The sequence below is a fragment of the Crinia signifera genome, chromosome 19 (assembly GCF_055691185.1).
Source record: "Crinia signifera chromosome 19, ASM5569118v1, whole genome shotgun sequence".
NCBI lineage: Eukaryota > Metazoa > Chordata > Amphibia > Anura > Myobatrachidae > Crinia > Crinia signifera.
In genome coordinates this window covers 15,384,372-15,435,669 of record NC_139226.1, presented here as the reverse complement: position 1 = coordinate 15,435,669, position 51,298 = coordinate 15,384,372, and the positions used below count along the sequence as shown (strand labels likewise).

The 51,298-nt window shown below is 48.4% G+C and overlaps 2 protein-coding genes across 3 annotated transcripts in view; both read left to right on the top strand.

Moving 5' to 3' along the window:
• Positions 1-1,597, top strand: part of LOC146042174 (phospholipase A2 inhibitor and Ly6/PLAUR domain-containing protein-like) — a 7,597-nt gene extending 6,000 nt beyond the window's left edge. Inside the window, exon 5 of the mRNA XM_083162100.1 lies at positions 542-1,597. Within this exon, the coding sequence (XP_083018226.1) occupies positions 542-735 (194 nt within the window). The 3' untranslated portion in view covers positions 736-1,597. The remainder of the gene's footprint in view (positions 1-541) is intronic.
• Positions 1,598-8,719: 7,122 nt separating this feature from the next.
• Positions 8,720-51,087, top strand: LOC146042173 (phospholipase A2 inhibitor gamma subunit B-like). 2 transcript variants are annotated; one of them, XM_083162098.1, is made up of 5 exons: positions 8,720-9,153; positions 33,031-33,150; positions 34,274-34,423; positions 43,443-43,583; positions 49,315-51,087. In XM_083162098.1, the coding sequence occupies exons 1-5, from the start codon at positions 9,099-9,101 to the stop codon at positions 49,509-49,511; spliced, it is 663 nt and encodes a 220-aa protein (XP_083018224.1). In that variant the 5' UTR covers positions 8,720-9,098; the 3' UTR covers positions 49,512-51,087. The 2 variants fall into 2 exon arrangements, with proteins under 2 accessions (XP_083018224.1, XP_083018225.1); XM_083162099.1 differs by having other exon boundaries at positions 8,732-9,153; positions 49,318-51,087.
• Positions 51,088-51,298: the final 211 nt, after the last annotated feature.

Genomic DNA, 51,298 nt, shown 5'->3' with positions numbered 1-51,298 from the left:
CGTCCCCCGTGCGTGGGACCAATGGTGAAGCCCTGCAGTAGGTGCATGTTCAGGGCTTCCGTGCAGGTGTCTTTGCATAGTCTCCGTGGCACTCGCATGGGGAGGGGGGATGGAGGCAAGCAGGGGTGTGCCCAGGAAAATTCTGAGCATCTCAATGCGAACGCAAGCGGGCACCTAAGTTCCGGGGGCGGGTGGCTGGTGTAACCGGATGGTAGCTGCCCACCCAGTTCTCGAAGCAGGAATCAGAAGTCAGCAGAGAATGACTTAGATTTGTGAGCACTGAAGAAATCAATCGATGGGGGGCGACCATCGAAAGATTTCAGGACCATACGCTAGCCTGCGAATGGTTGTATATGCAAATCACCCATTAGCAGTGCGGCGCATATATTCACTGGGCGGGCATTCGCACGCCGGGAGTGTGGCGTTACATGGCTCGCAAAATACCGATGCTTAGAGAGCCAACCAGAACCAGGCTTAATTGTCAATAATGGTACACCTTATATTCTGGTGTATTTGATTCCCGGTACATTTCTTTCTGCAGGATACGCAGTTCCGATGTCCATCGCTGTCCGTGGCTGCGCCACAAGAAACATGTGTAACGTTCCAACAGTGACTGCGGCCATAGGAAAATACACACTCACAATAAATGCCACCTGTACGGACGGAAGTGCTGGTCTCCGCTGTGACTTGTTCTTGCTGCTTATGTCAGTCTGTCTCCTTTTAAAGTTCATTTGATCAAGTCAAAGTAGTGGTAACATCTATAAAGAAGTGTTGGATAGAACATATCACATACAGCAGTGAGAGTGATTATAATTGGCAATATGAATATATCATATGTCACCAGTGAGTAATAATACTACACTGTACTACCTGCAGTTTTACCCTTGTAGCAAATAATTTTGTCTGATGCGTGGTCCCAGGTGGATTGGACCGGAGTTGGACGTGGGACCAGCCACTAGGACCCCCTCCTGGCAGCAGGGAATGGGGTCACATGCACAGGGCTGCCGCCAAGGGGGTGCTAAGGGGCACAGCTGTCCCAGGCCCGGCCACTCTGACCTAGAGTAAAGGGCCGGGGACACTCTTTCCACCCCACCCTCCCCCCCCCCACCCTCTCCGCTGACCTGCACTCGCTGAAGCCCAACCACTGCTCCCGGTGCGCAGGCTTCTCCTTCCCCAAGTTCACCTCCAGACTCTGGCAGCCATTTGAAAAGCGGCACCGTCTGGTGAATCAGAGCTTGCGTTCCGGCAGCCGATATGATTGGCTGCCGGGCCGCGAACACTGATTGCCTGAAAAGTCGGTGCCATATTTTAAATGGCTGCTAGCGTCCAGACTCCGGAGGTGGAGGAGAAGACTCCCCTGTGGGAGCGGTGGGATTCAGCTGGGGCCGTGCAGGGCGGTAAGTGAGCCCAGACTAGAAATCAGTCCCGAGACCCACAATTTCTAGTGACAGCCCTGTGCCATACACTGCTGTGATACATCGCAGTAGTGTACAGCCGCTGTATAAATGCACGGTAACACCTTATAAGCACAATGTATCAATGTATATAAGATAGCAACAAGAAATTTGGTAACATCACACATACTGTACACAGAGAACGTGGGGTTAAAATTGTTTTTAATTCATTTACAAAATAAATCCATAATATTTTAAGTGACCAGCATGTTGTATTTGCTAAGTATGTCTAATATAAATGCAGACGGAACCTGACAGGAAGCTTTACAGGAAGCGTTACAGGAAGCGTTACAGGAAGCGTTACAGGAAGTGTTACAGGAAACGTTACAGGAAACGTTACAGGAAGCGTTACAGGAAGCGTTACAGGAAGCGTTACAGGAAGTGTTACAGGAAGCGTTACAGGAAGCGTTACAGGAAGCGTTACAATGCTAGTAAAAAAGAAAGAAAAGACTCATGGTAAAAACGATTGTTAAAACTCGGAAAAGTAGAGAAAAAACTAAATAGCGCAGGTTTTATATAACTGTCTTAAAGTATAAACGGATGACAGTAAATAGGTGGACCCCAAAAGGTCAACACAAGCATCAGGTCGATACGGAAATGGTCAACTCAAGGGTCAACATGGGTTTTTCACTTTTTTGTTTGTTTCAATTTGTAGATCTGAGGGATCCGATACGATTTCCCGGCGGTCGGGATCCCGGCGGTCGGAATCCCGACACTGGAATCCCGACCGCCGAAATCCCGACAAGGGGGGGACATGGATCGCCCCCCCTTGCGGGCTCGCTGCGCTCGCCACGCAGCGGGCCCGGTGCCTCGCTACGCTCGGCACGCTATTTTATTCTCCCTCTATGGGTGTCGTGGACACCCACGGAGGGAGAAAGTTTCGGGATTTCGGCGGTCGGGATTCCAGTGTCGGGATTCCGACCGCCGGGATCCCGACCGCCGGCAAATTAACCGCATCCCGATCTGAGAACATGGACCACCAATAAGCAGGGATGGACTGGGCCGCCGAATTGGCCCTGTAATTTTGTGCATAGGCGCGACCTCTGTCGCATCCATGCACACACCAGGCATGCGCATGCACACGTACACCGTGCATGCGTGCGCTGCCTCTCCCGGCTCGCAGGAGAGAGGGGAATAGCAGCGTGCGATGTCGCCCTCTCTCCTGGACCTCAGCGGTGCACATCAGGAGACAGAGCCTCCACTTACAAGAAGAAATCAGCCCACCTGGCCATTGGCCCCTTTGGCATTTGCCAGAAGTGCCAGATGGCCAGTCCAGCCCTACCAATAAGTGTACCCCGTTCCACATGAATGGTACAGTATGAAAAAGTTAAAAAATGCATCTCAACCAATAGTGGCGGACATATTGACTGTCAGAATTTATTTTGTACAGAAAGCTTACTTTTAGTTTTTTTGACCTCTTACACCAGCCATGCCCAAACTGTGTCCCTCCAGCTGTTCCGTTCAAAACATCCCAGCATGCCTTGCCATAGTTTTAGCATTCCCTAATAGCAAAACTGTGGCAGGGCATGATGGTACTTGTAGTTTCACAACATCTGGAGGGCCATAGTTTGGAAATGCCTGTCTTACACACTCCTGTACTGTTATCCTATGCTAGTTTAGCATTTATTGGGGTACAGACTGATATCCCCATGTTCACCTACACTATTCGCTGGTTTTGAATGCAAGAACTATCGCGCAAATCCTACTTTTGTGAATTTGGAATAGGATAGGTCAAAAACAGTGCGTTTTTTTTTTTGGGGGGGGGGTGTTTTCGCAGCTAATTGGAATCCTTCAAAGGTCATGTAAGAATCCATTGTACAGAAAGGGAGGGTACATAAAAAAAAAAAAACCTGTCTTGAGGTTAACAATTTATTTTAAATGGGTGCCCCAATTTGTGAAATAAGAACCTCCTGTAACTTCAGCATTGCAAACATGCATCTATAAACACACCTCCTAACCAGTGGCAGATCCAGGGGTGGGCCGGTCCAAAATTCAAATAGAGGAGCCACCTCTGGAGCTGCCACTGCTCACATCTGTTTGGCAATACAGTACCTATGTTTGAGTTCTCCGTTGTTCAAGCCAGCAGCAAGCAGCAACTGAGGTAAAGAACAGCCATATTTACAGGCCTAAGCAGCAGCTGAGGTAAAGAACAGCCATATTTACAGGCGTAAGCAGCAGCTGATGTAAAGAACAGCCATATTTACAGGCGTAAGCAGCAGCTGAGGTAAAGAACAGCCATATTTACAGGCGTAAGCAGCAGCTGAGGTAAAGAACAGCCATATTTACAGGCGTAAGCAGCAGCTGAGGTAAAGAACAGCCATATTTACAGGCGTAAGCAGCAGCTGAGGTAAAGAACAGCCATATTTACAGGCGTAAGCAGCAGCTGAGGTAAAGAACAGCCATATTTACAGGCTTAAGCAGCAGCTGAGGTAAAGAGCAGCCATATTACAGGCGTAAGCAGCAGCTGAGGTAAAGAGCAGGGGGTGTGGCTTGCGGCCACATCATCCCATGAGACCTCACCCCCTTAGACTCCTTTTCCAGTCAAGGGTCCCTAGCTGCAAAATTAAAAGGTATATAGGTATAATGGTATAATTATATGAGCAGTTGGTAGGGATGGCCATCAGTGCAGTGGTGATACGGAAACCAGCCGTCAATGGTAATAAACTATGAGATGGATGACCATCGATAGTTTATGGTCATCCATTTTTTTTTGACTGATTGGCCCGTGGTCCAATCAGAACATGGGGGCGTGGATTCAGGGTTGCTAGGGGATGAACTATGCTCCTTGTAACAACACCTTGAGGAAAAAAAAAACATTAGTTATGCTGTGCCATAGATGAAGGGAAATCATCTGGTTCTCCCCATCGATGGCAAAAGTATTCGACATCGGCCATAAACCATCAATGATTTCAATTAATCGATGGTCGATGGCAGTCCCTAGCAGTTGGTCCTATTTAAAATTGCCTTCACTCTCCGCCATACTGTACATGGCCGGCAGCCAGCTGCAGAACACAGCCAGCTGAGTCTTGGAATACGAATTTAGAACATTGTGTACTGGCTGCTATATTCAGATCACACACTCGTGTAACCCTTGGAGACCTCTGCATACCAATGGATCTGGTTGCATTAGCGACTCTGCCAGCGCCGCTACACTGCACTAAAAAATACATGTCTATTGCACCCACAAATAATGAACGGTCCAAAACACAGAAGATATTTCCCAGCACTTGTTCCCTGGTCATATGCATGGATTATAGTGGATTGATTTAGTTGAAATATTACTAATAAATTGGTTTAACTGCATTTTTTGTATGGTAAGTTTTATTTGCCTTTATACAGTGGAATAACAACGCCACTGCGGTCCAATCGGTGGCATGGGGGGGGGGGGAACCTGCACAGTGGGGGCGCAGAGTATCTGCAGACTCTGTGCGGTCTGGCTGTCTGCATGGAATCTGCTGAAAATGGCCCTCCAAAAATGTCCGCCGCCTTGGAGGAGACAGATGCTAGAGGTTTTACTGGACTGTCTGTCAGGGAAGCGCAGTGTGTACAACATTACCCAGAAGTGCCAGATTCTGGAAGCTCTGGCTAGCTGTGAGAAATAAACCCCTGGCAATGAGCATGTAACCCACTGGCAACAAGAATGAAACCCCTGGCAACAAATAAGAAACCCTTGGCATTGAGGATGAAACCCCTGGCAATGAGCTTGTAACCCTTGGCCACGAGCATGTAACCCCTGGCATCAAGTAAGAAACCCCATGCAATATGCATCATACCTTCCAACTGTCCTGATTACAGCGGAACAGTGACGCTATTTGAAGACTGTCCCGCTGTCCCTCCCGCAGGTGGCATTGTCCCCTGGGTGGGGGGCAGTTGGGGGGAGCTGGTGATTCCCGATGCTTGCCAGTGCAGGGAAGGGAGGTAAAATGAACCAAGGGCTGCACAGTCGCATATGGGATTGCTGGGCATGCCCCCTAAAATGATGAAAACGGAGGTCGTCACAATTCGTCACACCCTGTACCATAGGCCACGCCCATCCACCCCTTTTTTGGGGCAGACACGCCTTCGGCGCAGCAGGAACCGATTTGGGAATTACAGAAGTTGGGAGGTATAGTGCATGTAGGCAAAAAATATGTAATTAATTTGTGGTGGGGACACCAGAACCTTTTTTGGCAGGGGAGGGGGTGCAAAATCTCTAGTTACACCACTGCCTTTATGTATTTTAACTCCGATTCTGGCAAACCATTTTCACACTACAAATATTCCATTGGTGCAGCAGTTGCAGTGCACTGGGGCCCCTGAGGACTAAGGGGCCCACTACTGCCCCTTTCACACTCTTAATTTTCCTCTCTGCCTCCCCTTGCCTCTCCGTGTCACCTACTGCTTCCCCCTGTCACCCTCTGCCTCCCTCTGTAACCCTCTGCCTCTTTCTGTCACCCGCTGCCTCTCTGTTATCATCTGCCTCCCCCTGCCTCTCCCTGTCTCCCTCTGCCTCTCTCTGTCCCCCTGTCACCTCTGCTTCTCTCTCTGTCAACCTCTGCCTCCCCCTGTCACACTCTGCCTCCCTTATCACACTCAGCCTCTCTCTGTCACCCTCTGCCTCTCTCTGTTACCCTCTACCTCTCCCTGTCTCCCTCTCCCTGTCACCCCCTGCTTCCTTCTGTCTCCACCTGCCTCCCCCTGTCACCCTCTGTCTCCCTCTATCACCCTTTGCCTTTCCCTGTCACCCTCTGCCTCCCTTTATCACTCTCTGCCTCTCTGTCACCCTCTGACACCCCCTGTCACCCTCTGCCTCCCTCTATCACACTCTGCCTCTCTCTGTCACACTCTGCCTCCCCATGTCTCCCTTTGCCTCTCCCTGTCACCCCCTGCTTCTCTCTGTCTCCACCTACCTCTCCCTGTCACCCCCTGCCTCCACCTGTCACCCTCGGCCTCCCTCTATCACCCTTTGCCTCTCCCTGTCACCCTCTGCCTCCCTCTATCACTCTCTGCCTCTCTGTCACCCTCTGCTGCCCCCCCTCCATCACTCTCTGCCTCTATGTCACCCTCTGTCGCCCCCTGACACCCTCTGCCTCCCTCTATCACACTCTGCCTCCCCCTATCTCCATCTGCCTCTCCCTGTCACCAACTGCTATATTGCATATATTGCATATTATGAACCAGGGTTACGGTGGAGGAGGGGTCCAAATTATATTTTTGCAACTGAGCTCACACCCACATGTTCCGCCACTGATTTCACATACTAGTAATCACAGTACATTATTGGTTTGGGGTTTGCCTATTTTGCACATAAGTTCATAGTGATATTATTTAAGAATGACACCACCAAACGGCAAACATCCGGCGTTAACTGCTAAATTGCGCAATGATTATCCTTTTATTAAGAATTATAAATAGAATGACAATGAAAGTGTCAGTGGGCCTGATACAGTTGTGTTGGAGGTGCAGCAGCTGGGGATAGCATTGTATGGTAATGCAACAGGAGACATCGATTCCAATGACAGAGATCCCTGGCTTCTGTCAATCACTGGTACCAAATCGCAGGACAAGGGAAGGAGGGCAGGTCCTGCACATGCGAAAATAGCCATTAATCAGTACTTTGCATCCCATAGCACAGTTTCTATCGGGATCTGAATAACCCCCAGTGTGAAGTGGCGTGTTTGCAGTTGGCTATGGTGGGATGTCTGATATTATGGCCATTGGAAAAATAAAAAACACAAACTTGCATCTCTAACTTCCGGAAAGGTGACATTATCGCATTTTGCAAAATTGCATTTTTTTTTGGAAGAATTCGACTATTTAATGAGATTTACGGCAACAAAAGTGCGGTTTGTACCGCAAATCGCATCCTATTAAATGTGCGATTTTTGTAAAACATGCGAATTCGGACGTTATTTGCGAAATAATCGTGAAAGTCGGAAAATTGCATCTCATTAAATCTCGCCTTATGTCTACAATGCTAAAAATTAAGTGCTATCAATTGGTCTGTACCTTTCATCAGTATGGCCAAGTATGGCCTGCAGATGGTGCTGCACTCAACTAAAACCACAGTTCTCCAGCTAAAGGCATGTAACAAATGACTGCCTGTGGTCTAATTCAGACTTGATCGCAGGACAAATTTGCTCTAAAAATGTGCAAAACCATGCTGCACTGCAGTTGGGGCAGATGTAAAATGCAGAGAGAGTTAGATTTGGGTGGTTTGTGTTTTTTAAACTGAAATCGAAATTGCCGTTTAAGAATAAAGCAGCCAGTATTTACCATGCACAGAAACAAAATAACTCACCCAAATCTCTCTCTCTCTGCACATATTACATCTGCCCCACCTGCACCCACCTGCTCTGCAGCATGGTTTTGCCCATTTTGAGAACAAATTTGTCCTGTGATCAAGCCTTAACCCTTTCTGCGAGACTCCCGAGGAATTTCCGGGTTTTGTTCCAGTGTGCAGACTGGCAAGCCCGGAAAATTCTAGGGAGTGCCACTGCCTGCACTCCCTCCCGCCGGGCAGCACCGCTGAGATCACTCAGCTTCAGCTGCTGCCCAGCTCCTGCTGCCCAGTCCTGCCTCCTTCCCCCCTGCTGTGTGCAGCGTGACCTTGTAACATGACGCCACACTCAGCCGGGTTACTGGGGGCAGGGCCGGGCAGCGGCTGATAGACTGTTCAGCGGCACTGCCCGGACCCGGAGTTACAGTGGTGGGGTTTTTTAGGGAACGCCCCCCCCCCCCCCAGCCCCCCCCCCAAAAAAATGGCCCAGTGGGCAGCGCTCCCTAAAAAAATTTGGAAATAAAAGTAACTTTGTTTTCTGGAACAAACCATGTTGACAAGCAAGGGGAGAAAATACATTTATATTTTTCTGTGCAGAGTAAATACTGACACCTTTATTTTCACATTGCATTTTAGGTTTCAGTTTAAATACAAATCGAATTCCGTTTTCACATGTGCATCTGACAATCCCCCTGCAATGCAGCATAGTTTCTTCCAGATAGAAAGATACTTGCTGTTTTTCTGCTTTACTTCCAAATCTGAATCATGTTCTGTCTTCCATCAGTGTCAACAAAGCTTGGAGAGGAGACTCTGTGCAGCTTTTCCAGGGGGTGGGGCTTGCCATCATTAAGCCCTGCCCCATTTCTGTAAATTGCATGATTTGTGGCTCTTCGGGGAGGAGGTGGATGCGATTTGTGTCATTTTAGCCACGCCCCCTCCCAAAAGAGACACAAATGGCAGTATTTGACCAGCAGAGGGAGGCGGGTGCTGTGACTGATGCGGGGCCTCACTAAATGTGTGAGGCTTGCCCACCCTTCTGGAGGGGGAGTGTTGAGGACCCCAATTTCATGCATTTCGACCTTTTGAAATTTCCCTCATTGTCTGTAAACTATCCACACCCACAGGTAAATATGCCATTGCAGTGCACTGTACTTATAAAGGCACCCCTTCATCCAGTAATGCATTCCAGTGCAGCTTCTTAGCACAGCGATGTACCATGTCCTCCAGTGAACCAGGCATCTGGAGGTTAAAAAAGAGAAGCGCTAGTCTGTAACCCCATCATCTCTGGTCAAATTGCATTTTATCAAGAAGCCAACGCCTAGTGAGGGAAGAGAAGCCTGCTGTTGTCAATCCATCTCCTCCACTCATCTCATCCACAAGTAATCATGGAAGCACAGCTTCTCCTGTCCGCCGTCATCCTGTCTGCGCTGGTCGCTACAGGTAAGTGCTATCCCGGTATCTATGATGTCATTTGTACTTTGAGTTGCAGCCGTACAGAACGTGTAATGTGCGGTTACTGAGCTGATTCTCATTCTGCTGCATGAAACCGTGATATAAAATGTATTTTGTAATATGAAACAAAAGCATTAATGAAAAGAACGATATTTATTTGATAACTGAATACTATAATGTTGTTATTTTCAAGATAGAACTCTTCTGGGAAAAAAAATTTCCCACTTTATTCTTGAAGAGAAATGTTTTACAATCTAATGTCAAGTCGTGTAAACTACTCACCTCTACTTTGTGGTCATTACTGTACTGCGCCGTCAACAGATATTAAAATACAATTTAAACAGCAAATGGGTAGTGAGCGATACAAAGTCTGCAGCAAATATAAAGCAGGTATATAGATATAATTTATAAATAGTGCGTAATGGGTAATAAAATCGATCGGGTACCTTATTATGCTTAAAACAGGACGGGTTCTAATACAGCAAATGTCATTTCACTTTGTTCTGAGATTTTTATTGTAGAGAGTTAACATTCTGTATTTACAAATACTCATCAGTATTCATATATATTCATCAGTTCCCAGGAACCGACAATCGAATGATTTCTCCTGCATTCGCAAATATAAGTCTGTCTCAGAAATATACAAATATAAGTCAGCCCTGGACGAAGACAGGGCGAGCGGCTGATGTCATGTGACATCAGCTGTTTACCACCGGGAGGCAAGGGCCCGCCTGCGTACCCATAGGAACGCTCAGAGTTTTCATGGGAACCAGTGGCGTAGCTACATATGTGGCAGACCCCCCGGGCGGCTTGGGGGAGTGGCGCCAGCGGGGTCTGTGGTGGGTGCCGCTGGCTGAACTGACAGGCGACCCAGGCAGCAGTGAGCGCTGAGCTGGTCCCGCGCCGTGCATATCTAATGAGCGGGGACCCAGTGCAGCGCATTCTGAATGAGCGAGTCCCCGCCCTATGCATATGTAATGAGCGGTTCCCGCTCATTACATATGCACGGGGTGGGGACTCGCTCATTAAATGTGCACTGTGCTTGGTCCCTGCTCATTAGATATGCGCAAATCGGGACCAGTGAGCTCCGCCCTCACCGCTGCCTGTCAAATTTATTTTGCGGGGGGGGGGATTTTCTAACTACTCCACTGATGGGAATGCTCATAAAATGTTGGGCTTTCCCATGGCTCAATGCCGCCACTGCACCCGTCTGCCCTGCCACTCCCTCCCCTCTGCGAACTGTGAGAAATTCGATACACGTCCGTTCGCAGTTGCGGGTTTGCACATGAGCAGAAATACGCATGGCCAATCCCAACCATCGGGGCAGGAGCCGAATTTGAATAACTACAAGTGATGCAGAATCAGCCCTGTATCTGTTAAAGGAAGGTCAGTTACATAACGAAACGAACGTCTGTTCGAATTATACGCTGCCCTACTTACTGTTGTTTTCTATATACCGGGCGGTTACTATAAAGGCTGGTGAGCTGCTTCCTGCTTCTCATCACTGAGAGAGTTAAATGTTGCAGTCCAGAAAGAGCTTTCTAGCATAGGCAGATATTCACAAACAAGCCTTTACTGGGACAAAGTGCAGCAGGATTATAATGAGTTCATCATGGAACAATAGCTCAAAAGAACTCTTGTTGTACCCACACAGATCTACTGTAGTTCTCTCCGGGGGAAGGGGATATTATAAGAAACTGCGGAGAGAGATAAAGAGAGGTCTATTAATGAAGAAGTAAAAAGAGTGGACAAGAAAGTCAGTTGAGAAGTTGCCCATGGCAACCAATTTGCAGCAACGGATCATTTTATAGAATACACTTGATAAATGTTACTACAACGCTGATTGGTTGCCATGGGCAACTTCACGAAATCTATTCTCCATGTGTTTTTACTGCTTCGTGAATAGACCACATGGAAAGGTAAAGGGGGATATTTTATAAACATCAAGATCTAAAGAAATCAGAAAATGTGATATTTATATTTTCTGGAAATGGAGAGAAGATCTTTTGTACAGTGGTGAATCCAGGGGTGGGGCTGCAGTGCTGTCCAAATTTCAAATAAGGTGAGTCGCACCAACTGATAGTAAGTTCCAGGCCCTTAGTCACCACAAGCATATTACTGCCATGCCAGCCTCCACTGCAAAAACAAACAGAGCGATATAGAGGTGAGGGCCCTGCTTGCAAGCTTACAATCTATTATATATCCAGCCAGCCCTTAATTTCCTATACAGATGGAGCCCCTCTCATTCAATGCCAGTGCTCGGCAGAAGGTCCCCGCTGGCGAGCGCCGGCGGAGAGCGACTCCATTAGACTGGGACGCGCGACCGTCTCACACACACCCGCGTCCCAGTCAGTTAGCAGCTGGGCGGCGGGACCCAGACGGTCTCCGCTTCAGGGAGACGGGCAGGGCTAGAGGGGGGAGCGGGAGGGCAGTGGTGACCAATGTGGAGCTCTGTCGGAACGGGGCGCGCGAGTGTCTCGTGCGTGCATGGCCCCTTTTCGACAGATGGTGGGGCCTGGCTGGTGCCGGGATTCTATCGCCAGCTCCCACAAGCATAAGAGGGGCTCCACCTGATTATGGTACATTCTAGTCTCTACACATCATGGGCCTCATTCAGATCACATCGGTCATGCGTGCATTCGCCGCAGGACCGATGTTGCGCATCTGCACATGCGCAGGCGGGTATCTGCGCATGTGTCACTTATATATGCGCGCACGCTAAACATCATTCGATGGTCGTTGACCATCGAAAGATGTGGGCGGTTACCCGAGCCATGCGAATGGATGTTTATGCAAAACATCCATTCGCAGTTGTTCAGGCGAAGCCGCACTTTGAGGGGGCGGCGGGGGGGGGGGGTAGTTCGCCAGGCGGGGTTTGGTGGACTCGCAAGGCTGCGAATTTGCAGCCTTGCGAATCAACCAGAATAACCCCCCAAGGCCCTTATTCAGATCTGATCGCAGTACAAATTTGTTCTCAAAATGGGCAAAACCATGTGCACTGCAGGTGGGGCAGATGTAACATGTGCAGATAGAGTTAGATTTGTGTGAGTTATTTTGTTTCTGTGCAGGGTAAATACTGGCTGCATTATTTTACACTGCGATTTAAATTTCAGTTTCAGCACACCCCACCCAAATCTAACTCTCTCTGCACAGGTTACATCTGCCCCACCTGCAGTGCACATGGTTTTGCCCATTATGAGAACAAAGTTGTACTGCGATCAGATCTGAATAAGGGCCCAAATGGGTATGGTGTCATCAGATGACCTACACTACACCACTGAACGTCGACATGGCTTTAGATCGACACCTGAAATAAGTTTACATGCCTAAGGTCAATGTGGATGGAAGGTCGACACAAGCATTAGGTCGACAATGGCTAGGTCGACATTCAAAAGGTCAACATGGGTTTTCCTTTTGTTTTGTCCTGGATGTCGACATATTCGTCAAGGACACCGTATCAGTTCACCGCTCCCCCTCGCATGGCTCGCTGCGCTCGGCACACTATTCTATTCTCCTCCACGCCCTAGTGGATGGTAGGACATAAAATACCTCCTGTCGGCACATGTCGGCTCAAAAAAAGTGAAACCGCATGTCGCCCTTTTGACTGTCAGCCTAGCCTTTGTCGACCTAATGCTTGTGTCGACCTTCCATTCACATTGACCTTAGGCATGTAAACTTATTTCAGGTTTCGATCTAAGCCATCGACCTTCAGTGGATGACCCAATGCATGTCAACCTTTTGCTGTGTCAACCTAACCACCGTATACAGTTTTACCCTCCCTCCCTGCAGCCGAACTACTGTATAACCCCCCTGCCATGCACCTTCTAAGCATAGGTGCCGATTCTGTGGGTGCTTGAGGGGCCGAGCACCCACGGAAATTGATGAGCACCTACCCGCTCAGCAGCGCCCACCCGCCCGTATCCCACTGCACTCCCCCTCCCTCGTCGCTGGCACAGGTACTGTGTCGGCATTTATGTACCTGCACTGTGGGGGCATTTATGTATTAGGCACTGTGGGGGCATTTATGTATTTGGCACTGTGGGGGCATTTATGTACCTGCACTATGGGGGCATTTATGTATTTGGCACTGTGGGGGCAGTTATGTATTTGGCACTGTGGGGGCATTTATGTATTTGGCACTGTGGGGGCATTTATGTATTTGGCACTGTGGGGGCATTTATGTATTTGGCACTGTGGGGGCATTTATGTATTTGGCACTGAGGGGGCATTTATGTATTTGGCACTGTGGGGGCATTTATGTATTTGGCACTGTGGGGGCATTTATGTACCTGCACTGTGGGGGCATTTATGTATTTGGCACTGTGGGGGCATTTATGTATTTGGCACTGTGGGGGCATTTATGTATTTGGCACTGTGGGGGCATTTATGTATTTGGCACTGAGGGGGCATTTATGTACCTGCACTGTGGGGGCATTTATGTATTTGGCACTGTGGGGGCATTTATGTATTTGGCACTGTTGCCATAATTTGAATATTGGAGACAACTGTGCTGCGTAATATAAATCCGTATTATTGTGTGGCCACGCCCCTTTCCCATGAAGCCACGCCCCTATATTTTTGGCTTGAGCACCCACCAGCAAAAACATAAATCGGCACCTATGCTTCTAAGGGCCAGATGTACTAAGCTTGAAAAAGTGACAAAATGGAGAGTGATAAACCACCAGCCAATCAGCTCCTACCTGACATGTCACAGGCTGTGTTTGAAAAATGGCAGGTAGGAGCTGATTGGTTGGTGGTTTATCACTCTCCCTTTTAGCACTTTTTAAGGCTTAGTACAGATGTAGCGGGATTCATCTTTGCAGGGGATGGCGATGGCGTCGCCATCGCCATCCCCTGCCCCGCCGCCATCTGTATGGTGGAAGGGGATGCGCGGGAGCTTAGGAGAGGGGTATATAGGCAGGTCCTCACAGGAAGTACTTCCTCTTGCAGAAGTTCCTTCAGCCCCACCCACCCTCCCTTGCCTTTGGCATTTCAATTTATAGTCAATTAATTGGTACATTTACCTTTATTACAACTTAGGTGGTAGGGCGTCACGGTCCAGCGGCCACTTGTGGCATGAGAGGGCGCTGGGAGGCACTGCCCCTTGGAAAGACGGCGGGGTGTCCTGCCTTTGCGGGGGGGCGCGGTGGGCACTCCGTCAGCGGTGTCCACACCAGCCAGAGAAGGGGTGGTGAGACTTCCCAGCGTTAGGTTGTGCCTTAGTCGGATGGGGCCGTCTCAGTCGTTCCCATCTTAATATCAGTCAGTTGGGACGTTTAAGTCGCCGCCATTTTGTGATGTGACTAGAGATGGACATCACATGGCGCCTTATTGCCAGCCCTTTACGAAGAAGGGTCATACCACATTAATAAATTTACATATGACCTTTAAAACTAATTGTTACGGTGTCCGTGTCTTTATTGTGTCAGCGTGAGTTATTTTTAGATAAGCTAGCTTAAAGTGTGGGTTATAATTCATGCCAAATAAATGTATAGACACATTAACCATTTTTACAGCATTTTGAAATGCACTAAAGCTCCTCCCGGCGGGGCTTCGCTGAGGGGGTCACCCCATAGAAGCCTATGGGCGCTGCTGTGTGAGGGATCCGACGTGGATCCCTCCCAGCACACCCCACGAGCGCCAGCTTCTCTGCGCATGCACAACTGGACTTCGCCGTTAGAAACAAAGCAGTCCAAGCAACCACGGGGATCGCAAAGGGCAGCTCTTATCAGGAGATCTGCCTTTTGCGTTGCTCACCACATATGCGGTGAGCATCGGTGCGATGGGCAGAGGAATGTACCCCCGCTTCTTGGTACATCCCGCCCTAAGAAGGAACTGTAAGTGCAGGGTTTTGGTCTGTTTGAAGTCTCCGTCTCTATTACATGTGCTAATGATACAAAGTAACAGCGGGAAAGTATCACATACTGTAAGATCACAGCACCCGATCCGCTAATATGTGCCCGGACATTTGATACAGAACTAAATATAAATCTGAACTTTCACCAGAGCAAAAATAAACTCCATTATAAACTTACTTATTACAGCTATAGACCCTCAGAATAAGTCACCTAGAGGGGGATTTAGGGTTAGGGCTATGCTGTGCTGTGGATTGGGGTTAGGCCACAGGGATTAAGGTTTATGGTTTGGGTGTGGCGTGGGGGTAAGGCTGTGGGGTGGGTATATTTTATCTGCAGGGTAGGAAGTTTAGGATTAGGCACTAACATGGAGGGCTAGTGTAGAGGGGGGGGGGGTTAAGATTTAGGGAGGCAGAGATTGGGATTAGCTGTATCCAGGGCTGGTGCAAGGCACTGGAGCGCACCAGGCAGGGTGGATGCCCCGGCGCTCACCCAATCCATGGATGGGGGGGGGGCTGCAGCGCGGGAGGGACCTGGGTTTGGCCGCGGTACTCCACGGGTGAGGGGCAGGCAGGTTTGCCCGTTGATGTACAGAGAGCTGCAAGAACCGTACCCAATCCACGGGGGGGGGGGGTGGGTTGGGATGTGCCGGGTGATGTGTGCAGTGGCACGGGAGGGACCTGTGGTCAGCCGCAGCGCTCCACGGTTAGGGGGGGGACCGTTCGGGTTTTGTCGGGTAACGTAAAGAGATGCTGGAAATTTACCCCTGCTGCCGGTGTACCTGCTGCTCCGATACTCTCTGCTGACGAAAGTGGGGGGTGCACGGGTGATGCTCCGGTGGGGGGAGCATCACCCAGCAGGGGTCAGATCAGTATACTTACCTTCCCTCTGCCTCCCTACATCTTAACCCTACCCCCCCCCCCTCCATCCAGGGGGGGGGGGCTCCAAACTGCTGTCCTCCATTGGCCGGCGTCCTAGGCAAATTCCTAAAGCTGCCTAGTGGTGGCGCCAGCACTGGCTGTATCGGGATACCAGCTGTGTCAGGTGTCTTGTGTGTTAAGATATTTAGGTCCTTCCTGTTATGTCATTTATCTTGTACAACGATGGCTTTCCCTTCTTCACCTGGCAGTGGTGTGTGTGCATGTGTCAGAATTAATATAACGAATACCAGTAATCCAGCTCCGCCCCAAATATGGTAAATTAGCTGATGGAGGCAGTGTCGGTGCGAGCCACCTCAGCACCCTAGGCAAATCTTCTGAATCGCAATCAAACCCCACCCCCACAGTCACAGGAAACACTTCTCCCCCCCTCAACATAGCCGGGGACTCCCACCCCCAGCTTTCTTCAGAGGCTGCTGGAGCCCTCTCTCCCTCCAGCGCTTCTCATCAGGTCTCACCAGATAAAGAGGAGGGAGGAGGGGGGGTGGTTGTTGCAGATGCTGACCACCCGGTGAGGGGGGCAGCGGGCGCCATCCATGGATTAGCGTGCTCCAGGGGGAACACGGATTAGCGCGCTCCAACTCTGACCGCAGCTTAACTCTGACCAGCAGGGGGAGGGGGGCGGCAATCAACCGCAGATTGCCGATGACCAGCACGGGGTGTGCAGGCGCCACCCGCCGATCACATCCACAGGCGGGCTCCAGAGGGGGGTGGGGGGGCATCAGGGGGTGGGCACAACTGTTCCCTGCTGGGAATAGCTGCTGGTAGTTGGCACTTGCTTTTTTTCCTGCTCTCCTCGTGCAGGAGCACTGCTGCTGCTGCTGGTCAGTACCGCCCTCCAGTGGCCGGCACCCAAGGCAAATGCCTGAACTGCCTAGTGGTGGCATCGGCCCTGGATGGAGGTAAGTCTTACAGGCTATGGGGAAAGCTAAACTAATATGGCAAATGTTTAATGACAATGTGTCTGGTTCAGAGCTGTTCATAAGGCTGCAAATTTTGCAGATGGACAAAACCATGCTGCACTGCAGATGGGGCAGATGTAACAAGTGCAGAGAAAGTTAGATTTGAGGGAATTATTCTGTTTGATATGGTGGGACCGTATACTATTTTTTTTCATCTGCGCATGTGTATCTTTCGCAATGCGCATGTGCGGCAACCTCACACCGCTCACGGGCGGGTCTCTCCGTGCGAAAAAAAGCTGTCCGCAAGAGCACGGTCATTGTGGGCGGCATGGGGGCGTTTTTATGGGAGTGGCCGGAATAATGAGGAAAACTGGGAGTAAACATGGGTGTACACGGGGGTGTGCACACAAAATGCACAGTGCCACAACCGCCTCGATCGGCGAACGCGCCGTGCATTTTGGCACAAAAACAGGCGGACGCCAAAGATAGCTCCAGACCACCCCTAGAGATACCGCATGACAGCGGACGCTGCTAACTAATGCTGATTACTAACGCTGATTACTACTCAAACTCAGACACCTGAATGTATTAAACAATGCTGCAGGCTATTAAGTGAAAACCATGATTTCACTACCTGCAAGCCACACACAGCCCTCAAACACATTGGAAGCTTATCTTTATACACTTCTCAACATGTAAAGGTTGGTTTCATTTTAGGTAATATTCATTTTAAGACCTGCTTATATATGGCAATGTAGTTATTTTATAACCATCTACACCCATTCAGTAAGTGTTTTTGTATACTTTAAAAAGCAGGACACTCAATTCACAGAAGTCACTGTAACACAAACAATATAGTGTTTAACCCCTTCCCGACATTTGACGTATATATACGTCATGGCCGGGATGTACTTCCCGACACATGACGTATATATACGTCATGACTTTAAACTGTCACCGCGTCTAGGGACGCGGTGACAGAGGGACGATGTCTGCTGTCCCTGACAGCAGACATGTCCCAGCATGCCCCCCGTCGGCGATCGCTGCGATTGGCTGTTCAATGTGAACAACCAATCGCAGCGTTTTCCTGTGTTACCGGCGAATCAGACGCGAATCAGACGCGAATCAGACGCTCGGTAACACAGGGATCAATCACCGCCGGGTGTGAGGGGGTCACCGGTGATGACCACACCTCACCCCTCCTGCCCCCAAGGCTGTGATTGGTCCGTCGGACCGACGGACTAATCACAGCCATGGCTAGGGTGACCAACTCATCCCTTTAATCCGGGACTCATATTAATTACACAGGTTCTGTGGCAGTTTAAAACCAGGTGAAATGGAGTCTTGAGGTGTGGCAGTTTAAAACCAGGTGAAAGCCAGCCACAGAACCTGTGTAATTAATATGTGTCCCGGATTAAAGGGATGAGTTGGTCACCCTAGCCATGGCGCGTGATTTAAACTAACGGTGACTGCGCTGCAGACGCCATTCCGGTCTGGAATTGCGTGCAGAGAGGTCACCGGCCACTCTGTCGTGCTATACATACCTGAACCTTGCCTGATACTTACCTGATCACCGCTGATCACCGCTGGTAGCGTGCTGCCAGCAGCTGGATGCTTCCTGGATCTTGTGACTTCCTGTGTCCTGCTGCTGCAGTGTCATAGAGTCACAGATCGTGAGAGATAGTGACAGATAGTGACAGAGAGTGACAGAGAGTGATAGAGAGTGATAGAGAGTGCTATATTTTGTGTCTGCTGCACCCCTTTTGTGCTGATCAGTATATCTGTGCTGATCAGCAACTTTTTGGTTTTTTTTTTTTATATATATATACCTGTCAGTTGCACCAAAGGTTGTGCTGCCTGTGCAACTGACTGCTGCCCCCCCTGCTGCCCCCCCTTTTGTGCTGATCAGTATAAATTAACTGATCAGCAACTTTTTGGGGGTGCAGGTTTTTTTTTATATATATACCCTGGGGTCTTGCTAATGCCACATAGCACCCACCATTCATTCCACCAGAATCTGAGCTGCAAAATCCAAAAAACACTCCTTCCCTTCTGAGTCCTGCCATGCACCCAACTGGTATTTTTTGGTCACATATGAGGCATTGCCATACTCGGGAGAAATTGGGGCACAGATTTTGGGGTGCTTTTTTTCCTTCATACCTTATGAAAATGAAAAATTTTGAGCCAGAACTGCATTTTTGTGTAAAAAATTTAATTTTTCATTTGCACAGCCCAGTTGTATCAAAATTGGTGAAACCCCTGGGGGTTTCAAATGTACACTATACCCCTAGATGAATTCCCTGAGGGGTGTAGTTTGCAAAATGGGGTCACTTGTGGGGGGGTTTCACTGTATTGGTGCTTCGGGGGTCTTGCTAATGTGACATAGCACCCACCAACATTCCACCAGAATCTGTGCTGCAAAATCCAAATATCACTCCTTCCCTTCTGAGTCCTGCCATTTTTTGGTCACAGATGAGGCATTGCCGTACTCGGGAGAAATTGGGGCACAGATTTTGGGGTGCTTTGTCTCCTTCATTCCTTGTGAAAATGACAAATTTTGAGCCAGAACTGCATTTTTGTGTAAAAAATTTAATTTTTCATTTGCACAGCCCAGTTGTATAAAAATTGGTGAAACCCCTGGGGGTTTCAAATGTACACTATACCCCTAGATGAATTCCCTGAGGGGTGTAGTTTGCAAAATGGGGTCACTTGTGGGGGGGTTCCACTGTATTGGTGCTTCGGGGGTCTTGCTAATGTGACATAGCACCCACCAACATTCCACCAGAATCTGTGCTGCAAAATCCAAATATCACTCCTTCCCTTCTGAGTCCTGCCATTTTTTGGTCACACATGAGGCATTGCCGTACTCGGGAGAAATTGGGGCACAGATTTTGGGGTGCTTTGTCTCCTTCATTCCTTGTGAAAATGACAAATTTGGAGCCAGAACTGCATTTTGTGTAAAAAATTTAATTTTTCATTTGCACAGCCCAGTTGTATCAAAATTGGTGAAACCCCTGGGGGTTTCAAATGTACACTATACCCCTAGATGAATTCCCTGAGGGGTGTAGTTTGCAAAATGGGGTCACTTGTGGGGGGGTTCCACTGTATTGGTGCTTCGGGGGTCTTGCTAATGCGACATAGCACCCACCAACATTCCACCAGAATCTGAGCTGCAAAATCCAAAAATCACTCCTTCCCTTCTGAGTCCTGCCATGCACCCAAATGGTATTTTTTGGTCACATGTGAGGCATTGCCGTACTCGGAAGAAATTGGGGCACAGATTTTGGGGTGCTTTGTCTCCTTCATTCCTTGTGAAAATGAAAAATTTGGAGCCAGAACTGCATTTTTGTGTAAAAAAATTAATTTTTCATTTTCACTGCCCAGTTGTACCACAATTGGTGAAACCCCTGGGGGTTTGAAATGTACACTATACCGCTAGATGAATTCCCTGAGGGGTGTAGTTTGCAAAATGGGGTCACTTGTGGGGGGGTTCCTAACTTTTAGCATCTTATGGTGCCTAGAAACCTACATGGTGCCTAAAAAATAATCTCATAAAAAGGAGGCTCCAAAATCAAGTAGGTGCTCCTTCTATTATGAAGCCTGTGGTTTGGTCAACGTGCACACTAGGGCCACATATAGGATATTTATGAAAACAAAAGAATTGGGGGAATCAATTTTTAGTCACATTTCTCTAGTAAAATCTACTGTGTTCCTTAGAAAAATGTATTCAAATTGCAAATCTGCAAAAAAAATGAAATTTTGAAATTTCACCTACACTTTGTTTTAATTCCTGTGAAACACCTAAAGGGTTAACAAACTTCCAAAATGCTGTTTTGAATACTGTGAGGGGTGCAGTTTTTGAAATGGCATCATTTATGGGGGTGTCTCACATACAAGTCCCTCAAAGTCACATCAGAACTGAACTGGTCCTTAAAAAAATCAGTGTTTGAAATTTTCTTGAAAATTTGAGAATTTGCTATTCATATTTTAAGCCTCCTAGTGTCCAAAAAAAATAAAAGGATGTTGAAATAATGATGGAAACATAAAGTAGACATATGGTCTATGTTAGTTATTAACTATTTTGAGTGGTATGATTATTTGTCTCACAAGCAGAAAATTTAACATTTTGAAAATTGCTAAATTTTCCATTTTTTTACGACATTTTGGTATTTTTCACAAAAAACCACAGACTGTATCGACCCAAATTGACCACTAACTTGAAGTACAATGTGTCACGAGAAAAAAATCTCAAAATCACTGGGATAAGTAAAAGCAAAAAAAAGTTATCCCCACTTAAGTGATACATGTCAGATTTGAAAAAAAGGGCTCTGTCAGGAAGGCAAAAACATGCTGCGTCAGGAAGGGGTTAAAATGTCAGATTAGAACAGACAAAATATATATATTAAAATAGGGATGAGATGTTGTTTCACTAGGGTGTTTATTAAGGTAGACAATTTAGTTACAATCATGAGCTTAATTAGGACAAATTAAGTAATTGTCACAATTAAGCTTGAAAGGGAATATTTGGAGGCTGACTGTAACATAATAATAACCCCGGCGGCAGTGTGTACCCGATACACCCCGCCCCCAGCATACGTCACGGGGAAGGCGGATCCATACCATGCAAGCTGCCCCCCGCCCCGTGCCGCTTCTCCCTCCCTCCTGCCTTCGTCTCTGTCTCGTCTCTGTACCCCCCTGTAGCAGTGTCTCCTTTTCATCGCTGATGAAAAGGAGACACTGAGCAATATGATTGCTGGTGATATATTGCTAGCAATATATCACCAGCAATCATATTGCACCGTGTGTACACAGCATAAGACACAATGTTCCACCTCACTGCAAGCTGCTGTTCTCTGTTATCAGACGTTTTAGGCTATGAAAGCTCCTAAAAGGAAGCTACAAGTAAGTATTATCCATTAGCCATTACTGGCTGACTAGGCTGAAGTCTAGGGGCCGGCAGGTATCAGGGGCCTGTCAGTAATGTGTAAAGGCACTTTGCACCCTGCTCCATAGTGAGGCACACTCGTAGGCAGCTGAGGTTGATTTTAGACAATGGGGCACTAGCACTATTTCCAAACAGAAAACAATGCTGCAACTATTGCGCTGTGAGAATACAGAGTAGCAGAATTTATTTTATTTGTGTCCCGGTGTCTGTGTGACTCCTGAAAGTGTAAGTGACAGAATAAATTAAGCTCGGCTTCCAAACGTCAGCTGTAGTGGAGTGAAAGAGTAAAGTGCCAGAGGGGGCCTGAAATACCTGACAGCCTAGGGAACGTCTGGTCAACCTGGGGCTCTCCAGCTGTTGTGAAACTACACATCCCAGCATGCCCTGCCTCTGTATTGCTATTAGGCAATTCTAAAACTGTGGCATGGCATGCTGGGATGTGTAGTTTCACAACAGCTGGAGGACCTACAGGCCTGGCTGTGGGATAATACGGCCCTGGTTCTCGCCCTGATTAAAGTGCACTCCATGATCAAATAATCAATGTGTTTTATTTATTTATTTTTTGTTCACTTCCATTTCATGAGATATATATATTACATCTGACCATAACTTGACAGTTGGAATTCAGTGTTGCGGCTGTCGAGTGCCGAAAAGTCAGTGATCAGGGAAAACAGCCTGGGATTGTGGAAATTGCCGTGAATCCGACAATCCGCATGCGTTTCCGACAAAACAGATCCGACTTTAAAGAAAGTCGGATCTGACACCCTTCAATGCTGTCGTTACCGGCAGCATTGAATAGGTGAGTGCCAATATAGCATACCTCCCAACATGACCCCCTCCAGGAGGGACACAATGCTCTGCTCCTGGACTTTCCTGGTAATCTATGATTGCCATCACCTGTTTTGTAGTACCTTTCTTATCAATTAACCTGTTCAAGACAGATGGAGGTAATCATAAATTAAGAGGAAAGTCCAGGAGCAGAGCATTGTGTCCCTCCTGGAGAGGGTCATGTTGGAACAGGGTTGCCTACCCTCCCGGAATGGTCGGGAGGGTCCCGGAAATCGGGTATCCCTCCCGGCCCCCCCGGAAAGGGGGGCAACCCTCCCGCATTAACCCCAATCCTCCGCGTCATTTTAAACCCGCCCCCCGCCGTGCAATGCCTGAAATACCGGCATTGCACGGCGGGGGACGTGGCTAAAATGTCGCGATCACTGTAGGCACGCCCCCCAACAGGAAAGCCCGTCTGTGGCTCCACCCCCAATCTCCCTCTTTTTACCTCCCGGTGATAGCCCCGCCCCCCTGTATAACAGAGCTGGCTGCCCTCTCCCGGAAGGCAGCCAGCAAAAGTCGGCAAGTATGTGTTGGAAGGTATGATATAGCCTGTTATATCGGGCATATCTATATAATAAATTAAAGGGTGTGTGTGCGTGCGTGCGTGTGTGTGTGTGCGTGTCCGTTGCATTGCGGACACACCGTGGCACTCAGAGTAACCAAATTCAGCAACAAGATACCTCTGGACCCGGTGGTGTGCACCTCGAAGCCGTTTTTGGGAAATTTCACTTAGAAATGTAAAAAACACCAAGTTTTAATTTGCCTTCATTGATGATCTGGGAAAAGATTGACGATCTGGGAAACCGTTGCGAAGGAACAACTTCACACCTGCTTTCATTGCTGTCATTCAGTATAAATGACACATTCTAACATTATGGTGGAGACTTTAAACAATTAGGAATAATTGAGGATATACATAGACCACACATCACACACAAACGTACACATTGTACACGCGCACACACACAGTACACCACATACGCACACATAGTACACAACACTGTAGTAAAATCCCATCAATTGAGGACCCCCTGTAGGTGTACCAAACACCAATTATGCCCACAATATCCATACCCCATCCACCTATAGATTTGTTTCGCAACCCACCTCCATCCAAACAATTATCAGTTTGAATCAGAACTTATTTTTTAATCCTACTTTCATTTCTTGATTGTACTTTTATGTACACTTATATTTTTTCACGATTTATTGTACACTTTAACATGGAAAATCTTTTTCTTAGTCTTATTCTTCAACTTCTTACACTCCAAACCTCATCAATGCTCCCATTGATGATTGCGATGGCTGTATCGGTGGATTGGCCCGGCGGGTGTAGGGAAGAATTTGACCCATTGCACCTGTTCCCAGTGGTGCATTGCAGTGGTGCGGGTAGCCTGCGTCGCATTATGACGTCAAGTGGCCAGGCCCACAGACCTGCTCCCACACTCAGGGGCTGCCCCACTAGTAGAGATGCCTGGTGCATGTGCTTTACAGATCTCCAGACCTCAGAGACTGCTGCAGGCAGGATTGGTGAGGGGAGCGGGAGTGGCAGGGAGCAGTGAATTTTTAATTAATTATGGCGCTGTAAGTAACGCCCACCACGGTCTCCACGCACTCAGCGCCTGTATTTACACATTCTAGAAACTGTACCATTGAAAGTATAGAAATGGAGGTGTGTGGCCACGTCCCTTTCTGATTTTGGACCAATTTCTGACCCTCAGATGTTGGAGGGTATGTCATGGGTGCTAAATCTCAGAAGTGGATGTATAATTCATCAACACATACAAGTTATCAACTCAGGAGCGTTGTGTTTCAAACAACAACACCACACCTAAATTCATTCCCATCATTGAGTGCAATGCAAACACATTCTAACATTAAGGTGGAATCTACAACAAATTACAATCTTAGGTCTTTGGCACAGCATACTGTAAGATGACATTTTTCAGCAATTTTGGAGAAAAAAAAACCCCAAGGTTTTCCCGGGCAACGCCAGGCGGGTCAGCTAGTCTATATAATAAGTTGAAGAGTGTGTGTGTGTGTGTGTGTGTGCGTGTGTGTGTGCGTGTCTATTGCATTGCGGGCACACCGTGGCACTCAGAGCCACCAAATTCAGCAACAAGATACCTCTGGACCCGGTGGTGTGCACCTCGAAGCCGTTTTTTTTGGAAATTTCACTTAGAAATGTAAAAAATACCAAGGTTTACTTTGCCTTAATTGATGATCTGGAAAAAAGATCGATGATCTGGGAAACCGAAGATAAAGGAACAACTCCACACCTGATTTCATTGCTGTCATTGAGTATGAATGACACATTCTAACATTATGGTGAAGGCTTTAACCAATTAGGAATAATTGAGGATATACATAGACCACACATCACACACGTACACGTTGTACACACACACACACACACACACACAGTACACCACATATGCACACATAGCATACAACACACATATATATACTAGAGATGTGCGGCGGCCACTTTTTCGGGTTTTGGTTTTGGATCTGGATCTCCCTTCGTGTTTTGGATCTGGATTGGTTTTGGCAAAACCACCCTTGCGGGTTTTGGTTTTGGATCTGGATTTTTGGGGGGGGAAAATGCAAAAAAATTTGCTAAAATAACAGAATTTGGGCCTGTTGTTGCCCCTAAAGTATTATTAGCCTCAATAACATTAGTTTCCACTCATTTCTAGTCAATTTTGATCACTTCACAGCTCACAAAATTGTTTTCATTTACTGTAGTTGGGCCATAAGGTTATCCCGAGGTAGCTGGATGACTGAGCTAAGCGACAGCAGTGGGCATCACATACATGTGGACCTTACACTTCCAACCTGGCACATCTTGGAAGCAGAGCGGCACTCCAGGGGCAGACAGGGTGGCAGTTTAATAAACTACCCCAAAAAAAGAGAAATGCTCCAAAGAGCAAAAAATACAAAGAGGTATTGGCCTTGTCATGACTGGTGGTAGCAGCTTCAGCACTCCCACTATTTCCTCCTCCATCATCCTCCAAAAATGTGTTTTTATTTTATTTATCACTTTTATTTATTTTTCTTACTTTACACTGGACACAGCCCCTTGGACACTGCCCCTGGACACAGCCCCTGGACACTGGACACTGCGCCCATGGACACTGGACACAGCCCTTCACCCTGGACACAGCCCCTGGACACAGCCCCTGGACAATGGACACAGCCTCTTGACACAGCTCCTGTACACTGGACACAGCCGTCACACTGGACACTGTCCCTGGACACAGCCCCTGGACACTGGACACAACCCCTGTACACAGCCCCTGTACACTGGACACAGCCCCTGTACACTGGACACAGCCCCTGTACACTGGACACAGCCCCGGTACACAGCCCCTGTACACTGGACACAGCCCCTGTACACAGCCCCTGTACACTGGACACAGCCCCTGTACACAGCCCCTGTACACTGAACGGAATCGGTACATCTGTCAGAATGAACTTAGGTCTACAGTCATTAGGTCGACCCCACTAGGTCAACTGGCAGGAAGGTCGACCTGATTTAAGGTCGACATGGGCCAAGGTCGACATGACTTAAGGTCAAATTTGCATAAAGGTCGACATGAGAAAGGTCGACTGGTCATAAGGTTGACATGGGTTTTTCACTTTTTTATCCGAATGTCGACATAGTCGACATGGACACCGTTGGCAATGAGAATCGGACCCTCGCATCGCTCGCTTCGCTCGCAATGCTTCGGGCACGGTGGCTCGCTTCGCTTGCCACAGCTTTAATAACCTCCTCCACGCCCTAGTGGATGGTAGGGCATAAAATACCTCCTGTCGGCACATGTCGGCTCAAAAAACAGTGAAAAACCCCATGTCGACCTTATGACCAGTCGACCTTCCTCATGTCGACCTTTATGCAAAATCGACCTTAAGTCATGTTGACCTTGGCTCATGTCGACCTTAAGTCAGGTCGACCTTCCTGCCAGTCGACCTAGTGGGGTCGACCTAATGACTGTAGACCTAAGTTCATTCTAATAGATGACCGCTTCCCCACTGAACACAGCCCCTGTACACTGGACACAGCCCCTGTACACTGGACACAACCCCTGTACACAGCCCCTGTACACTGGACACAACCCCTGTACACAGCCCCTGTACACTGGACACAGCCCCTGTACACTGGACACAACCCCTGTACACAGCCCCTGTACACTGGACACAACCCCTGTACACAGCCCCTGTACACTGGACACAACCCCTGTACCCTGGACACAGCCCCTGTACACAGCCCCTGTACACTGGACACAGCCCCTGTACACTGGACACAACCCCTGTACACTGGACACAAACCCTGTAAACTGGACACAGACCCTGTCACACTGTACACAGGCCCTGTCACACTGGACACAAGCCCTGTCACACTGAACACAGCCCCTGTACAGCACCTTGTACACTGGCCACTGCAGCCCCTGTACACTGGACTCTAATCGAGTGAGCAGCAGAAAAATAATATATTATTATTATAGCACAGCACAGAGCACAACCACCCTCTTCCCTCTCCTATGCTGGAGTAAAGATGGCAGGGCGCGCGTGCGTCTTATATAGAATCCAGATCCCGCGAGAATCCGACAGCGCGATGATGACGTTTTGCCTCTTTTTCGGTCCGGAATTCAGACGGGAACCCCCGAGCCGACTCGGATCCTGACTCGGATCACCATATTCGGATCTGACGGATACCGGCGATCCGGATCCGCTCATCTCTAATATATACGTAGCGCACTTCACACACTTACATATTGGACAGATACACACAACAAAACACACACATAACACACCACATGCAGTACAACACAAACCCATATTCACTACAACACACACCCAAATACAGTACAACAAACACACAGAACACACACACTTAAACATTGTGCAGTTACAGAAACACACTGAACACACACACTTAAGCATTGTCAGGATATGCACAGCACACTACACACACATATATATATGTAGCGCACCTCACATTCGGCAGATACACATAACACAACACACACATAACACACCACTCACAGTACAACATACACCCACATTCACTACAACACGCACCCAAATACAGTACAATACACAGAACACACACACAAACATTGCACAGATACACAAAGGTACAAAACACACATACACATACTGTATATACATGGCACACCTCACACACTTACGCATTGGACAGTAACATACAACACAACACACACAACCACATACACTACAACACACACAAACACATAAAAAAATAATTTGCCATTTATTTAACAGTCTGTACCGGCAAATAAAAATTGTACCTAATGTAAGCTGGTCATAAGGTTGACATGGGTTTTTCACTTTTTTATCCGAATGTCGACATAGTCGACATGGACACCGTTGGCAATGAGAATCGGACCCTCGCTCATCTCTAATATATACGTAGCGCACTTCACACACTTACATATTGGACAGATACACACAACAAAACACACACATAACACACCACATGCAGTACAACACAAACCCATATTCACTACAACACACACCCAAATACAGTACAACAAACACACAGAACACACACACTTAAACATTGTGCAGTTACAGAAACACACTGAACACACACACTTAAGCATTGTCAGGATATGCACAGCACACTACACACACATATATATATGTAGCGCACCTCACATTCGGCAGATACACATAACACAACACACACATAACACACCACTCACGGTACAACATACACCCACATTCACTACAACACGCACCCAAATACAGTACAATACACAGAACACACACACAAACATTGCACAGATACACAAAGGTACAAAACACACATACACATACTGTATATACATGGCACACCTCACACACTTACGCATTGGACAGTAACATACAACACAACACACACAACCACATACACTACAACACACACAAACACATAAAAAAATAATTTGCCATTTATTTAACAGTCTGTACCGGCAAATAAAAATTGTACCTAATGTAAGTTTTTTGCTTTTTTCCCCATATCCGTCTCTGCGCTCCCCGGCCAGTTGCACTGAGAAATCTTTGTCCTGGCCAATGCACCCTTGATCAATACAAAGTGGGTACACTGCACTCACCCTGTTAGTCAGTTGGATGTTAGGCACTTCTCTGCCTTAAGGGTTTCCCAGACTCTTTTGGTTCATAGATAATGTTTGGTCGATGGGCATGAGCGCTGCATGTATTTATTTGTTTGAATGTTATGAGTGTAAGAAGTTGAAGAATAAGACTGAGATGAAGAGTTGTCACGTTATAGTGAACAATTTACTCAATAAATCGTGAAATAAATGAGTGTACATAGAAGTACAATCAAGAAATGAAAGTAGGATTAAAAAATAAATTATGATACAAACTGATAATTGTTTGGATGGGGGTGGGTTGCGAAACAAATCTATAGGTGGAGTGGGTATGGATATTGTGGGCATAATTGGTGTTTGGTACACCAATGGATGAGAAATTTTCACTACAGTGTCACCATAGGGGGATTTCCAATTGGGGTTCAGGTGGTCTTTTAGGGACCGCTTTACAATCCCGTTGGTCTCTTCTCCTGGAGCCTACGGTCTCCCTCAGTGATGGACTCATTAAGGTAGACCATAGGCATAGGCGAATCTAGAATTATGGTAATGGGTGGTCCCAGATCTAGACACAATAGCGGGGAACTTTGCGCGGCGTAGCCGCGCCGCAAAAAGGGGGCGTGGCCTCATGGGAAGGAGGCGTGGCATCATAACAAGGGGTGTGGTATTACACTTTAGACCATACACAGTAATGCCCATTACACATTTTAGCAAACTCCGTAATACCCATTACACATAAAGCCACACGCCGTAATGCCCATTACACATAAAGCCACACATCATGATGCCCATTACATACTATATAACAAACCGTAATGCCCATTACATATTTGCCACATAAGTGTTGCTTACCTACGTGCTCATTGCTAGGGGGTTCTTGCTTGATGGCACCATAGTACCCATTACACATGATGCCGCACACCATAGTACCCATTACACATGATGCCGCACACCATAGTACCCATTACACATGATGCCGCACACCATAGTACCCATTACACATGATACCGCACACCATAGTACCCATTACACATGATGCCGCACACCATAGTACCCATTACACATGATGCCGCACACCATAGTACCCATTACACATGATGCCACACACCATAGTATCCATTACACATGATGCTGCACACCATAGTACCCATTACACATGATGCTGCACACATAGTGGGCCTTATTCTGGTTGGTGCGGCCGGGCCGTACGCGTACGTTCCGGGGTTTTTAATGATCTGCGCATGCGTACCATCTCCAATGCGCAGCCGCGAACACTCCACAACGCTTACGGACGGGTCTCTACGTGCGAAAAAACCTGTACGCGAGAGTACGGGCATTGGGGGCGGCATAGGGGCGTGATGAGGGGAGCGGCCGAAATAATGAGGGAAAATGGGCGTAAATATGGGCGTACACGGGGGTGTGCACCAAAAATGAACGGTGCTACTACCGCACGATCGGCTAAAGCACCGTTCATTTCGGACACAAAACAGGCGCCCGCCAACCGCCAGCTCAGACCACCCCTACAGATACCGCATGCCTGCGTGCGCCTGGGTTTGCTAATTAACGCTGATTGCTACTCAAACACATACACCTGAATGTAATAAGCAATGCTGCAGTCTATTAAGTCCAAACCATGATTTCACTACCTGCAAGCCACACACAGCACTCAAACACATTGGAAGCTTATCTTTCTATACTTCTCTACATTTAAAGGTTTGTTTAATTTAAGGTAAGAATCTTTTTAAGACCTGCTTATATATGCTAAGGTAGGTATTTGTTAAACAGTTATACACATTCACTACATGCTTTCCTAGACTTTACACAGTAGCACACTCAATCTACACAAGTCGACATGTGTCAACGTGTTCACTCTAATACAAACATAGGTTTTGTATTTATGATACAATAACATAAACCACATCTAACACCTACAAAGGATGTTTCAGCAATGTTTTAAGCCCATGCCCACTATTTATCTTTATTAAGGTAGACAATTGAGTTAATAGAAAACAATAATTGAATAACAATTAGAATAATTAATTAATTGTCTGAATTATAGTTGAAAGGCAAGATTTGCAGGTCCATACATGTGAAGGGTATGCCAGCGTACACGGACGTACGCTCACTCTCACGAGCGGTGACATAAGCTGAGTTTTCCATTGAAAACAATAGCGACCCGTCCGTGCAAGCTGGCGTACGCTCAGATTTCCGCAAGAAGTCGGCGGGAAGACGGACGAGAGACGTCCGTAAACGGTGGCGTACGCTCTGTTGTACGCCAGTTGTCGGAGTCTAAGGGCTGATCCGTCCGTGTACGTTGGCGTACGCTCAATTGTACGCCACTCCCCTTCGACGTTGTTTCTGGCCGTACGTATGCGGCTGATTTGTGGGTGGACATAACCTCAACGGCCGCGTACGGAGAGCGTACGCTAATATGGAACGTACGCACGTTTGGCCGCACCGATCAGAATAACCTCCAGTGTCCCTTACACATGATGCTGCACACATAATGCCCCTTACACATGATGCTGCACACATAATGCCACTTACACATGATGCTGCACACTGTAATGCCCCTTACACATTAAGCGACACATTATGCGTAATGCCCCCACATACTGCCACTTGTAGCGTCCCTTAAGCAATGCCCCCAAAAGTGCCACTTACTGTAAATCTTTATATGAGCCTTCGCTGCTGCTACAGGGAGAGATGGAGAGCGGTGCAGCTTCTTCTATGGGGAGAGGAGCAGAGCGCAGCGCAGAGCACGCTCCCACTCCCCTCCTGGTGTCCCCTCTAGCCGAGTGGACATTTTAAATATTGTGCGCACTGTTGTTGTGCGTGACGTCGGGGGAGCACGCCGGGCGCTGGCACCACATGATTAAAAGGGGGGCGGGCTGAGGTGAAAGCGGCAAGAAGAATTGGAGCGGAAGCTGCAGGGGTGACAGTCATTGACAGCTGGGCAGAGAGCAGGGGGCTGCCCGGCTGTATTCAGAGCACTGCAGGTCACGGCTGTTTGAAATAATACCCCTTTCACAACAGAAAATGCAGGGATTTACCCGGGAATATGGTCCCAGGATCATGCAGGGACATTCCCAGGCTGACCCCTTACACCAGCCTAGTCCCTGCATTTTCTGGTGTGAAGGGGAGAGACAACCACTCCCCTCTCCCTACCCACCTTTAACCAACCAGCTATATCTTCGGAAACCAACTGACCCATTTACATGAAGAAGAACTTTTGAGTTGGCTTTGAATAATTTTGGTCCCGTGAAACTGGGCTGTTTGGTTCCAGAGAAATCTGCCCTCAAAGAACATAAACAGTCATGAAATTACATTTAAGAAATGAAAAAAAAAAAACGGTTTAACCTCAATATCCCTGGAACCAATTAACCCATATGGATCCTGCCTGGTATCAGATTGAAGGCCCAGCAATTTGGGTTCGTCTGAGATCAACCTCGAGCTTCAGTGATGCCGAAGGGGGAACTGGCAGCCGTTGAACTGGGTGGGGGTTGGAATTAGCGGATCCCATGTTATCCTATAGGGAAAACGTTCCAACTTTGCCTGGCCGTATATCTCCGGTTCCCAGGGGGCTAGAGACACGGGGCTGGGCTTGTTGGAAAGCCCCATCCTTCAGCTACAAAATGGGCTAATGGGTGGTCCTGTGCACCCCCGGACCACCCCCTAGATTCGCCTATGACCATAGGCTCAAGGAGAAGAGACCTATGGGATTGTAAAGGGTCCATAAAAGACCACCTGGAGCCCAATTGGGAATCCCGCTATGGTGACACTGTGACCGTGACACTGTAGTGAAAATCCCATCAATTGAGGACCCCTTGTAGATGTAACAAACACCAATAATCTTAGGTCTTTGGCACAGCATACTGTAAGATGACATTTTTCAACAATTTTGGAAATAAAAAACCCCAAGGTTTTCCCGGGCAACGCCGGGCAGGTCAGCTAGTATTGAATACCTCCCATAACAGGCAGGATAAAATACAATTTATATGAGTTGGTAAAAAATATATATAATAGGACCTTAAAACTGGAATATCAGGAGGTACAGATGGAGCACCGCATAATCATCCTGATCTCGGCGCGCCGTTTCGCTGATGCTCACAGAGAATGGGATGCGCGAGCGTATGAGACGCTTAGATGCCTCGGAAGCACCTGCGGCTCCATCTGTAGCTTATCTTTGAATTAAAGGAGGTATAGTGGTGACCAACGCGTTTCGTACCTCAGGACTTTGTCATTTTTTCTTACAATTTTTTTTTCTTCGTCTTTCAGGTTCATCTTTAACTTGCATAAAATGCATGGGGATGAGCGAAGCTACGTGTACAGGACCGGAAGTAACCTGCCCTTCAGACGATGACGTTTGCACACTGACCTACACAGTCTCCTCATTCGGTATGTATGTGTTCACAATGTGGTCAATTGAGAGCCATTCATCAGGGTTCTAATTCTGCCCTGTCCCAGATGTTCGGGTTTGCACATGCGTGTGAATATGTGCATGTACAAACTCTAGGAGTGAACGGCTTCAGTGAGCATCACACGTGCTGGGCCATTCTCTCCGGGCAAGGAGATGCCGGCAAGGGGTGGGCGCACCCATAAAAATGCTGGGCTTTCCCTTGCAAATGCAGGCGTGTCTATGTCTGCTCAGGGTGGGTGGCTGACATCACATGACATCAGCACCCGCCCCCGAATTCGGCCATCTCTGGCCAAAATAAAAGTCAATCTTCACTGACTCATTACTGAATTGAAGTGAAGTCATTTGAGGGTGAGGGACCATCGAATTAATTCTCTTCTATTCTACCCCATGCAAGTGGAAGTGTATGCGCACACAACCACTCGCATGCTAGAGAATGGACTCCGGGCATCGGAGGTAGTAATGCAGGGGCAGGGGGTGGTATGCAGGTAGGAGGTGGTATGCAGGCAGGGGGATGGTATGCAGGCAGGGGGTGGTATACTTCAAAGTGAGATCTATATTACAGTGTAAAAATAAATCTGCAAGCATATACCCTGTACAGAAACAAAATAACTCACCCAAATCTAAATCTTTCTGCACTTGTTAAATCTGCCCCCCCCCCCCCCCCCCTTGCAGTGCACATAGTTTTGTCCATTTAAGAAGAAATTTGAGTTTGCAAGTGAACCAGAATAAGGGCCAATGCAATGCCTGCAATCCCAAGCCAACCTCCTGCAGTCATCAGTATGGGGGCATGTGTGGGCTGCTGGAATGTCTCCAGTCCCACCCATCTCCAGAGAGTGACAGGTGGTTTCCCAACTGCCCCACCATACCCCAACCTGGGCCAATTTCATGGGACTGTCCCATAAAAATCAGGACAGTTAGTATTTATTTGGCTTGTACTTTATCTCCGTCCTCAGTCTCTAAGGATTAGTACATAGACCAAAGGAGAGATAACCATATCTGAATGAGGCCCAGTATGTACAACACATATATTTTCCATAGGTGATGGCATTATTTCTTTTTCTTGTGTTTGATTCTCAATGTAAACTGCTTCTCTATTTACAGCTGGTTTGGGTGACAGTCACATGATTCTGAGAGATTGTGGAAAACGCCGTCAATGTTCCAGTCGCATGAGCTATAGTAACCTTGGTGGCAAGAGCAAGTCTGCCACCACCTGCTGCTACACAGACAAGTGCACCCCTGCCAGGCCTGCCCGTAAGTGTTTGGTTTCCATTCAACTGTTGTGCGAACGTCAAGGAAAAAAACAACATTTTTCGATAACAACATTAACCCCCTCAGGGGGTATCACATAGCTCCCCTTGTTCTCTTGTCTGCATTTATGTACACTGTGAGTGGACATGCCCCGAGCAGGCATTGGAAAGTCTGCGTTCCCTAGGGCCCGCCCAGCATTTCTTAACCTGATTCAGCATCCATCAAATTATCCCCCCCCCCAACCACAAATAAAAGTCCATCTAGGGGGGGCTGACATTTATTTACGAAGACCTGGCCGAAGAAGGGGCAGGCGGCTGTCGCCATGTGACTTCACCATGCCTGCACACACATGGGGATGCCCAACGTTTTTTTCTGGGCACACCCAACCATTTTGTGGGCACGCCCAGGAAACGACATGTGCCAGCCCCCTGCCCAACCCCCTCTGTGCAATTTCCTCTGCAACTGCTATAGTCGCCAAAAGGTGCTCACACAGCGACCCTGAACATGCTTATATTCACCCAAACACATGCACAGTGCCGCACCAACGGTCCCCGCAGCAAATTCGCTACGGGCTGACTGATGTTGAATCAGATGCAAATAAAATGAAATATCAAATTACCAACATGATAATTTATGAAATGTACTACTCTTTAATGAATGCGCCAACTAGGGATGCCAATCAAAGGGCATTTTTTCAATCCCGGGATCCGGGATTGAAAAATGCTCAATCCCGGGATTCCCGGGATCCCGGGATTGGCATCCCCACCAAAAAAAAAACATTTTTAGCATAGGACCCACCCCGGCCGACCCGCACATCTACTTACATTAGGGTGCGGGCGGGCGGCCGGGAGTGGGTTTGGAGGTGCACGGTGCCTCCCGGCAAGTGCACCTCCATAGAAGACAGCAGGCGGGCGGAGGCAGGCGGGCGGCGGAGAAGAGGCGGGCAGGCGGAGGCGGGCAGGCGTGCGGAGTCAGGCCGGCGTGCTGGCGGGCGGCGGAGAAGAGGCGGGTAGGCGGTCACTGGTGACGTGTGGCCTGCGCAGCGTGACCTCTACTTTCACGCTACGCAGGCCGCATGCCGGGTCAGGTTACGGGAACAGCTGGGCAGCGTCTGAGCGAGTGCTCAGACGCTGCCCGGCATTAGACTGCGCATGCGCAGTCTAATCCCGAAATCCCGGGATTGGATTCTCCAATCCCGGGATTGAAATCCCGGACTTTTTTAGGCCAAATCCCGGGATCCCGCCGATCCCGATCCCGGGATTGGCCACACTAGCGCCAACGCTGGTTTGGAAATATAGCTTTACTAAACCATAAGAGAGGTAGGATCTGGTTTATACAGTTTATAAATACAAAAAGGTCGATAGGTTCAAATGGCTGACACGACAATGGTCAACGTAAACATATGGTCGTAAGTGTTTTGGGGGGTTTCACTTTGTGTATTTACCAATAACGTGGACTATAATTTGGAGTAGTAACCTGCGCCTAGTGCAGCCATAGCTTACCCAAATCGTGGTGAGAAAAGAACGTGCTTTAATGTTACAAATGACACCCCAAAAAACTAAACAAAACTTTGTGTTGACCGTTTCCAAGAAAACATTTCTTTTTTTTTTTCAATCATTTTAGATTGCACTGATCGATTATACACAGTGACAGACTTGGCTCTGAAATTGGCCCCCCACATTCTACCCCGTTCCTGAGCCTTAGATGTTTAAATTGTAAAAGGAGACGTGGTCATATAGAAATAGTAGTGCCACACCCCCATACTGCCCGCCTGGATGCCCTCTCCCCTGGACCCCTGGCAGAGGGCAAACAATTGGTCAGAAAGTATTCTAGTTGGTACTTGATATGAAATTAGAAACTGAGAACTTATTGACCTAGGGGCGGTTACAGGACTTATTGCAGGGCTGCAACTTTTGCAGCCCAGTGATACGTTAGCTGCCGCCCCGCCACAGTGAAATCCCGCCCATGTGCACGGCTGCAAATGCAATCGGAGCCGTGAGAATGGGGGGGAAATCCATTCGCAATCACTCACCATCTAATGGATTTCACCCACCCACCCCATGAGTGGACATCCAATTATCAGCAGGACTGCAAATTCGCAGCTCTGCTTTCCGGACTGAGGCCCTTATTCTGATCGGTGCGGCCGGATCCGAATATGCGGCCAGGACCGTGCGTGCGAAACCCCGCCTTCCATACGGATCGCCAACTCCGTCCGTACGCGGTAAGAAGCTGGCCGAACGGACCGCACGTGTATTTTTCATGGAATACGCCTCCTCCATCTCAGGGAACCTCCCCCATCATTCGATGGTCGCAGACATTTTTCCGTGCAAAAGCAGGGATCTGGGCGGGCAGCTGACATCCGGCGATGTCATATGTCCGCCCCCTACACGTGCGTCACGGCCGCATTACCATACGTACGCCCAGCGTTTGCATGGGAACGCCCATGAAACGCGGGGCGTATGCATATGGTAATGAGCCCAAATAGCCCTTCACGCCCCTCTCCACCCCCTGTTCGGAGTGTTCACATTTCATGCGGGATTTGGCCGTACGCCCCGCTCGCACATGCGCAGAGACGCCTCTGCACATGCGCAGACACAAAACATCGGCGGCACGAACGCATGCGGATATTACCGCACCAACCAGAATAAGGGCCTGAATCGGGCCTCTTAGAAATTATGGGCGAAATTTACTAAAGCAAATTCGTAAAAAATAGGTGTATTCGTCAGAAATACACCTATTTTTTACACATTCGTATTTTCGGGATTTACTATAATAAGTGTCCCCGGCTGTGACATTACCCTGTTGGCTGGTTGGGCCTGGGGCTAGTTCTTAAAATACAGGGGACCCCTATTCATTTTGTCCCCTGTATTTTGGGAACCAGGCCCGGCCCTGGAGCCTGGGGCTGGTTTTAAAAAACCATGGAGACCTATTTAATTGGTTTCCTGATTTTTTAAAACCAAGTCCGGCTCGTTTTTTTTTTTTTTTATTTGCAAATCATAGCATAGCAAATGCGATTTGCATACTGTTCGATGCAATTTAGCATACCCTCACTATCCACAACAGGTACGCGCCCTTGTGGCCTGTTCATACCCCTACTATCCACGTCGGCGTGGAGTTGAGCACAGCGAGCCACCGGACCTGAAGCGTGGCGAGTGCAGCGAGCCCCGCGCAGGGACGCGCAAAACAAGCCCTAAGCGTGGCGAGCACAGCAAGCTCTGAGAGGGGACACGGATTACTTGCGGGGTTCACTGCGCTAGCTACACTTTATAAAGTCAACTCCACGCCGACGTGGATAGTGGGGATATGAACAGGTTGGGAGGACGCGTATGCAATTTGCATATGATTTGCATGAAATCTGCTGGGAAGTGCCGCAGTGAAACTACACAAGTACCATTTATTTATTTTTCATAATTTTTTACACACTGCATCTGACTGATCCGTGTAGGCTGCCTATACGAGTTCGTATTGGCCGCCGTATATACGGCCGCTAATACGAATAGATACGACATCGGGGATTACTAAGCAGTCGTATATGACTGCTTTGTAAATTCCCCTCCGGAACACGACCTGGCATACGGTTGAAACAGCCGTATGCAGTCGTATTCATTCGTATTAAGAATACGAATAATCGTATTCATACAGTATCTGTCAGTCACCCGGATAGTGTCAGTCCTAAGCCACGTTAGCCACATCAGTAGTTTTCTTGACACTTAATCAGAGTAATGTGTTTTATGATGTATGGACCTTATTCAGGTCAGTTTGCACGGGGAGCGATGTTTTGTTACTGCGCTTGCGCATTTCTGCGCATTTGCATACTCGGGCTGCATTCACCCACTGCAAATACACGGATCGCTGGGTGCACGCACCCAGGACTGCGGGTGGGGGGCAGAGAGGGGCGACGATTGAATGATGTGGGCGTTCCCCTGCAGGCTGCGAATGGATGTCTATGCAAAACATCCATTCATAGCCAGTGCGAAGGAACTCGAACGGTCGTCCGGCGTGCCACCATTCGCAAGGCGGGGTTAGATTGACTCATAAGGATACGTATATGCATCCGAACGAATCAACCTGAATAACCCCCTATAACAGGCATGTCCAAAGTCAGGCCCGGGGGGGCAGGCTGGGGGACATACAGTGAATGGGGGCAGGCTGGGGAATATACAGTGAAGGGGCAGGCTGGGGAATATACAGTGAAGGGGCAGGCTGGGGGACATACAGTGAAGGGGCAGGCTGGGGGACATACAGTGAATGGGGGCAGGCTGGGGAATATACAGTGAAGGGGCATGCTGGGGGAAATACAGTGAATGAGGGCGGGCTGGGGAATATACAGTGAAGGGGCAGGCTGGGGGACATACAGTGAATGGGGGTAGACTGGGGAATATACAGTGAAGGAGCAGGCTGGGGGACATACAGGGAATGGGGGCAGGCTGGGGGACATACAGTGAATGGGGGCAGGCTGGGGGACATACAGTGAATGGGGGCAGGCTGGGGAATATACAGTGAAGGGGCAGGCTGGGGGACATACAGTGAATGGGGACAGGCTGGGGGACATACAGTGAATGAGGGCGGGCTGGGGAATATACAGTGAAGGGGCAGCCTGGGGGACATACAGTGAATTAGGGCAGGCTGGGGAATATACAGTGAAGGGGCAGGCTGGGGGACATACAGTGAATGGGGGCAGGCTGGGGGACATACAGTGAATGGGGGCAGGCTGGAGAATATACAGTGAAGGGGCAGGCTGGGGGACATACAGTGAATTGGGGCAGGCTGGGGAATATACAGTGAAGGGGCAGGCTGGGGGACATACAGTGAAAGGGGGCAGGCTTGGGGACATACAGTGAAGGGGCAGGCTGGGGGACATACAGTGAATTTGGGCAGGCTGGGGGACATACAGTGAAGGGGCAGGCTGGGGGACATACAGTGAATTGGGGCAGGCTGGGGAATATACAGTGAAGGGGCAGGCTGGAGGACACACAGTGAATGGGGGCAAGCTGGGGAATTTACAGTGAAGGGGCATGCTGGGGGACATACAGTGAATGGGGCAGGCTGGGGGACATACAGTGAATGGGGGCAGGCTGGGGAATATACAGTGAAGGGGCAGGCTGGGGGACATACAGTGAATGGGGACAGGCTGGGGGACATACAGTGAATTAGGGCAGGCTGGGGAATATACAGTGAAGGGGCAGGCTGGGGGACATACAGTGAATGGGGGATGGCTGGGGGACATACAGTGAATGGGGGCAGGCTGGGGAATATACAGTGAAGGGGCAGGCTGGGGGACATACAGTGAATGGGGGCAGGCTGGGGGACAAACAGTGAAGGGGCAGGCTGGGGGACATACAGTGAATTGGGGCAGGCTGGGGGACATACAGTGAAGGGGCAGCCTGGGGGACATACAGTGAATGGGGGCAGGCTGGGGAATATACAGTGAATTGGGGCAGAGTGGGGGACATAAAGTGAATTAGGGCAGGCTGGGGAATATACAGTGAAGGGGCAGGCTGGGGGACATACAGTGAATTGGGGCAGGCTGGGGACATACAGTAAAGGGGCAGGCTGGGGGTCATACAGTGAATTGGGGCAGGCTGGGGAATATACAGTGAAGGGGCAGGCTGGAGGACACACAGTGAATGGGGGCAGGCTGGGGAATATACAGTGAAGGGGCAGGCTGGAGGACATACAGTGAATGGGGGCAGGCTGGGGGACATACAGTGAATGAGGGCAGGCTGGGGAATATACAGTGAAGGGGCAGGCTGGGGGACATACAGTGAATGGGGACAGGCTGGGGGACATACAGTGAATGAGGGTAGGCTGGGGAATGTATAGTGAAGGGACAGGCTGGGGGACATACAGTGAATGGGGGCAGGCTGGGGGACATACAGTGAATGAGGGCAGGCTGGGGAATATACAGTGAAGGGGCAGGCTGGGGGACATACAGTGAATGGGGACAGGCTGGGGGACATACAGTGAATGAGGGCAGGCTGGGGAATATGCAGTGAAGGGACAGGCTGGGGGAAATACAGTGAATTAGGGCAGGCTGGGGAATATACAGTGAAGGGGCAGGCTGGGGGACATACAGTGAAGTAGGGGAGGCTGGGGGACATACAGTGAATGGGGGCAGGCTGGGGAATATACAGTGAAGGGGCAGGCTGGGGGACATACAGTGAATGGGGGCAGGCTGGGGGGACATACAGTGAAGGGGCAGGCTGGGGGACATACAGTGAATTGGGGCAGGCTGGGGGACATACAGTGAAGGGGCAGGCTGGGGGATATACAGTGAATGGGGGCATGCTGGGGAATATACAGTGAAGGGGCAGGCTGGGGGACATACAATGAATGGGGGCAGAGTGGGGGACCATTCTGATGTGATTAATGATTCAAAGAATGTCAGGCTGAATGGTCGGCCCCCACACATTTACACTTCACCAAATCTGGCCCTCGTCGCAAAAAGTTTGGACACCCGTGCCCTATAAGTACTTAAAACATCAGCGCTGGCAAAAGGATAATAATTGATGATCTCTCCAAACCGGCATGTCTACGAACATTTCATTTATAAAACATATCAAAAAATACAATAAATAATTTTCACATAATACTCTTTGAAAAAGCTCACATTGGAGCGAAACGCGTTAGTGGATCCTGGCACCCGTGGAGAGGAGTTACTTTTTCCTGTGAAGTCCACCATTGTTGTCCCATACGCTTGTACTCACTGCCAATTCCGCCAGAGACATCGATTACACAGGCGGCCACTACACGGACACCGAGTTCTAGCTCTGCTGTTACCATCAACTGTGCAGCGGGTGCGAGACGCAGCACAGTACGCCCCACGGACACACCGCACTAGCCGGAGGTGAGACCACCCACTGCTGCGGGTGAGAGACGCAGCAGTACCGGACTGACATCACACTGCTGGTTTTCAGGTGGTTCTCTTACCCGGCAATTCATCTTGCATTCACCGCAAATTAGCAGGTAGCCACACTGGGGGCAGTGAACACTTCACGGAATCGTCCCTCAGTCTCCCTGCTTCTTTCCATCTTGCTACAAAGTATTTACTAGAGTCCGTGAGTACCACATATGTGGAAATATTATCCCTGCTAAATAACCAAATACGCTTGGAGACCGAGTAGTTTATTGGCAACCTGGTGGACAATCTATATTCATATATTCACATATGGAATTTGAATAAATCCCGGGGACATTCATTTTTATCTTATATAATTTTTATGCATATATATTTCGTATTATTTATTTCTATATATATTTTTGATCTTTTTTATTTATTTTCATTAATTATGTTATAGCTTGCATATAAACCAACAAAAATAGGTGGCCACCTAAATTATATGAGCATTGTCCATTTATCCATCTAATATTCAATAATATTTTATATTGTGTGAAAATTATTTATTGTATTTTTTGATATGTTTTATAAATGAGATTTTTTTTACAAATCATTAAAGGTACTCTTTACCTAGAAGGGCGCCCGTCGCGGGCATCGCGGGTACATTTATGTATGGCCGCGACGCGACCGACGCGATGCCCGCGATTTCCCATTGAAACCAATGTTAAACATGGAAATCTTGTCGGTCGCGTCGCGGCCGGCCATAAATGTACCCGCGATGCCCGCGACGCGATGCTCCCGATTTCCCATAGGAATCAATGTTAAAAGGCGCGATGGACCCGATTTTACTGTTAAATGGCTCAATCCACCCGATTTGGCCATAGGAATCAATGTTAAATGGGCCACAGAGCCCATTAACCCTTAAATGTCCCCCCAAATTTTTAACGCCACCCCACGATCCACGCCAACCCGAAGCGTGGCGAGCGCAGCGAGCCCGCGAGGGGCGGCGGTACGCGTCCTCCGACCTTTTCATGCCCTACTATCCACTAGGGCGTGGTGTGAGAATATAATAGTGTGGCGAGCGCAGCGAGCCACCGCGCCCGAAGCGTGGCGAGCGCAGCGAGCCCCGCGAGGGGACGCGGATACCTTCACAGGTAGACGCGTCCCCTCGCGGGCTTCACAGGTGTCCGCCTCGCCACGGACACCTGTGAAGCACGCGAGGGGACGCGCATAACTGTGAAGGTATCCGCGTCCCCTCGCGGGGCTCGCTGCGCTCGCCACGCTTCGGGCTCGGTGGCTCGCTGCGCTCGCCACACTATTATATTCTCACACCATGCCCTAGTGGATAGTAGGGCATGAAAAGGTCGGAGGACGCGTACCGCCGCCCCTCGCGGGCTCGCTGCGCTCGCCACGCTTCGGGTTGGCGTGGATCGTGGGGTGGCGTTAAAAATTTGGGGGGACATTTAAGGGTTAATTTGGCCTATTTGGCCCCAAATCGGGTCCATTGAGGCATTTAACAGTAAAATCGCGGTCAATCTGCCGTTTTAACATTGTTCCCTATGGGAAAATCGCGGTGATCGCGGTCATCGCGGGCATCGCGGCCATCCCGATTTACCCGCGATGCCCGCGATGACCGCGATGACCGCGATTTTTACCCCCGACGACCGCGATTTCAATCGCTGGCGCCCTTCTAGGTAAAGAGTACCTCATTAAATAATAATTTATTAAAAATTGTGTGGAACGGTGACTCAGCAATATTGCACTCTATACAGACAAAAGCGCAGACACTGGGATTTTTATCTCTCTTTGTTGTTCTATAGAAGGTAAACCCACATCTGTGTGGGGTAGTTTCCTTCTAACTAGGTGTGATCGCACAGTTACACCACCCCGTCTGCAGCTGAAATCATACCAGGGAGTTTCTATTTTCATTTTTATTATTTATAAAAAAAAAAAAAATTCATATATTCACATTAAATGATACACAGCGCCTAAAATAGGAGGGTAACCTCAAGGAAGTTATGTCTACAAACATAATTAATAATGACAGCACGTTACCACGTTACTCAAGCCCCCCCCCCCTCCAATACACAACAACTGTTTTATTTTGAACTTTCCTATATTGATATTTGTTATAAACATCTCCCTAAACATCTGTATTTTAAGTTGTTTTATTTAATATTCAAGTTCCAGCGGACAATCCCAATAAGAATGGCGTGAGATGCAAGTCCTGTTTTGATCTGACAGAGCAACCATGCGAGTCCGATGAGTACATGGATTGTCTTGGAGCAGAGAACAAGTGCATCTCCCAGGTTTCAGCGGTAAAAGGTAATTTCAGATACATCATCCCTGCTTACCCTGCTCAGGATCCACTCAAAATATTGACAGTTAGGATCCTGACAGTCAGAGCAGTCAGGATCCTGGAAATAATTATGGCCCTCTTGATCCCACCTACTGGAAGATTACTACACTAGCAACAAGGCTGGTGTCACACAACCTTTTTTTCTTTGCCGACAAATAAGAGGATCCTGTGATATAGAAATGTGGTTCTTACGGTACAGCTCTGCGATTATACCGGCTGTCTGAAGATGACCCATGATCACATGCTGTGTCTTCAGGTGGCGCAGCAGCGGACCACAAAAGCCTCCTGTGGCATTAGCGAATATTAGCATAGCTGTGCAGTATTATTCATATTGTTGTTATTTGGACATATCCAGATCTATTCTTACCTTTTGAGACTCTCAGGATCAGGATGCGCAATGCTCCAACCACACCTGCCATTGTACTTATATATGATTTGATGGTGTGAACAATGGCAGAATCTAAAAATGCACCAAACACACTTATTGGGGGAAATTTACTAAAGGAAATTTGTAAAAAAATAGGTGTATTTGTATCCAGAAATACACTTATTTTTGACATTTACTATCCCGAAAATACGGCAATTCGTAGTCGTATTGATGTGCTATCAATACCAATACGAATTGCCGTATTTTCGGGATAGTAAATGTCAAAAATAAGTGTATTTCTGGATACAAATACACCTATTTTTTACAAATTTCCTTTAGTAAATTTCCCCCATAGTGGCTAGGGGCGCTTTTTGGAGCGCGTCTTAGTCCTTGCACATTTGGACACACAGGGAAGATCTTTGTAGCTGCATTAAAGAGGCAACAGCGGCAAATGTCTGTGTATGACTCAGGCAGTGATGCGAGTATAAAAAATGTGTTAGTGGTACTGTGCTGCGCGCCGAAAATGGGCGTGGTTAGGGTCGTGGTTAGGGGCGTGTCATATGGCACAAGGGGGAGTGGCTACATGACAAAACTTTAGAACACGATGACATTTCTGTTTGGGCTTGTGCATTGCATCCTGAACACAAAATGTAGTGGCCAGACAAACCATAAATAGGGATATTGCACACCGAAGGCGCGCGGCAAAAATCTACACAGTACTGCCTGTTACATGTCACACACCCAATACATATTACCCATGCCATAATGCTCATTACACATTATGCCACACTACGTAATGCCCATTACACATGCCACACACCGTAATACCTATTACATATAATGCCACACACCGTAATACCCATTACACGTTATATACCAAACACCATTATGCCACGCACTGTAATGCCCATTACATATAATACCACACACCGTAATGCCCATTACATATAATAACACATGCTGTAATGCTCACTACATAATATGCCACATAAGTGTCGCTTATCTACATGCTCGTTGCTATGGGTTTCATGCTCAATGCCAGGGGTTTAAATGTTTCATGTTTGATGCCAGGGGTCACATGCTTTCTGCCAGGGACTGCATGCTGTTTGCCAGGGGTCACATGCTTTGCCAGGGCTTGCATGCAAATGCCAGATGACAGCAGCTTGTCGCTGTAAGGAAGCTAGCTTAGGCCCAAACATCACTGACAGGACATGCTGGGATCCGTAGTTCCACAGGGGACCCTAGGAGATTACACATCCGTTTTGCGGGTCTGTCCGCGTTATGTATTTTTTTTTTTTTTACTTTGCAAGTGTGCAGCTTAAACGGTGGCCTCCTCCGGATAGTTTTCGGGGGGGGGAGGGGCTTGACTTCCTGTAATGCGCAGTAATTAGCCTTTACCCTCGCCTTAAACCGCCACACACTTCACTCCACTGTGCCTCACACCTCACTCCAATGTGCCTCAGAACTCACACAAATGAGCCACTTTCTTTGCCCTGATGATCTCACCTCGCTAATGTGCCTCACACCACGCGCCAACTGTGCCTCACACCTTCCCACACAGCTCCAAAATAGCCTCCCACCTCCAAGAAAAATGCATCCCACAAGACAACCTAGGAACAACAAGTTTACCTAGGAACAAACCATTACAATCACCTTATAGTTTTATTTTTAAAATGCCCCAACACTGTATATCATCTGCAATACTTGCCAAATTATTCCTTGGCTGAGCAGAGCGCCTCAGCTTATATAGAAAGCAATGAAAGGAAACTCCGCGAGACTACAAGCCGGCAGAGTTTTCTTTTCAACAGAAATGCAAAACTTTATTCATACATACACCGGACACAATGCGGAGGCGAACATGGGATGTCAGCGCACCCAGGACCATCTTAACAACATTATGGGCCCCCGGGCAAAGCAGGCCAGTGGGGCCGCTAATTACACAATGTATGTCAAATATAATAAAGGCCCTTACTGCTCAATTTAGGGGCTGCTGTCTGCCAGACACTCAGTCAGGGGCTGGCTGGCAACTTTTACCCTGGGAGGCAAATGCATGAAATTGGCACTGGGAACAGTAAAATGGCCAAGCATACAGATCCCCATTCAGGACAAGCAGAATTAAAAGCATTTGTAGCACCTTGCCACTTATGAGTAAAGGGGAATAATTGGGATGTAATGGGACACATATAAAGTTCAGTTGGGATGTGTCGTGTATGTGTGACACGTGTATACACACACATCCTCCCCCCTTACACACACACACACACACACCCATTATATATACACAATATAGCTACCAACCCCCACACACTCCTTATGCCAATTACATCCCCAATTCACTTATATACATAAATGCCACCCACACACCCCTTTTTTGCTATATAAAAATCCTCATCATCTACCCCCTAACCCCACAAACACATATATTTGGAGATCATGAGGCCACACACATAATGAGGCCATGCAGTTTTTACTTACTTGTTTGGGCTTTATATGTGACTGGAGGATGTTCCTCCAGGATTTATATTTTGGGTCATGAAGCAGCATTCTTCAACTGCAGAGCTCTCTCGCTGCGGGGCCCATGGCAGGAGGTGGAGCCGGCAGTCATCAGGCACATGTACGGAAGCCGGGCACCGCTGGGGCTCTTTGCACGCTAGAATCGGGACAGGACACTCACTGCTCTGAGACTATAGAGCAGAGCAGAAGTTGGAAGCAGGGACGCCGCCGCCGCGTCCCTGCTTCATTGTCATTGGTGCGGCCGCCACGTCCCCTCCCACACTCCCAGTATTGCTCTGCGGTAGACCCGCAGACAACGGGGTGGGCAGCGGCACCAGCAGAGTTATTAGGGAGGTGCGTGCCGCTCAATGGTACAAGTTAGGGGATGTGGGGTGGTACGGCGTACCGGGCAACATATTTTTTAATGGTATGCCGTACCACGCCGTACCACCTTACTTGCACCACTGCACACACCGTAATACCTATTACAAATAATACCACACACTGTAATGCCCATTACAAGTTATATACCAAACACCATTATGCCACGCACTGTAATGCCCATTACATATAATAACACAGGCTGTAATGCTCACTACATAATATGCCAGCTATTACTGTGCAGCTTACATACAGACCACACTGTTATGTGACTGCCAACAGTGGTTGCATAGATAGATACTGAGTATGTCCGCAGTGCCCCCTAGCCCTTCACATCAGCTTGGTCGCTCGGTACGCTCCAGGCCCTAATATGCTGTGCTCCATGCCTGCGCCCTGGCCCTGCCCTGGGATGTGATGCTCCATGCTGCTCCAGCCTTGCTCCGGCGCTTCTGCGTCTCCAGGAGACGGGGACAGTTTGAATCTCGTACCTGTGCTAGATGCCGACCTCCCATTGGTGAGAGAGGACACCATGTGACCCTGTCTGGAGGCACTGACTGGGCTTGGCTTCCGAGCTACAGTGCAGTCAGCCTGCCAGTGCTGCCTGTGTGCTCCGCTCTCCTACTCTCAGCGGGAATGCAGCGCAGCGGTGAAGACACCGGCTGGGTGGGGTAAGGTGCGGCAGAGCTTTCCGCTCTCCTCCTCTCAGCACCGCCAGGAGGGGATGCGGGGTGGTACAGTGTACCGGAAACATATTTTTTAATGGTACGCCGTAACACGCCGTACCCCCTTACTTGCACCACTGGACTCAGGCCTTATCTTTAATAAATGGGGCTTATTCTGATCACCCCCCTGTTCCGATGTTTGGGGCTCTGTGCGTGGCATTACACACACATGTGCAGGTCCCCTTTCCGAACGGCTTCAGCAACTTGCATAGTCGCTGAGGAATTCGCAAGGATCGGGGTCGCCCATAGGAACCTCTCTGGCACTCGGTAAGCTGTGAGGACCGAGTCAGCCAGCCCCATTATGCCTTTCATTACACAGTCATATGGTAAAACCCCACTGGCACTAGGTATGCATAACTGCAGTCACTGTGTATAGTGCATCACACTTACTTTCCTCCGGCTGGTCATGGGTAAGGCACAGGTACCAGGGGGTCCCCTGAATAATCAGGAGTTTAATTACAGTTGCATTGTGGGAATGGACTACAGGTGTACAGGCCCTCTCATAAAACAGCAATAAACTGTTTATTTAACATATAGCAGGGATGAAGCAGGGAAAACTTCTGAACACTCTCCTCCAGCACACAGCATAATGGTTACATCAGGTCACTTATCACGCCGTCTCCTCCAGCACATTATTCGTATCGGTTACATCAGTTACATCAAGGCACCTCCTCCAGCACATTACTTAATTGCAGCGGCATAAATATGGCGAACAACAGCAGTTCATACCAGGGCATCCTGGGACCAGTAGTGCTACAGTGTACACATCACAGGTTACTGTCTTTTTAATACATAACAAGGACTCTTGTCAATGGGGGGCTACTCAGCATGCCGCGTGGCTTCGACCACTCACCCAGATACGTCCTCTCCTGAGACTCACACCTGGCACTCTTCTAGGGCACCTCTACAGGTGGGCATCACCCTCTCACTGGATTCTGAGTACTGCTGCTCTCACACTGCGATCTCTCTCTCTCTGTTAGGTGCCTTGCTGGGACTGGCAGCACTCCCCACATGTGCTGTGAGAGGCTCTCACTGAGACTACATTCCCCTCATATTTCTCTGCAGAAAAGCACCCACATGTGCTGCTGCTCTCTCCATAGAAGGGGTGCAACTCATGACTGCTGTTTCCAAAGCTGGGGACCATGGAAATGACAGTTAGCCACTCCATGGCCCCAGCAACCATCCATACACCTTCTCCTTCACTCCAAACTTGTGCTGAATCTGCTACTTGCTAGGGATGATTCGAAATCATCGATGGTTCATGGCCGATGACGAATACTTTTGCCATCGATGGGGGGGAGAAACGATGTTTTGCTTTATTTATTTTTTTCAAAGTGCTGGGACACGGTGCATAGCTCCGCCTCCCGACACCCACGAAGCCCTGCCCCCGTGTTTTGATTGGCCCACAGGCCAATCGATCAAACACAATGGATGACCATTGATATAAAAGAATATCGATGGTCATCCATTGCATAGAATAGCACTATCGATGGCCAGTTGCAGAATTGTCATCGATGGCAATAGCAACGATGGCCATCCCTACTACTTTCTAACTTACACTTCCTGTCTTCCCCCTCTGCAGGAGGCTTACATGTGATCACTGCCTGATCTCCAAACTTCTCCCAATCAGTGCACAGGAAATAGCCCTAGCTATGTATGATACAACTAAATGGTATTAACTCTTGCAGTACAAGGGTATTACATTTGCATAATGGATTCTTTTGCTTGCCCAAGCAGGACAAGGAGGCGGCGTTTTCATGTCTGTACGTGGCTGCACCACCGAGGATCTGTGCAATCTTCCCCAAGGAGAGCAGAAATTTGGGCAGTTTACAGTCGAAGGGCGATCAACCTGCACGGATGGAGGTTCCGGACTCCGCCATAACGTCTTGTTGCTGCTTATGTCAGTCAGTCTGCTTGTGAAGTTCATGTGATCACGTTACCTTACCAATCAATTGCTACATTTATCTACAAGTTTGTGCCAGTATTAAAGGGAAAGTATAACATATAGCACTGATTACAGCACTAGAACCTACTATCATGGGAAATCTTAATCTGTAAATAGCATCCTATTATATAAAAGGCTAAATCCTCCTCACCTCTGAGGTGCGAGCAGGTAAACGCCACCCCCTACGAACGCAGCCCCCCACCGTCAAGCGAATCCCCGCACTAGCATGCGATCGGATGTGCACGACGAATTGGGAGAGGGCTCTGCGTCATGTGATGTCGGCCATCCGCCCCCGAGGAAGCATGGGCACGCCTGCCCTGCAGGGGATGGCTCAGCGTTTCGGTGGGCCACGCCGAACGTTTTTTGTGGGCACGCCCATAAAATGCTGTTCGGTCCCCCTGTGTCCGCCCACTGCCTGTGCATCATGTCGCGAAGGCCATTGGGGGGTGTATAACTCGCCAAAGAGTGTTCGCTCGGGGGTTTGCACGTGTGCGTATTCGAGCATGCACAAACCCCCAACATTGGCAGGGGGTGAGTTTGGACCAAACCAATCTGAATTGCCCCCAGAGTATGGAGGTAGGAGCAGATAAGATCTGAGCCGTCATTTTCACATTTCTTACCAAATGACGCACACAAAAAAAAATTGGGGGCTCCCCATAGAATGATCTCGGCTTCTGAGTAAAGTGGGTGGTCTATTGATTAATGATACGTTAAATCCCGATATCATGGTGGCGCCATCTGCTGTACGATACCGTTATTACAGCTTTGATCAGTGTGCTGTGAAGGCCACCGGGACGCAACCCCTTGTATTCACATTGGAACACTTCCTTTTTTCCCCCTACAAATATTTATACGTGTGCTCTGAACACATTTATTAACTAATATTTGCATAACACCTACACAGCTCTTTACAGGGAAAATCTCATCATTTCCATCAGTCCCTGCATTTCATTATGTCCGCAGCCTATTAATCTATCAGTACAATTTAGAGTGTGGGAGAACACGGGGGAACCCAGTGGAAATCCAAACAGAGAGAATCCACTCAGATACAACCATCAGTGCAAACACAAGACCCAAGAGATGACGCATCAATGCTAACCTCAGTGCATCTGTGCTGCTCGCACAGTGGAGGGTTAAGGTGTTAGGGTTAGGCCACAGGGGAGTATTAGGGGGAAGGGGGGCGGTTAGTACAGTATACTTACCTACCCCCTGTTGGGATTCCCTCCATTGAGATGTCGCTATCTGTATTCTGACCACCGCCATCCCCACTGCCGGTCGTCTGTATGTCACCCTACCAATAGTCAGCACTATCTTTTATTGTCCAATAGTCCTTGTGCTCTCCAGCGTACTCAAACACCACCACATTCACTGCAAAGACAGGTGACACCCGACAGAGCTACGTTTGATAAAACCACTTACACATTTATCCCTGTGTGTTTTTCCTTTATTGACATTTTCCTGTTTTGCTATTGCTGAAATAATGTGTTGTTGGCAAAATATAATTTTATATATTCTATTATGTTTTTTATGTATTAAATAAAGCTATTTTATTCAAGCTTTCACTTGTCATTGAAAGAGTATTGTGGATCCATTGCTTGTGCCAGAGTAATCCGGCCCCCCAGGGGCATAACTAGATATTCGTAGGCCCCATAGCAAAAGTTTGTAAGGGCCCCCTATTTAGCAACTGATGGTGATAAATGTATGTAAATCATATTACTTAGATGGTAAAGTTGGGCCCCCTTCTGCTCTGGGCCCCATAGCAGCTGCACCCCT

What these genes read in the sequence shown, in the direction of transcription:
- LOC146042173 (XM_083162098.1), top strand. Translation starts at nt 9,099, where the DNA reads ATGGAAGCACAGCTTCTCCTGTCCGCCGTCATCCTGTCTGCGCTGGTC. An exon ending in GTCTGCGCTGGTCGCTACAG is followed by an intron (nt 9,154 to 33,030) that starts GTAAGTGCTATC and finishes TTCGTCTTTCAG; the next exon opens with GTTCATCTTTAACTTGCATA. An exon ending in CACCCCTGCCAGGCCTGCCC is followed by an intron (nt 34,424 to 43,442) that starts GTAAGTGTTTGG and finishes TTAATATTCAAG; the next exon opens with TTCCAGCGGACAATCCCAAT.